The sequence below is a fragment of the Sminthopsis crassicaudata genome, chromosome 4 (assembly GCF_048593235.1).
Source record: "Sminthopsis crassicaudata isolate SCR6 chromosome 4, ASM4859323v1, whole genome shotgun sequence".
NCBI classification, from domain to species: domain Eukaryota; kingdom Metazoa; phylum Chordata; class Mammalia; order Dasyuromorphia; family Dasyuridae; genus Sminthopsis; species Sminthopsis crassicaudata.
The window spans coordinates 279,073,057-279,126,734 of NC_133620.1; the positions used below are offsets into that span (position 1 = coordinate 279,073,057).

Consider the following 53,678-nt stretch of genomic DNA (forward strand, 5'->3'; position numbering starts at 1 on the left):
TGGGCTGGACAGGGATCACATTTTCTGCCCAACAATGCCTTCACTCTTGGGCCTCCTTTGATGCTTCAGCTAGCAAAGAAGATGGAAAAGAGAATAAGGAGAAGAAGGTGGTGGCTTGTAGACTTTTCCCAGTCTGAGGCTACTAAGAACACTTTATTCAGTTCCTTTGTCTTCCTCTCTGCTCTGCACCCAATAGAAGTTGTTCTTATGCTGTTGTACTCTAAGTGCTCAGTGACATACTACTAGAAGTTGTGGGGTTGACTGAAGTCAGGAGATTTCATACCCCATCATCTTGTCAAGAAAAGGGAGCAGTCCCTCTTGCCACATCCTCCAGTTGCAAACTTCACTTAGTAAGGGGAGCTTCCCAACCTGGACTGGGGCTGTCAGGGGTGCTGACAATCCTTATACTTACTGACCTCTTAGCAGCCTCTGACATTATCCATGCTCTTCTTCTTGAAACGCCTTTATTTTTAGGTTTTTGAGATGCTACTCTGTTCTCAATCTCCTCTAGACTATAGTCCTTTCCAGTCTTCTTTGCTTCATTCAGTAATTCCAGTTAAAAGTAGGTCTTTCACAGGACTCTGTATTGTGCTCTCTTCTCTGCTGCTCTACATTATTCCCCTTGATGATCTCAGTCCCCTTCTATTGTTTAAATTGTCATCTTTAAACTAATGATTCTCAAATCTATGGGGCTACAACTGGCATTGGACATTTTCAGTGGGATATCCCAATGGCATCTTAAACTTGGTGACTCCAGAACTGAACTTATTATCTTTCTCTTCTCTTATCGTACTTTCAAATTGTCTTATTGCTGCTGAGAGTATCACAATATAGGTGTTGTAATAGCTCTTCACTATCCCATCTTCCCCTCCCCTCAACAAAGTTCGTTGCCAGTAACTGTTGATTTTATCATCATAAAATCTTTCAAATATGCCTCTTTCTGCCCTTTGATACTACAATCATCCTGGGCCATGTCCTCATAAACTTCTCCCTTTACTATGGCAGTAATTTAGTTTACTGAATAGTTTCCTGGTCTCTAATCCATTTTATACTCATCTGTCAATATAAATTTTCAAAAACACAGATTTGACCCCATCCCCCCTGTCAATAAACTCTAGGGGCTCCTTTTCATCTCCAAGATCCAAAACATGATACTTTATTTGGCATTGAAAGACCTTCATAACCAAACTCCCTCATTCCACATTTCTAGGCTTCTTACTCTTTATACCCACTAGTTCCCACCTTGAACTCTGGGATACAGTGATAATGGCCTCAAACAATATACTTAATGTTCTGATGCTGATGCTGCCTTTTTCACTGGCTCTCCCCCCACCTCTAGGATGCTGTTCTTCATCTCTGCCTCATGGCTTCCCTTCAAGACTCACATAACTTATTGACTTCTATATGAAGCCTTTTCCATTCTCTTCATTCTAGTTTCTTCTTTTTTGTTATTTTAATTTATTTTGCATATATCATGATTGTTTGCATGAGGTATCAGCCTTTAAACTGTGATCTCTTTGGAAATAGGTTCAGTTTTTTGTTTTTCTTTATGACCTCATCACCTCATACACAACCCTAATAATAACTAAATAACTTCCTTCTCCATCACCAGCTTGCTGGATTTTGATTCTAGAGAATATCATGACCTCCTTTCAGGAAAGGCTAACTACCTGAGATCTCATTCCTAGGAAGAAAGACTTGAGTTTCGATCATCTTCAATTTCCCAATTCACCCTCAAATGACTTTAATTGTTGGGTTTGAGCACTGTACTTTATAGTTACATTCTTAGTAACTTTGTTTTCTTTTGTGTGTGTGTTGTCTCCCCCCCCCCCTTGGCTCCTAAGCAACTTGAGAATGAAGGTTGCCTCAGACAAACAGAAACATCAGGCAAACCTGGAACCATCCTATCCTAAGCAAGGCAACATCTTCCAGTGCATACTGGGCCATAGTCATAGTCTTGACTTATGTCTTGCTATTGGAATCTGGAGAAGAGAGTGAAGTTGATGATTTTGAGCAGCTCTACCTCACTTCAATCTACAAAAAGTAAAGATATCACTCAAATGATGTCCTTGGTCCTCTTTGAGAAGAAAGGATGAACAAGAAACAACAAGCTCCTTGTGAGACAAAATTTTCTTTTATTTATTTGTATCTTCAGCAATTAACATATTGCCTAGCACATAGTATATTCTTTTTTTTCCCTCTTTAGTAAAAGGCAGGTTTATTTAGAGGAAAAGGTTATAGGCAAAAATAGAAGATGAAAGGAGTGGTAAATATGAAATAAGTTAGGAGAGCATATAGTTAGCAAGGAAAAAAGACATGTTACCCAGGAGAACTCACAATTAATCAGGAGAAAGAAAATACTCCATGAGATGGAAGTAAGCCATGGACTGGCAAGCTAGACTAACCAGAGTTAACTATAGTAAGGAGAAAGGCACCATTAAAATGAAGGCACTATGAGGGAGAGAAAGAATGTACCTCAGTGGGCTTAGTCCTGAAAAGAACTTAGCCACATAGTATGGTTTTTTTTTTCACATAGTATGTTCTTAATAAATGTCTATTGAATTGAGTTGAGATTGAATCAACACAATATAATAAGTACTTGATAAATACTTGCTGACTGACACACTATTCCTCTTGTCTTGCTTCACAAGAAGTTCTTTCTCTTCTCCCATAGGATCTATCCCAGACTTGTTTCTGCCCCTTATCCTGGAAGAAATACAATGACAGCTACTGTGTTTTATTAAAGGGATTCTAACCCATCCATGAATCACCAATGTCTTCATTTGCCATGAATAAAAAAGTTACATGTGGTCTTTCTTGAGGATCATTAACCATACCATGAGGAATGTGTCAGGAACAGCATCCTGTTGCATGGTCTTTGAATAGGTCAACCATGTGTTAGAAAGAGTGTTGTCCTGGGAGCTGGAAGACCTCAGTTCTAGCTCCAGATCTGCTTATAATTGGTTTGGAAATGTTACTTGACTCCTATGAACCTCCATTTTCTTCACCTTCCAAAAGTGAAGGATGAAATCACATCAGTCAGTTTCCACTTGTAGGCTCTTGAATTTAGTCATTTATTGTAAGAGATCCATCTCAATAAAAAATTCAGTAGTAAAAAAATAAAAATACAAAACCTCACATATTTTCTATATTATAAGTAAATAAGATGTTTTCATCGCACAAATAGCCTTGTATTAGACATATCCTTCTAACAGGAGGGAAGTCTGGACAGCCTTTTGGATGACTTTTCCTTCTCACTTTTCTAATTATAATCCTTCCCCTCCCTTACAAAGGAATGATAGAACCTAGGAATCTCTCTGTCTCTGTCTCTGTCTCTGTCTCTGTCTCTCTCTGTCTCTCTCTCTCTCTCTCTCTCTCTCTCTCTCTCTCTCTTCTCTCTCTCTCTTTCTCTGTCTCTCTGTCTCTTCTCTCTCTGTCTCTCTCTCTGTCTCTCTCTGTCTCTCTCTCTGTCTCTCTCTCTCTCTCTCTCTCTCTCTCTCTCTCTCTCTCTCTCTCTCTCTCTCTCTCATACACACACACACACACACATACACACACATACAGATACAGTTATATTTTTCCAGTTACATGAAAATAAATTTTTTTACATTTGTTTTCAAAAATTTGAGTTTCAGATTCTCTTCCTTTCTTCACCGTCATTGAGAAGACACATGTGAAGTTATACAAAACTTTTCCATAAAAGTCATGTTGCAAAAGAAAACATCTCTTCCCTCCATCCCCAAAAAACCTTAAGAAAAATAAAGTTTAAAAAGTATGCTTCAATCTGTATTCAGACAAAATCAGTTCTTTCTGTGGTTATAGAGAGAATTTTTCATCATAATTCCTCCAGAGTTGTCTTGGATCACTGTATTGCTGAGAATAACAATATCATTCATAGCTGATCATCCCTCAACATTGCAATTAATTTGTATATTGTACATTTTATTTTGCATGAGCTCCTGAAGGATTTTTTCAAGTTTCTATGAAAATCTGCTCATCATTTCTTACAGAACAATAATATCCCATCATAATTACACACTACAATTTATTCAGCCATTCCCCAGTTGATGGGCATCACTTCAATCTCCAAATCTTTGCCCTGAGAAAAGAGCTGCTATAAATATTTTTGTACATATAAGTCATTTTCCCTTTTTTTTGACATCTCTTTTGGGATTCAAGACTAGTAGTGATATTGTTAGGTCAAAGGAAAGGAATGATTTTATAGGTCTTTGGACACAGTTTATATCTTTTGATCGTTTATCAGTTGGGGAAAGGCTATTATTTTTTAGAAATTTAAATCAATTCCCTATACATTTGAGACAAGAAGCTTGCTTCAGAGAAACTTGCTTCAAAATTCTTTTCACAATTACTGTTAATAACTGTATTCCTTCTACCCCATTTATTCTATTCTCTTTCTCTCTCCTTTTACCCTGTCCCTCCTCAAAAGTGTTTTGCTCTCCTCCTCCCCCAATATTCTTTCCCTTCTGTTATCTTCCTTCTTTCTCCTGTCCCTTTTCCCTCCACTTTCCTGCAGGATAAGATAGATCTATATATACATATTAAGTGTATTTGTTATTTTCTCTTTGAGTCAATCCCAATGAGAGTAATGTTCACTTATTCCCTCTCTTCCCCTCCATTGTAAAAGCTTTTTCTTGCCTCTTTTATGGTAAATAATTTATGCCATTCCACCTCTCCCTTTTCCTTTTCCCAGCACATTGCTCTCTTATCCTTTAATTAATTTAATTATTTTTAGATATTGTCCTTTTATATTCAATTCACACTTGGGCCCTCTGTCTATATATACTTCTTCTATCAGAATAATTAGAAAGTTCTTATGAATTACAAGTATAATTATTGCGTATAGGAATGTAAACAAATAAATCTTATGAAGTCTCTTATCATTTTCCTTTCCTAAATACCTTCTTATGCTTCTCCTGAATCCTGTATTTGAGAATCAAATTTTCTATTCAGCTCTGGTCTTCTTTTAAAATCACAAATGCTTGAAAGTCCTCTATTTCACTGAATATCCATTTTTCCCTGAAGAATTATAATCAGTTTTGCTTGATAAATGATTCTTGGATGCAATTCTAGCCTCTTTACTCTCCAGAATATCATATTCCAGAGCCCTCTGATCCTTTAATGTAGAGGCTACTAAACCTTGATGGTCCAACAAAATTGAATTGTTTCTTTCTGGATGCTTGCAATATTTTCTCTTTGACTTGGAAGTTCCAGAATTTGGCTATAATATTAATGGGAATTTTCATCTTGGGATCTCTTTCAGGAAATGATTGGTGGATTCTTTGCATTTCTATTTTACTCTTTGGTTCTAGAATATCAAGACAGTTTTCCTTGATAATTTCTTGAAAGATGATGTCTAGGCTCTTTTTTTTGATCATGGGTTTCCGTAAATGTCAACTCAAGGCATTCATTACTTTTGTAAATACAGCATGCCAGGCACAAAATTGTTTGCATGTTGCCATTAGACGGAGACCTTTTTAAAAGCAAATACCGGTTTTTGTCTTTCTTAGTATCTGCAGTAGTTAGTCCAGTGCCATTATTAAGGCATTTATTAATAAATAAATAAATAATTTATTATTTACTAATTAATAAACATTTATTAATGTTTCTTCACTTACTGAGCATTTTCTATTTCCTGTTTTATACGTCCCAGAGGATAAGAGACAAGGGACCTCTGTCCCAAACTCGACTTCGCTCTGCCTTCCTGACTTCTACCTCCTCCTTCCTGCACCTGCATCTTCGGGCTCCAGGAAGAAGAGTGAGAATATCTTCTGACAGTGTTACTGTGACTCTGTCCTATGCTACGCAAATCCTCAGAGGCTGCTCGTGGAATAATTTTCCGGGCAAATTAAATTTCACCGCCTCCTTTTTTAATCCCTCCCAACCAAGAACTTCTGGGAGGGAATAGTAGAGGAAGTAAGAGTATAGAATATAAAGGAGAGATGCGGGGCGGGGCAGGGCAGGAAGTGGACGAAAGGAAAAGAAGGAAAGGGAAAAGATAGCTGTGGTGGGAGTGAAGGAGGCAGTGAAGGAGGAAAATACATCAGAGCAGAGAAGGCGAAGCGCCGTTTCAGAGGCGGCGCAAGGGACGAGAGGGGGCTGCCGCCAGGATGAAGTGTGGAACCTGAAACATCTGGGCTCACGGCTCTCTCCCTCCCTGGTACTCTTCCACTCCCCTTCCAACTCTCCTTGGGGAGAACTCGGCCACTACATCCTTTTCCTCGGAAAACGTTCAATACTAACCACATCTGTTCTGGAAGAACTGCTGCCTCTTTTCAGGATGAGATGTAAGATGGAGATCGAATGGGAGCTTCCCCCCTAAGTTTCCTCAAATCGAGGACAAGATTCCCCCTCCGTTTCCATCTCAGCCTCCTTTCTCACTCCACTTTTCCTTTATGCCACAAGAAGGAGTCTTCTTCCCTTTCCGTCAAAAAGAGCAAGACAAGCTTAACCCTTCTCTCACCCCTCCTCCTACCTTTTTCACCTGATCCCTAACCAAGATAGCGGACTTTTAGGGATTCTCAGTGTGCAGAAAGCGTTCTCAAGAGAATACATCTTTTAGCCTTAGGAGCTGGGAAATGGGGTTGATGAAGGCAGCTAGGAAACCTTGCAATGGATTAGAGCTTGAAGATACAATTCTAGCGGTTTAGAGGTGATAATGAAAAGTGGAGAAGGGAAGAGGTGGATGCAGAAACTGGGGAAGCTTCATGCTATTATTTTCTTTCTTTGCATTTTATCCAACCTAGTATTCTTTTCTTCCTCAGCCACTTCTGGTCCCTCAAATTCTAGTCATCTGCTACTTTTTGATTTCCTTTCTCAGAGTGATTCAAAATCCCCTCTCACTAAACCAATGTTGGGGTTTTATCCTGATTCCAACTTCTTTTCCTTTCCAGATAGAAGTAATTTTATCTCTTCAAAAATGTCACACTTTGTCCTTGCTTTTTTAGTCACATCATTCCCAGAGGTCACATGAAGATGAATGAATCCTTCTAAGGAAATCAGCTCTGGAGGCCAGCTTCCCCTGGAACATCCCTAATCTTGCTATGCCCCAGAGTGCTTCTGTTGACACCTTCCTCCCAAACCACTAGTACAGTTGGGTGAGAGGTTTGGGCCAGACATAAGGACAATGATCATAGTTGTTCCCAATGAAATTCTTGCCCATCATCTTCAGGGAAGACTAAGATGAGGATGGGAAAGAAGAAGATAAGCAGAAGAAGGTGATGGCTTGTAGACTTTTCCCAGGCTGAAGCCAGCTAGGAACACCTCAGCTGCTTTGTCCTCCTCTCTTCCTTTCATCCAATAGAACTTGTTCTCAGCAGTACCACTGAGCTATAAGAATTATCATATATTATTGTACTCTTAAGAGTTCCTTTTTGACATACTACTGGAAGTTGTGGAGTTAACTGAGAGGGTCAGATATGAGGTCTTCCACACCTCAATCACATTCTCTCTTCCCAGGTAAGAGGATTGGTCCCTCCTGCCACATTGACCAGCATTAGACTTGACTCACTAGGGAGAATCCTCAAAGATTATATTCTGTTGCACGGTGAGTGTTAGAAAGAACATTGTCCTGGGAACAGGAAGACCTCAATTGTAGCCCCAGATCTACTTCTAATTGGCTTGGAAATATTACTTGACTCCTATCAACCTCTATTTCTTTATCTTTCAGAAGAGGAGACTGAAACTAAATCATTCATTTTCTACTTGTAGACATGGAGCCCAGTCATTATTGTAAGAGATCCATCTCAATAAAGAACTCAGTAGATAAAATAATAATAATACACAAAAACACATATTTCCTGTATATTGAATTTGTAATATATCATTAGACATGGCCTTCTAAAAGGAGGGAGGTCAGAATAGCCTTTTGGATAATTTTCCCTTCTGTAGCTCATTGTACTTTCTTCCTTCTCTCCCTCATGAGTGATACATTCTGAGAATATCAGTATCAGTAATTCTGCCATGGATATCTATTAACTCCCTTTATAGACCCTTTCTGCACTCCTCCCACTACATAATCTATCTATCTATCTAATCTATAGATTTCTACCATTTCTGGCACTGAGTAATCTGAAATACTGAACAAGTCATTCCTGACACAATCAAATAGTTTCTGTTACACTAAATTAATCCACAGGACAGCAGGTTGTGTTCATGCAAGATATCATTGTGAAATTAAGCTAGCAGAGGCATTCATGGAGACTCATTGTACCTACTGTTATGTAGCTCTTTCTTGTCTTATAAAGATGAATATAGCCAGGAACTCAATAAGTTTCATTCTTCTCCTACAGGGGACTTGAGAATCATGCTATTTTGCCTCACCTTAGGTTTGTAATCATCTTTAAGAGCAATGGGTAGTCTCACTGCTCTCTAAACTCAATCTTAAGCTTGGATTAATTTATGGTCTGGTCAGATTCCAAGTTCAGGAGACTGAACATGCAGAGGGGTAGCTCTTACCACTTTCTCAGGAAATTATGCAGGAAAAAACTTTTAAAATTTACATGTTACCAGATAAGATTATACTCAGTGCATTCTCCTAACTGAATACTTATACCAATGTTTCTCCCACTTTTGGGTCTCAGGAACCAAATATATTCTAAAATCTTACTGAGAACCCTAAAATCTTTTTAAGTGAGATATATCTATTGATATTTAGACACTTGAAATTTAAATGGTTCATTAATTGTGTGATTAAAAATAAATATGTTTCATATTAATAAAACCTTTAAAGAAAATCAACTATTTAAAAATATATATATATATAAGTGAGAAGTGTCATTGTTTTAATTAATTGTGGAAATTTCTTCAATATTTGCCTTAAAAAGACAAAGTTGGGTCCTCATATCTGCTCTCCAGATATATGTGTGTGTGTATGTACACATATATATATATATATATATATATATATATATGTATATATATATATATATATATATATGAAAGATACATATGTCTTTATATATATATATGAAAGACACACAAAAATAAAATTGAAAAAGGGAGGTATATTTTAAGAGGGAAATATCACCTTAGTATAATTAGCTTAATAGTTATGACCTATGAAACTCTCTAAATGTGGGTTGAGGACTGAGAGGCATTTGATTGTGCAGTGGATAGAGTTCTGGGGTTGGCATAAATTAAACCTGGGTTCAGAAAACAGCCTCAGATACTTATTAGTTGTGTGACTCTTGAGTAAAATAATATCTACTGCTTTGGGTTTTTGTGAGAATCAATGACATAATATTTGAACAAAGCAAATAACATAAGGCCTGGCACATAATGGGCACCAGGAATATAATGCTTATTCTCTCCCTTCCCTCTGCTTGCGCCATTGAGAAATGCTGGATTAAATGATTTGTGAGGTTTCTTTTGGCTGTGGATTTATACTCTATATTTCATAACATAACTTACATGGATAGCAATCCTAGATAGATCTGTCTCTCTCCACCAGGGGAATAATGAACAACAATTTGTGATTAGACCACAAGAATTTTGAGTGTTAAACACTCACTTCTTCCCAGTCTCCCAACTCCCTTTAACCAAATCATTTCCTTGTGGATGGAGAAAGGACAGAGAGTGCTGGATGGGAAGAACTTATTGTAACCAGGAAGAAGGGGAAGAGTCTTGCAGTGTATCACTGATTCCTTTTGGCCATCAAGAGAGGACAAGAGAAAAAGGCAGCGAGGAAATGGGAATCCTTCTGTTCTGGATGTCTTTCCTAAACAGAACCCCATAGAACCCGGTAGCTGCCATGCATCTGAAGTTATCTCTGAGACTAGACAATTCGATTTCCATTTGCCTGAATGCTCTTTAAGTGATAGCCCCATTCTCCTCACTTTCAGCCTCTCCCTTCACTCTCTTCCCTATATCCGAGTTCTTTGTATATCTAAATGTGGGATAGATACAGGTTCAGGAAGCCTATGGTGTAACACAAGCTGCAGTAGTGGTTCTAAGGTCCAAGGCTCCTCTTGAGGAGAATCCCTAGGTCACCTTCAGAGTCAGAGCCCTGACAAGTAGAATCCCCCAGAGATAAGGTCTTTCATCCCTCTTTTATGAAGTCAGCACTTCTGCTCCCTTTACCCTTCTCACTTGCCCAATCACAGCTTCCTCCACTTTCTCAAACTGCTTCTTTCTTTTCAGAGACTCAGAATGAGGTAGTGAAGAATTAGGATCAACATCCTCCTGCCATCCATCAGTCCATGGGACCACATTTCATGTCCCCTACCTCTGAATCCTTGGAGGCATGATGGTCCAGGTAGCCCCACTGCTACCGCTGCTGCTTTTGTTTCTAATGGGTACGTCTGGTTGGGGAGTAGGTTAGAGAAGAAGAGAGGTGATAGGGAGACTATCAGATAACTGGTAGGGAGCAGAGAAGAGAGAAGACAGGAGGAGAAGGGAGGGATTATAAGGTTGTGTTGCTATGAGTGGGGAGGGAAGATAGGAGTAGTGGTGTGCTGGATTCAACTCACACGGGTCTGTAAGAGGCACTTGGCAAATTTCCAGTGAAAATATTTACACTTTAAAACTGGCAAATACCATATACAAATGAAGAATTGGTTGATTGTGTTATTAATTGACAATTTGAAAAAGTGATATGAGAATGTTGATAGTACAGATTAGATTATAATATGTGTCAAGATTATGTATATGTACATGGAGATATATATATATATATATATATATATATATATATATATATATATATATATATATATATATATATATATATATATATATAAAGTGGGAGAAGATAAAAGAGAAGGAAACATAGACATAGAGGAGTGGGAGGGAAGAAGAGGGAGAGTAACAAAGGGAGGGAAAGAGAAAGAGTGAGAGAACTGGTTGTTAATTGTTTATTAGCACACCACTAATTAGGAAGCTTCCTGGGGTGAAAAGCTGGCTCTTTGAGACATGTTTTCTTAGAAGGGGTTGTTATTTAAGGAGACTAGTCCCCTTATTTTGTTCTTATTCTTTACTCAATGAAGGGAGGGAAATCAAAAGGGACCCAAATGGGCTCCCCCCTTATTTGATGATCTGCTTTTCAGATTCCCAGGGACAAGAGTTCCAAGTGAAATACCAGGAGGGACAGACACTCAAGGTGAATTGCAACTACAATGACAAGAAAGATATGTTAAAGTGGAAAATCTGGTGTAAAGTACAAGTGCAAGTGAATAGAACGCTCTGTGATAAACTAATGATCAAGATCTTAACATTAGCAGAATTTCGTTTTGACGATCGAATCTCCCTGACGGATGACGGCGACACTGGTATTATCACCATCACCATGTCTAACCTCAGGGTGAATGACTCTGGCATCTATTGGTGTGGAATCCAGGACTTTACATTTAATCCTATAAAAGTTGTCAGAAAGATCAGTCTGGAGGTTTCTCCAGGTGAGTTCCAGCCAAGCAGAGCTTGGGAAATATCTGATGTGAACATGACGCTGTGTTAGGATGTGAACTTAGGCCTCCTTGGTGTCTCTAGGGAGAAGGTGCTCACCTTCCCTCAGTTCTTCAACTTTCTTCCCCTCTCCATTCCCATCCTCTCTTTACTTCTTTCCACACTACAGTTTTGATGGCAGTTCATCTTTGGATCTCTGAGAAACATAATGCATTTTCTTCTCTGGTCTCATTCCAATGGGGAATTCTCAGACCTTTTTCTTAGGACTTCTAAGTCTTGGGTGCCCAGCATCACACACTAACACTCATTCACACAAATGTACTTGTGGCTTCTACAAGCAAAGACATAGGGTTCTTCCAACCTATACATAGACACAGAGAACTGTGTTTGACTAATTTCTGATGCCTGTAGCTCTGACCCCAAGAAACAAGGGAGAAGGAGATGATTCCACCAGAGGGAGTTGAAGGAGATCCTGGATTCTGAGAGATCATTCCAACTTTCTTAGAGTCAGTTCCTCATTTTAAATGGGAGATTGGGTAGAGGATTGGGATTGCAACAATGAGTGTGGTAAATACTCTTTGGGAATTATAAATCCTCTCTATCCTGTGAATTATTACAATTACCTTCATTCTGGACTGCAACTACATCCAAGTCCTGGGGATAGAGAAAGCATCCCATGGGATGTCCTTGATTAGGCTGTCAGAGTGCCTGGGGGTGGTAAAGGAGTCTGATGGTGATCTTAACAATAGGATCAATAGGCTAATATACTTGACAGTACATAATGAATGGGATATGATATACTACATATATTAGCCCACAGTATGCATGCATGTGATGCCTAAAGCTTTTTCAAGCTTAATATCTCATTGGGGTTAGTGGTCTAGTTGTTCTAGCCCCCCAGGGAAGAGGAGACATGTCAGAGTGTGGGGTCATGGGTCAAGTGTTTCCTGACTCTATTCTTTTTTCAGCCACAGCACTGAAGACCACTGAACATTCTCAAACTACCACTGAAACACTTCTGACCACGTCTGTCATCCCTTTGGACATCAGCAGGTACAATTTCTTTTTGGAAAATCATTGTATCTCAAGAACTCCAGACCATGACAATTAATATGTGTGTCATGTGTGCTGCCTCAGGCTATTAGTCTAAAGTAAACTCTTTCCAGCTTTCCATTAGGGATAGTAGAATACAAGGGCAAACAAAGAAAGCTGAGGATTCTCTTGTGCCCAGGGAAACTGTATTTACTTCCTTTCCTCATTTTCATGTTTAAGATGGCTTGAATTTTAATTTGTTTTAGCCCCAGCCTTCTATTTTTCAGTCCTCAATCCACACTGCTTTGCGCCACATGCTAAGCCTTTCCCCATCTTCAGCACTAATAATAGTTTATCCTAAATCCTTATCTACAGATAACTAGAGAAATCCTCAAATTCCTCTCTGTTCTGAACAACTTTCTCTTGTAACATTCCCTCACAACTGATTGCTACTCCCTTTCTCTCCTACTAGAAACTAATGAATCTGGCAAAATTGTGAAGAAAATTAAATTTACCTTCCAAAAAAGATTGTTTGCAACATGCCTTCCCAGAAAAATGTTCTTATTGCTGACACTTCCTCTGTCATTCATTTCTCAACCACTTACTTCTGACTTTATTACTCAATTGAAAATGTTCTCTCCAAGATTACCAATGGTGTCTTAATTGGCCCTTACTTAATACTCATCTTTTTGAATGTCTTTTTAATAACCAACCCTGCTGATGACCTCTGCCCCACTCCCACTTTCCTTTCTCTTTAAAACTTTCTTGGATTTTCATGAAAATGCTTTCTGTTTTTCAGCTTCTGATTTTTTTTGCTAGATTATCATTCAGGTCTGTCCTTTCTGTGTTTCTGTCTAGCCTGATCCTGCCTTTCTTCTCTATACTGTCTTTAGGTCAAAGGTTCTAAATGTGGATTCCACAAACCTGTTATATATATATATATATGTACATATATATATATATGTATATATATGTCTATATATATAAATATATATAATATATATAAAATATATATATTATATATACTCACACACACATACATATCTATATTTATAAACTCTATTGCTATGTAGAGGTGTTAAAGTCCAAAAGTCTCTATTATCTCCTTTGCCTGGTTCTCAGCTAGCTTTCTCGTAGCCTTCAGAGGGGACTTGGTTTCAGTGGACAAAATGCGGGAAGCCAGGCCAGCCACCACAAGGCTGATGAAGATCAAATGAATCTCTCTCTCCTTGGCTCTGAGAGCTCAAGCTCCTGCCTCCAGTCCTCTTGTCCTCCCTGGACCTCAATCCCAGTTTATATGCTCTACACTGAGTATAAACCAATCATTATGTCACTAGGAAACCATTATTTGTTGTTAGATTAAATCAATCATACCGAACCATGCTAAACTAGATAACCATTGTCTCCTCAATTCCACTGACTTAGCACCTTGTAAGAATCCTTATTTCAGAGTTCTGGCCCATAACAGGGCATGAAAGAGCATCGAGAACCTTTATCTAGAAGATGTAACAGATAATTCATTCTAGGTGATTGAATTATCTTGTCTATTTAGATGACACATACATATATGTATACATATATAGGTATATATAATATTATATACATACATACATGTCCTTACATATATATTCTGCCCTAGTCTCTCTTGAGCCCTAATCACATATTACCAAATACCTATTACATATCTAAAACTGGATTTGTCCCCTCCTAGTCTCTCTGTTCCCAAATAAAATATTCCTCCAAATATTCCCATTCTATTAAAGACCTCCAATCCTTCTAGTTACTCAGGTGAACAATCTTAGACTCACATTTGATTCTTCACGCTCCCTCAATCCCCTGCTCTAATTAGATATCCAATTAATTCTTTGTACCTCCACAATTTTTCTTTTGCCTATCTTCTTTTCCTCCCAAGTAGTCACCATCTGATTTAGCTAATTAGTCAACAGGTATTTATTAAGCACTGATTATGAATGGGACACTGTGCTAAGCCCTGAGCATACAAAAAACCCCCAAAAAACCCAAAAAAACCAAGCAAAAATACAAGTCCCTGACTTCAAGAAGCTCATATTCTCAGGAGAAACAACATGAAAAAATTAATATAAAATATATTAACATAAAATATAAATGGGAGGTAGTCCCAGAATGAAGATGTTAACTCCGTGTGTGTGTGTGTTTAGATGTATATAAGAATGATGTGGGTCTAGTGGTAGAGAATTAATATGAGATTCCCCCCCTGGTCAGAGATGCAGGTCACACGTGAAAGAATTCACCTGAAAAGTCTGAATGGTAAAAGGGAAGCTTATTGGCTCTGAGAAGCCAGCTTTGCTGGGAAGACAGACTCCTCAGTGGTAAGAGGTTCTGTCAGAGAAATAACAAAGGTTATCACTGAGAAGAGAATGTCTTCACAGCGGACAAGAGTCCTGATAGGCAGTTGTGCCAAAAAGAGAGGACCCTTGGCAAAGCATAATCCTATTTCAGACTTCTGCAGAGATTTGGGATTCAAAATTGTCTTTTTATTGGCAGTCTGAGGCTTGGTTCCAGTTGAAAAGAGTTAATGCCCCCAGGCTTAGATTCTTATCTTGGAGTTTTAAGCCATTCAACAGTCCCAGATCTCCAACTGAATAAAATTATTTTGAAGGCTTTTTTCCAGTGTCTGGAATTTCCTAAAGAGGATTGGGCTACTCCCAAAACATCAGTGGAGGGTGATTTGACCAAGATCTCCAAATGAATGAAGCCATTTAACTTGTCTGGGACATATGCTTTCCAAGACATTTTGGAGTCTGAGACTTCAAATCTCCCTTCTTTTACATATCAAAGGGGACACAGTTTCAGAGTTCACCCCCATTACTTTCCCCCAGAAGTCAAGGGAACAGTTTCAGGGTTCACCCCCCTCAAGAACACTGGGAGGCTTTCTGCTCATGCATTTGGGATTCAGACACCGCTTCTGTGAATTGTTGTAAAAGCTTCCTAATTGACCTCCCTAATTCCAGTTTCTCTTTTCTAATCCATCTTCTATAGGGCTGTGTATACAAGTTATCTTAAAAGTCCTAGTAAAAATTTAAGCTTCAATACCTTCAGAAGTATCAATGTTACAAACTTATTTTTAAAATCTGAAAAGTTAACTATTTAAATTTTAAAGTACTGTGAGGGATAGAAAATCCTATCCAAAAATGACTACTCTGAGATCCCTCATAGAAAAGCAGAATTATTTATTAGAATCTCGAGAAGCGGACCCCATCCTGGTCTGTGAGCAAAATTCACAGCAGGAGAGAGCCACTCCCTTGAAAATGTTCACAACTTTTATACATTTCAGACAAAGAACCTCCGAAATCCCACCCTTGGTCATACAAGTCTGCACTCCTCTATTTGGTCAGTGGAATGCAGCCGACAAGGTGATTTACAACCTTTGGTCACTTAATGCCATATTTGGACAATGGAATGCAGCCTAGGCCTTCACATGACTGGGGCCTATAGGCCTGATTTTATGTTAGCTAGCAGTCTCTGATCAATATGTGCTTAATCTGTAAGTTCTTCACCATACCTTACTCCACACAGTACTATATGTCTAAGTAATTTTTAGAATTTTTAGTAAACTTTTATCTGCTGCTTGGATTTAGCTGAGGGCCTTGAAGCAAGGTGCCAAATAAGAACATGAAGTTTCCAGTGGGCACTTGTGGAGAAGGGTAGTTGGAAGTCCCAAAGACAAAACTCAGATCATCTTCTGTTACCTCAGGCACAGGGCAAACTTCCCAACCCATGTGATTGTATTTTTTTTCTCTTTTTTTTGTGAGGTGATTGGGATTAAGTGACTTGCCTAGGGTTATACAGTTAGTGTTAAGTGTCTGAGGTTGGATTTGAACTCAGATCCTCCTGACAAGGGCTGATGCTCTATTCATTGTGCCATCTAGCTGCCTCAGTTGTGTCTTGCTTTGTATTGTCTCACCTAATTGGTCTCCCTTCCCATTAGTCAGAAAAACCACGATCAATTCATCATTTGGGGCTCTATAGTGGGCTCTTTGCTCCTGTATGGGCTCCTCTATGCAGGCATCTACGGTGCTGTGAAGATCTCCCAAAAATCAGTAACAGGTAAGACACTTAGCCTTCTTTCCAAAGAATCCTTCACTTCTTCCTAACTTCCTTCCTTTACTGCCCCAGGTTCTTCTCTCTCACTTTGCTCTAGCATTGTTGACTCAGGTATTTTTTCTCTTCTGTGACACTTAAATCATTTTAATTTTTGTTATAATTAGTGTATACTTTTCTTATCTGCCCCAGACACACCAGTGGGGAGCTTCCCAGTGCCAGATCTTCCTATCTTCTTTTTCATCTTTCTTTCATTCAGGCTATCTATCTTATAGTTTTGTTATAAGGATCAAAAGAGGTAATATTTGTAAAGTTCTTAGCACAAAGCCTGGTTCATAGTAGACACTACATCAGTGCTTATTCTTTCCCCTTTTCTTCTTCTCCCTCATTCTCTGAGTCTAGCACGAGCTTTGCACATAAAAGGAATCAATCAATAAATGAATTACTAAAAATATCAAGTAAATAAAGGTTTCCAATGAAAACAAAATTTCCCTTTTCCTCTTTTTTTTTTTTTACTCATTCTTAACAAATCAATTTAAAGCCACAAATATTTATTAAGGACTTCTAATTTACAAGACACTCTGGGATGCTGGGACAGGTGCAAGGAATACAAAGACATGACCCAAAGCCTACCCTCAAGGACCTTACATTAGAATTCTTCTTGTAATGGAGGGAAAGACATATTTATGAATTAGAATCAGATGAGAGAACTTAGAGTCACAGTAGAGGTCCAAAAAAAGTGGAACTTTGAAAAAGAAGAGATCATTTTGAGCTGAATTAAAAGCCTGAGTATGAGAGGTTCAAGGAAGATTTCATAGATCAGAGATAAAAAGAAGGACTTCACTAGAAGAAACGGGTTTAAGGGATGACAACTGATTCTAGCCCCAGGAGGCATCATGAACACAGGCATAGAGACAGGAATGGTCAGGATGAGAGAATTACCTTGACTAGCTGGTTACATAAATTACATAAGCACATAGTAACATAGTAACGTAACACATGCTAGAAGTATATAACATAATCATAAATTGAAAATTTATAAATGTCCATAAGTCCATTGTCCATTAGTCTCATCTTGTGTGAGGAAGTCCAATGATTCCTGCTGGTTTTTAAAGTTCTTTAACAGTCTTCTTATTATCCATGCTCTTTCAGTGTCAGATGTTTCTTAGATCTTCTCCTTTATTTTGAGGTCTTTCTCTTTTTCTGTCTTTCTCTGATGGACAAGGCGAATATGACTCGTTGGCACCATCTGATTCCTTCTCCTGCTGAAGAAATACAAGCAAACCCTCTCCCCCAGGCAGTTAACCTATCTGGTCCCTTCCATTCACCACTTTCTGGATCTCTCCACATCACCTGGCGATTATCTAAGGACAGTGGAGCTGCTCAGACTGGACACTGCCCTTCTGGTGGGTTATAAAACCTGTCTGCCGGAGCCAGTGCATCTTTGTCAAAAATTAGAAAATTAATGGTATAGAGAACTAAATTTAGAAGTTCTCTAGGGTTACCTGTGGCTCCCCCTTTCTTTTGTTTTTGGAGGAGTGTCTTAATATCTCTGTTTCTTCTCTCTACTATTGCCTGCCCTTGAGGATTAAAGGGTATGCCCGTGGTATGTAAAATCTTATACTGTGCACAAAGTGTGTAAAATGTTTGGACGTATATGCAGGTCCATTGTCTGTTTTTATTGCTTGTGGCACACCCATAATTGCCACCAGAGGGAGTCCTCAAAAGTCCCTATCCTTGTGCCTAATCCCAAGGCGGTACATGGAGCCAAGCCTTTCCATTTGGTTCCCTAAACCCCAAACCTGCCACTAGACCTTATCATTTAACTCTCTGACCACCAGAAACCCTAATCTCATTTTGGTTCCCCAAATATAAACTTCATCATTAATTTGGGGGAGGTAAGGGAGTGGATCTCACTTCCCTCCTAAAGGGTAGGTCTTCTAAAGGCATGTGCTTTGACAGGTGATAATGATTGCCGTCGTGTCTATGATGATTTTCATGAGCAGAAGCAAAAGGCCAGGGTAAGTAATACTAATTATCCTTTACATGTGTCTGCATAACATGACTATCTCAATACAATTTCACATACCTTATGTTATTTGTCCCTGATAACAGCCCTATGACTTGGAATGAGAGGGGGTTCATTCCATGGTACAGAACAAGACAGCATGACCCAGTGGATAGAAAACTGGCCAAGGAGTAGGGAAGGTCTGGTTTCAAGCCCTGTCTCTGACAACACTGGATGGATGATCTTGGGAAAATCATGTAGTTTCTTGGGGGCCTAAGGCAACCAATGCTCTACAGTGACTGATCGGCATTAGTGAAAGGAATTTCCTCCTTTGGAGTTCCCCAGTGCAGTTACTTTTCTGGACCAAAAAGGGGTGGGGGAAGCCTACCTCCAAGCAGATCATAGGGTCTAAAGAAGGAAAAAAAAATTAGGGATTATCTTAGAAATATATCTCAGAAATAAGGAATCAGAGATCTACAGAGGTCAATTGGCTTTTCACTCAGCAAGTTAGGAGATAATCAGACTTGGAGTCAAAAAGATGTAGGTTTGAACATCATCACAGATATGTACTGCTTATGTGGTCTTGGATATGTCACAAGGTAGTTCCCTTGACCACAATTTCTTCATCTGTAAAATGGGTGGGGTGGAGAAGGTATTACACTCATAAGCCTCCACTGTTCCTTCTGGAGTATTCTATTCAGGATAAATTATAGAAGGTTAGAGTTTTCCATCTGTTGATTACTTTCAATTTTACCTTCTCTATAGATTGCTTCTACAAAGATATTTATATTTTGTGTCCTCCATTAGACTGTGAGTTCCTTACAATGTGGGACAATCTTTCTTTCCTTGTATCCTTGATACCTAGCATATAGTAGGTTCTTAATAAATACTTAATAAACAAATAAATAAATAATAAATACATTAACTTGCTCTCTAGCAATAATCAACAGAAGTAAGGCACTGATAAAAAAGGATTGAGAAATATTTTTTGTAGAAGATGTGATTTTTGCTCAGACTTGAAGGAAAACAGGAAAGCCAGAAGGTGAAAATGAGGAAGGAAAGATTTCCAGGGGAAATTTTGCTGGGGAAGAGCCAGTAAAAATGCATCAAATCAAAAGATAGACTATCTTGTACAAGGAAGCCAGTGTCAGTGGATCACATAGTACTTTGGGGAGGGGCAAGGATAAGGAGTAAGAAGACTAAAAAGATAGAGAGTACCAGATTGTAAAGGGTTTTGAATGGCAAATGGTGGTATATTTTGTTCTGATGGTAATAAAGAATCATTGGAATTTATTTAATTTGGAGGAGCATAGAGTGGAATGCTTTAGTAAGATTACTTTGACAGCTGAATGCACGATACAGGGGAATGAAAAAAGTTCTGAGGCAGGAAGCCCAACCAGAAGTATATTGTAATAGCCCAAGAGTTGAAGAAGTTAATTGGGATAGCAGATAAAGTATTGGGCTTAGAATCAGAACTATTCCTCTTCATACCTTCAAATCTGGCCTCAGATACTTGTTAGCTGTGTGACTCTGGGCAAGTCACTTAGCCTTGTTTGTTTCAGTTTTCTCACCTATAAAATGAGCTGAAGAAAGAAATAGCAAATCATTCCACTATCTTTGCTGATAATGGGTCATGAATAATAAGACACAATTAAAAAAAACAACTTGAATAACAATAACTAGGTGATAACTACATTAGGATAGTGATAGTGTCAAAAAAGAGAAAGATGTAGAGAGATGTTATGAAGGTAAAATTAACAGATTTTGGTAACAAATTGGACATGACAAATGAGAGAGAGAGAGAGAGAGAGAGAGAGAGAGAGAGAGAGAGAGAGAGAGAGAGAGAGAGAATGAGAGAGAGAGAGAATGAGAGAGAGAGAGAATGAGAGAGAGAGAGAGAGAATGAGAGAGAGAGAGAAAGAGAATGAGAGAGAGAGAGAGAATAAGAGAGAGAGAGAGAATGAGAGAGAGAGAGAGAGAATGAGAGAGAGAGAGAGAATGAGAGAGAGAGAGAGAAAGAGAATGAGAGAGAGAGAGAGAATAAGAGAGAGAGAGAATGAGAGAGAGAGAGAGAGAGAGAGAGAGAGAGAGAGAGAGAGAGGGAGAGAGAGAGAGGGAGAGAGAGAGAATGAGAGAGAGAGAGAGAGAGAGAGAGAGAGAGAGAGAGAGAGAGAGAGAGAGGGAGAGAGAGAGAGGGAGAGAGAGAGAATGAGAGAGAGAAGGAGAGGCAGGGGGAGTGTGACAAAGAGAGTTGAAGATGACACATGAGTTTCTGTTACTGGAGGAATGGTAGTGTTTATAGTAATGGGGAAATTTGAAAGAGAGGAGAGTTTGGGGAGAAAGATAATTCAGTTTGAGACATTCTGAGTTCAAGATATCTATGGATATCCCTAAGATGTCTAATAGACAACTGGAGATTTGAGCCTGAAGATTTGGAGAAGGATAAGTAGATTGGAGAATCATTACCTTAGAGATGAAAAATCCATGGAAATTGGTGAATGAAATAGTAAAAAAGGAGAAGAAAAGAAAATCTGGGATACATCCCTATAGGGTTAATATTAGTGAATGTAATCTGGATGAAAATTTATCAAAAGTAAGTGAGAACAATAAGGATAAGATAGTGTCATAGCAGAAAAAAACAGAATATAGGCAAATGGATGATTGATAGTGTCAAAAATTCTTGACAGGTCTAGGGCTGAAGAAGAGATACAGATAATCTTTATAGACTGTCTACTACATGACCAGACCTTATAAGCTACTTCCATTGTGCATGGCAACTACAGAATTCACTGTGAATTCCTTAATTTAGACTTGTTCTGAATTCCTTAGCATGATTACCATTGCATCATAAGCTAGGCCACATAATTCCTCTATATCCAATTAAGACAACTACACTTAGCACAGTACCTTACCACATGGTAGCCACTTTGCAAATGTTAATTGGCTATGGTGCCAGTAATCTTCCCTCACTTGGCCAGAGTATTTTTTTCCTATAAAATGAGAGAAATGTCCTATAATAGCTCCAGTATTTTACTTGTGGGTCTATAACATTCCCAGGTATTCTTCTTAGGCATGTTCCTCTCCTCTGCTTTAGTATCTCACTTCCTTCTCCCCACCCCACCCCACAAGTGTAGACACTACAGTTGGCAGCTTCCCACACCCTGATCACTACTTTCAGGTTGATTCTCTCTCTCTCTCTCTCTCTCTCTCTCTCTCTCTTTCTCTCTCTCTCTCTCTGGCTCCTAGGACACTACCATAGAAATGCAAGAAGTGGTTTCTGAGGTCATCCCACATCCCTCAGTGATCCATGGAAACCAGCTCAGCCTTGGAGATTCAATCTACACTAACACAGAGATGGAACACAAGCTGGGTTCAGCTCAAGTCCCCATTGAGTCTGTGGAATATTCCAGCATTGCAAGACCCAGAGATCAGCTTCCCAAATAAGTGCCCCCATAGGAGGCAGTGAAGGAATTGAGTAAGCCCTCGTTGAAGTGCCTACTTAGTATAGAACCTCAGGTTTTGGGAGGATAGGAGACTTGGGGGGCATAAGGAAGAAAAAACATGAGGAGACACATCCCCTGCCATTGAGATGCTAATAGTTTGTTTGGAAACCCTAAGATAGAAAGTGATCTGAGGATAATTGAAAAACCAACATGTTAACATGTTAATGGATTGATTCCTCATATATTATGGGCTGATTTTCCCATGTTAGCATATTAATGAACTAATTTACCCAACCCAAACTTATGATGTAAAACTATAGCTCATATATAAACTCTCCATTGCTTATCAATTCTTCCTTTCTTAATCTATCACTCCTTATATGAGGGATTCTTACTCAGCAGGCCTAAGTATCTCTTCCCTATCCTCACACTACTCCCCAAAATTAGTCACTCCCTTGTGAAAAACTTGAACTCCTGGAACTGAGAACTAGGATCATCTGTGAAGCAGTTATTGTATTTGGAGGAGAGAAGGATAAAAGTCGTGGGACAGAAGAAGGGATAAAGTACAGAGAAAATGATAGTATCTTTCCAATATGTGAGAACCTTAAAGTAGAGAGGAAGAGAATAGTCGTTAGAGAAATGAAAAATGTATCAGAAGAAGGTAACAAGTTGAATGGGAGGATATGAGTTCAAATAGGGAATATTCCAGATTCCAGACCTAGAAAGTAGTCTGTGGCGTCAAATCAAGTAACTTCACCAAAGAGTCTCCCTGAAATACATCTTTTGGCAATTCCAATATACCTTGGAAAGCAAATTATACTGAAGTATTCTCAACCTATTCTGGAGAAGAGACATATTATAGATGATACTTTTCTGTAACCTTTGTGTCAGAGGTGTATTTTGTTATTCCAGAACCAAGTAAAATTTGGAATAATGTTATCCTTCCTTCTGTGTGAATCCTTACCCACAACCCCAGGGAAATGTCTTCCCAGGAGGAAGCAAAATGGTGGTATGAATATCTCAATCTCAGACACACTGGCTAATAACTATCCATGATTGATATTATTTTTTATTATAGCTTTTATTGACAAAACATATGTATGGGTAATTTTTCAACATTGACCCTTACAAAAACTTCTGTTCCAACTTTTCCTCTCCTTCCCTCCACCTCCTCCCCTACATGGCAGGGAGTCCCATACATGTTAAATATGTTAAAATATATGTTAAATACAATATATGTATGCATATTTATACAGTTATATGATTGATATTATTTAATTAAATAGGGAACATTAAGTATATATAATTTATAATAAATAAAATAATCTCCAATCCAAACATTTCACAGTGAGCACTTCCCAGTGTCACTGAGAGTTTGAATAAGCACTATCTTCACATCCCAATGGTAGGTGTCCTTTCATTATTATACCTGAGATCTCTAGGACCAGAAGAATCAAGGGAGTGGCTGAATTCACTTGCAAGCACAATGGATAAAAAATGTCAGAACTAAGTTTTATTATTTATTTAAAGAATCATAAAGTCTATAGCAAAACAAAACAAAAAATGAAAAAAACAGACAACCTGATAATAACTCCAAATCTCAAAGGTAAGCATTGCCACTTAATAATTCTAGCACCCATTCTTTTCACCTTCCCCTGGTTTTCTTATAATGGGTGCCTATAAGGGTCAGCAAAAGAAGAAAGTAGTATCTTCCTCTATGATCTTCTTCTATATTCTCACAACTTTCCCTGGAAGGAGGCTTTTCTGCCAGTCCCACAGAGTGATACACTTTCATCTCCTTAGATATCCATCTCTAGAACATCTTCTTTTCCTAAAATTAATCTTATCCCACTTAGTATATCACAGACTCTGACCTTTTATTTAGTTAGAATGACCTAGACCTCATCCAGTCTTGAGCTTATCCTTTTTTTTGAAAAGTTTTTATTTTCAAAACACATGCATAGATAATTTTCAACATTCACCCTTGCAAAACTTTGTGTTACAAATCTTTTTTCTCCCTCCTCCCCCTCAAAGGCAAGTCATCCAATATATGTTAAACATGTGCAATTGTTCTATACATATTTCCACAGTTATCATGCTGCACAAGAAAAATCAGATCAAAAAAGGAAAAAATGAGAAAGAAAACAAAAAGTTAAGAAATGATAAAGAAAAACAAAAAACAAAACAAAAAGTAAACAACAATAAAAAATTAAAATGCTATGTTGTGAGCCACACTCAATCCCCATAGTCCTCTCTCAGGGGCTCTATTCATCACAAGACCATTGGAACTGAGTCCATCTTTCTAGAAAATGAAATATTGTTCAAGAAACTAGATCCTATTTCTCCAATGTCTTCCAGTCAGTCAGTTAGTAAATATTTATTGAGCATCTTCTATGTGTCAGGAGGTTGTGTAAAACACAGTTCTAGACACCTCATTTACTCCTCAGTTCGTTCTCTTGAGGTTCTAGTAACAATTATGCAAATTAAATGCAGAAATGATCCTTATAATCACTTCTATGAGGCAGATGACTTTGCACAGCCCTTCCTCACTTAAATACAATTCACTTGTCTGTTATAGCACCACCTTCCTGTTGCCCTAGTCCTCTTTAGAAACAAAGGACAAACAGCAACACTAATCCCATAAAATGTCACAGCTACATGGAACCTTAGAAAACATAGTCCAGAGTGGTCCTCAAACTTTTTAAATAGGGGGCCAGTTCATTGTCCCTCAGACTGTTGGAGGGCTGGACTATAGTAAAAACTCTGTCACACTCTGTCTCTGCCCCTCAGCCCATTTACCATAACCCAGTGGGCCACATAAATGTCCTCAAGCAGGCCACAGTTTGACAACCCCTGAGTCTCCAGACATTACCCCTACCCCTGCCCCCGCTTTCTCATTTAATTGAAAAATCAAGATACTGGAGGGTAATTTACTTGTTCCTTGAACGCACAGATAGCTCACATCAGACACCTTGCCAAAGGGAAAAATGGGCAGAAAACTCAAATCAACTAGCATTTATTAAGCATCTACTAAGAGCCAGGCTCTGAGCTAAGAACTGGGGATATAAAGAAAGGCAAACAATAGCCCTTGTACTGGAGCTTACAATCTAATGGGGGAGAAAACATGCCATCAACTATGTACAAAGATTTAGACAGTTGTAGAAGTCATAGAGGTTGAAAAAGGTATTTTGACTTCAAAGTGGGCCCTGTAAGAAGCCAAGGAAACCTCAGGAAGGAAAGAATGCCAGGTATGGGGGACAGCTAGTGAAAATATACCAAGCCAAGGATTACCTATATGAGGGAAAGCAAGGAATGTAGGGATTCTGAATTAAACTTTTCCAGCATTACATTTTTTCCTGGAACTGGCCCTATTTTCTCTCCCTTCCACACAGAGGTACTGGAAGTTGTCTGTCAAATGTAGGAAACACAAGGGTGTCTTTTATTTCCAACCCTAGTCAGGATATAGTAAGAGAATGCCTACCTGTCCTCAGTGTTACCTTAATAAGAAGTCTGATTTTACTTATAAATGTTATTTAATCTAGGATGAGAAACTATGTATCAAGTATGGACTGAAATGCATGCAGACTACCCAAGAGTAACTTTAAAAATGTTCCCATTGTTTAAAGGGATTCTGAGAACAATAATCTATGTTTATTTCCATTTGAACATGGCTAATACCTAAATATATTTTATTATAGACTTTTCATATACAATTTGGAATTGTTATATTTATACATCTCAAGTCTTTGTGGCTTGTTATTCATCATCTTATCATTTGTATAATCTTGAACTTAGGGATGGAAAAGCATTTAGTTACTATGAGTAACACCTGGGAAGAACTGAAAACTTACAGTTCCCTATAAGGATCTCTGAAAACAACTACACAACAGCCCTGAAGCTACCCTCCACCATAGAAGCCCAGTCATACTATAAGAAAGAGTTATTCCAATAATAGGCTGGGAAAATAAGCAAACAATAGAAAAAGATTATGACCATAGAAAGTTACTATAGTGACAAGAAAGATCAAAACACACACTTAGAAGATAACAAACTCAAAGCTCCTATATCCAAAACTTCTAAAAAAATATATATATATATTAAAAGGTTATTTGCCCAGAAAGAATTAATAGAACTAAAAGAAGACTAAATAGAACTAAAAAAAGAAAGATTGAGAAAAAACTAAAAAAAAAAAAAAAAAAAAAAAAAGGACCATCCAAGTTTTCTTGCTTTTGCAAGAAGATTATGAAAAGAAAGTCAATCAGTTATAAAAGAAGTTCAGTCTTGAAGAAAATAATTCTTTGAAAATTAGAATTCTGCAAGAGAAAGTCAGTGAAGCTATAAGAAACTCACAAATAGCAAAACAAAATATAAAGAATGAAAAAATAAAGATAATGAGAAACATAAGAAAACAGCAGACCTGGAGAACAGACCAAGAAGAGAAAACATAAGAATAACTGAATTATCTGAAAGCTGTGACAAAAAACAAAACAAAACAAAAAACAAAACAGAAACAAAAACAAAAACCCAAAACCTTAACAATAATAGAGGAAATAATCAAAGAAAATTATCCTAAGGTGATAGAACAAGAGTGGAAAATAGAAATAGAAAAAATCCACTTATCCTCTTAAAGAGATCTTGCAAGAAAAAACACACAGAAATATTATTGATAGAATATTATTGTATTATAAGAAATGATGAGAAGGATGCTCTTAGAAGATCCTGGACAGACTTCCAAGAACTCATGCAAAATGAAAAGTGCTGTTAGAAAGTAATGGAAATACTATGAGATGATCAGCTGTGAATGACATAACTATTCTCAGCAAAACAATTATCCAAGACAACTCTGAAGGACTTATGATGAAAAATGCTATCAAAACCAAAAGAAAGAACTGATGGTGTCGGAATACAAATTGAAGCATACTATTTTTACTTTATTTTTCTTGAAGGGGGTCTATATTTCCTCAAACATGACTATTATGGAAATGTTTGCATTTTCTATTGGAAGGGGAGAGGGAAAAAGGGAAAATTGAAAGATATCTAAAAGAGTAAATTTGTTTGAGCAGCTGCAAGTAGCTGCATGATTATGTAGTATTTACATAATAATAATAATAATAATACTAATAATAATAATAATAATAATAAAATGTTGTTCAGAACTTCAGGGACTTCAAGGGTACTAATGAAGTTAAATTAGAAAAATGGAAGTCATAAGGGAGGGTACATTATTTCTGTTCTGAAAATATAAGGAATACATTGGTATAAAATGGAGGAACAAGAGGTTGTAAGAAGAGTATGTAAACATGGAATGGGGATGATATAAGGAAATTAAAAATAGTGATAAAAAAGAACCTTTTAAAGAACATTATTTTAAAATCCACAGAGGACATAAGGATGTATAGCCAAGTGAAATGGATTGGCAAATAATCTATCAAATTTAACATATGCTTTTTTGTAAAGCAAACAAATTCTTGATTTCATACAGAATCACATTTTTGTGCTTTGCTGTGCATTTAGAAATGCTTTTTTGTATTTACATTAAAAATAATTTTAATGAGAGAAATAGATTGTATGATATAAACAAATTAATAGAAAATGTCATATGGAGAGCCTCAGAGTTTAGGAGAAGAGGGAATGAGGAGATTATAGGCCAAGATGTGTTTCTTGACTCCTTTCTCATCTTCTCAATAGCTGCCAGTGAAGGTACAAAAATCCTAAACCAAACTTTGACACAAGATTCCTGTCCTCCTCCCACTCCTAGGCTCTCTGGGAGTCTTCACAAAATATGAAAAGAAAAAACACATCTTCCTTGAGCCAGGCCATTTTAGGAGAGTAATTCTTGCCCAACAGCAAGATCAGAGATTTCACAAGTGTAGATTCCTCAGTAAGAACTCTTCTCCTCTTCCTCTCTACAACTCTCCACTTCTGCTCCCTCTACTTCCCTTAGTTCCCTGCTAAGGACTCTCTTTCTATATTTCCTTAGTTCTTCTTTCTTCTCAAAAACTAAGAAGTAGAAGGGGAAGATTCAGTATCCTACTTCTCATACCACCTCCCCAGGTATCAGACCAATGAGGAATGAAATGTATTGTCTTTACCTCCTAAGTGCTTGAAAAACTCCAGAATGGCCAGAGAGGTCCCATTGCTGCTGTTTTTGCTGTCACTGAGAATCTCAGGTGCAGAGGAAAGGCATGGGGGGCGGGGGGAAGAGGGGATGAGAAGAGAACGAAAGTAGGGGATTATGTAGACAGCTCAAGGGCCAGGGAGGGAGACATTCTAGGGAGTACAGAATGCTTCTTTGGAGCATGGTCTGGGTAAATGAGACTCTGTGAGGACAATAGTTTCCCTCTTAACCTCTATCCTCCAGTCTGGCCAGGGAAAGGGTCTTGATCCATAACCTAAACTCTTGCGGACCTGAAGTTGTGCTCTCCAGGTTCCCAGGAAATGAAAAGTTTTGATGAAGAGTACTGGAGGGGAAGATGCTGAATGTAAGCTGCTCATATCAGTTCAGAGACCATCAGATGCTGTGGAAAGCCTGGTGTAAAACACAAAAGAATGGAATGGATTGTAGCAAATTAATGGTCACAAAACAATCCTGGGTTTTGACTAAAGAAGGTGAATTCTCTCTATTCTTCTTAATGAGTCTAAGAATAGACACATCATCATCATATGTCAGGGTTCAGGAAAAAGGACTCAGGATATTATTGATGCATGACCTACAAGAATGGCAAGTTCACTGTCCATAAAAACATCTACCTGGTAATCTCTTCAAGTAAGATCATTTCAATTCAATCCAAATAAAATCAGAAAAAATTTTATTAACTATTTTCTAAAAATAAAATCCTTGGATAGGAGAATGGAGCCTTCTTGGAAATCCCAGATAGGAACAGTTATCTAAGTCTTTAATCTGCTCTCCTCTTATCCCCGTTAGATTTCTTGTGCTCTCTATACTCTGAGACTAGAAAGAATTAGGTTACCTGTACTGTAGGTGAGTCACTTTCTCATTTTTCTGAAAAAAATTTCTGTGGAGACACACACACATATGGTACATTCATGGAAAAAAAAAAAAAGCATGGTTTAGCAAATATGAAATAGTTTTTGAATTTGTTAGTTCCAAGGGAGAAAAAATGATCTTTTAAACAGAAAGGAGTAAGAAAACTTTTTAAGAATCAAGCATGAGTTTCTCTCAAGTCCCAGGAAGCATTAAGTTCCAAAGAGAATGTACTTGCCCTCTTAGAAGTAAGAGTGAGAACAGAGACAAGGAAATAAAGTTGACCTAGATCAGTCTCTAATCTGAATGGAGGTTATTCATAAAGGATCTTTTACCATGAAGTCTATGCATGCTGTACCCACCTTGTCTTAGCAATAAACTTCTGTTCACTAAAGATTTCCTATCTGCTCTTCATAGCAGCAGGTCCTTCAAGGCATTGGTTTTAATGGTTCTAGGTCCCAAAATGATAAGCTAGAGACAAATTATTTCTTCTGCCAGCCTCCAAATCAGGACAAAACTTTTTAGGTTGAAGAAAGGGAAGCTAGCAAATTTTTGTTTAAAACACACACACACACACACACACACACACACACACACACACACACACACACACACAGACTTGCTTCACTCTATTTTCTGGATTCTCTCTATTGGAAACAGTGGGGGTATAGCTAGAATTAGAGGAGATAGCATTTGTTTTCATGATATCAGCTCTAGCCACCTGCTGAGGATAGGGAGAAGATCCCCAGTGATATGTTTAACCAAGACATTCAATGGGCTCTGGGATGACAGACCATGATGACAAGAAGAACAAAATAATAAAACACTGGAAAACATACAAAGAATATACCATTCTTTGGTATAAAAATAATATGAAATAGAATGATCTGCTATAGTATAGTATGTTTTTTAAAAATGTGTCAATAGTTCCTAAGAAAGCATATGAAAGACATGGAGATGAATGACTCTCTTATAGTTTGTCTCACTGTTTTGTTTTTGTAGCCCGAGACCACCCAAGAGACTCCGACTACTTCAAATGTTCTTTCTACAACTCTAGCCGCTTGCAGGTACTACTTTCCCTGCATCCCATAAGTCCTCTGCTCAGTGTCCTACTTCCTCAAGTTACTTAAACATGTATTTTTCTAAGCGAATTTATTTAAAGTCTAGTTTCACTAGCCTATGCTCAGTTTATTGATTATCTGTCTTCTTCATGAAAAGAAAGGTGATCCAGGGAGCCCAGGGTAAGTTTGAGAAATGTGTCCTTAATATTTCCCTCACATTTAAGTTTCCTGTGATCTGAATTCATATTCTTTCTATGCTGGTCAAATGTTCTGGCTACAGGCCAGTGTGCTTGATGTGATATAGAAAGTTCCTCTTCTTATTTTCCTTCTTCTCCATCCCCACTCATGCTTATCACATCTGTGATAATACAGACAAATTATATCAGCTGATTGTCCAGTTAGTAACCAAGAGCAAAGGCTATTCTCTTGCAGCCAAGCAGAGGAGCACCCTCTCCCCCAAAACTTCCTGAATGCTCACCTGCACCCAGGAGATTTCCTTTATTCCTGACTTTAAAGAACCAAACCTTCACCAAGTGGTATAGTCTGAAAAGTACAAGGTAGGGTAGAGTTTCTGTTCTTTTAGCACTCTAGCTAACTGTAAGAAATTAGAGAAATGCCTACAAAGGAGAGTAGATGATAACTGCTGTTACTGTACTGTAATAATTATAGTTAGTATTTACATAGCACTTTTAGGTTTGAGAAGCAGTTTAAATACATTTCTCATTGGTCCTCATAACAACTCTAGGAGCTAGGTGCTCTTATTATTCCTATTTTACATTTGAGGAAACTGAGGCAATCAGAGGTAAAATTGCCCAGTCACATAGTTAGTGTCTAAAACTATATTTGGTCTCAAGTCTTCCTAGATTCATCTAGCCACCCAAATAATCTAATGTAATCTTTTCATTTTAAAGATGATGAAAATGAAGTCTAGGGAGGAAAAAAAATGAACTACTCAAGTCCTATTCCTTTCCTCTGTGAGTTACTAGTAGAATGGACCTAAATTCCAGATCTCCCAATCTCCCAGTGGAAGGTTTTCTTATCACTATATTGTATAAGCATATGTTCTGAGGGCTTCTGAAAAACCTATGTGCCTTTAAAACATTTTACCTTGGAATCTTTCATGGTGTTTTGATACAGATAATGAGCAATCATAGGAGTGAAGAGAGGCATAGAGAAAGTGGAAGCACTGGAACAGGGTGGTTTTTCAAAAATCCAGAGAGGAGAGAATATTTAAAAGGGGGAAGATAGTCAATGGAGTCAAATGCAACAGACAAGTCAAAAAGGATGAAAACTTTGAAAACAACTGTCAGATTTGGTGATTAAAAATTATTGATAACTTTAAAGAGCCCTGTTTAAGGAAATGGCACTTTGGATGAAGTTAGAAGCCTGATTGTAAAGGAACAAAAGAAAAGGTTAAAAAAAAATGTGGAGACAAGTGTGAATAGCTTTCTCTGGAAATTTGACAGAAAAAAAAAAGAAGAAGAGACATAAGATAAAGGATTGAAGGGATAAGTTCTAAAGAAGGATTTTTTAAAATGACAGAGACAGGCAAGTTTGAAAGCAACAGAGAAATAACTTATGGGAAGATTTGAAAATTAGAGAAAGCTAAGGAATGATTAAGGAAACAATCCAGTGGAGAAGACAGGAAAGGATAGATTAAGGGCATACGTAGAGAGACTGTCCTTGGGAAGAATGTCCATTAAAAATTGGAAGAGGAAAATCTCTAGCTGATGATATTAAAGAACTTTGAGAAGACAAGATTAGTAATAGCATTTGAAGATTGACCTCTTTTTTCTTTTCATTAAAGTAACCCACTAAAAGCCTCAGCTTGAGAATAAATGGAAAGATAAGGAGAGAAAAGAAGATTTGAAATAGTTGCTTTAGGGAGTCAAATAGGAAAATAGGAAAGTAGAGAGAAATGAAAATATTGCCTTGCTTCATGAGGACTCCATTGAGGTTAAATAAAATAAAATCAGTTCAGTTTTTGTGACTTCTTCCAGTTCTTTTCATCATCATGTTAGTAGAAGTGGAAGAGGGAAACGGCATAAGTAACCTAGGGTTAGGATAAAGAAAGAATTAAACAATGAAAGGCAAAAGATTCGTGATCCTGGTGTGGGGTCAACTGGTTTGAGATTCCAAGAGAAGTGATGTCAGAGTAGGGTAATATTAGAGATTTGGTTTTCTTTCTTTCTTTTATTGGTTAGTTTTTATAAAAGAAGAATACATGATTAATGAGATCCAGGTGTATTGTTTAAATGGATTGGAAGAATAAGTCATGAGGTCTAAATAAATTGAACAACTAGGAAATTAGAGTTTGAGAAAAAAATCATTATGAATATTGAAATCTAGCATAAAGGCTGGGAGAAAAAAGACAATGAATCAAATATTGAACTCCTTGAGAAAAGAGAGAGAATGACTTGGGAGAATGATAATAGGCATTGTAATCAATATTGGGTGAAAATTTTTAACCAAGTAAAATTCAAAGGAGGGGAATTTCCTAACTGACAAAATGATGGCAAAAAAGGAACCTAGAAGTGTCTATGGATAGTTAGGGTATATTCTGACTTCTTTCTCAGAAGTAGCATGATTAATAGGGGAAAGAAGAGTGGGAAGAGATAATATATAAGAAGGTACAGTCCATGCTGGAGAGGATGACTATGAGTGCTGTGTATTGTATGGAAGCCATGTTCAGAATGAAAGTTTATTCATTATGGAATTGAAATCTCATAAGCACAATGGAAGGGGAGGTCAAAATTAAAGTGGGAGGGGAAGAGTTGAAGAAAAAGGGAATGAGAAAAGGAGGTAAGAATCAAAATCATTCACTTTTAGGTAGGCAGCAACTTATAGAAAAAGGTAGAGTTTGCAAGTTATAAAATAAGCAGATATTCAGTCTCCGGGATCTTATGATGGAGATCTTCCTAAACTATTTCGAAACCTATGATCTTATGACAGGATAGTTAAGTTTTGGTGAGAGAAGAGATTACTAGGAAAAGTTTGGAATAAGAGACATTGCTTTGAACTGGGAACAGGGCATGAAACAGAGAGCTCTTGGTAGCTAAGGGAAAAGAAAAGAAGGAATTTGAGATCATTGAGTACCAGTGGGAAGGAAAATCACAAAGAAGGTCTCTTGAAGTCCAAATCCATCCATTCTCATATATCAGAAACAGAGTAATTTGGTTTCCACAGATAGTTTGGTTCTTTACCTCTCCCTTTCTCCTTTTCTTTATACCTGATATATCTTTTTTTCCATAAGTTTCTTAGAAAGGGGGGAATTCATCATTTTGGCTGTGGTCCTGACCTTCCTGCTCCTATTGGGAATCATCATTATAGGAATTGTATACATCAAGAAATCCTACCAGAAATCCAAGAAAGGTAAGAGAGAGAGAGAACTCTCACCTCCCTCTTATTTTCTGCCTCTCACTGTCCTGATGCTCCACACCCCCACATCTTTCTAGCATTTCAGTTCCAGGGGTTGGGGAAAAGATAGTCTAAAATGGATTCTGTGGGGCACCCCTCTGCTGATTCCTTCATATTTCTCTCTCTATTCACTCTACTTTATATTATGGTGAGAATTTACACATCCTTTTGGTGGACTGTGAATTCGGGGATCAGGGATATCTCTCATTCATCATTGTAACTACCTTGAGGTTTGGTAAGAGAGGCCTTTTATATACATGTTTATAAGCATGACAGCTAGGTGCTGGAGTAACCTTGATGTAAGGAAGACTCATCTTTCTGAGCTCAAATCTGACCTCAGACAGAAGAAAATGAAATGAAGGCAAAAGACTGATTCATTCATAATGAGTTGAAATTAAAAAGAAAGAATCTCCCTTTCAAGGAGGGAGCAATCTGGAGGAAGGGGAGACAGAAAATTTCAGGAAAAAGTGTCACTTGACTAGGGCCTTGAGGGAAGGGAAATAGAAATGGGATTGGGTCTGGACAATAATATTGCATGTTGAGGAGACAGAATGAGCAATAGCATGGAAATAGAAGAAGGCAGGATGAGAAAGAAGGGGAAAGTCCAGGTCGTTTGAAACAAAATAAATAAAAAGGAATACTAGCAATGAGGTTAAAATGGTAGCTTGGAGTCAGATGGTAGGAAACATTAAATGCCAGATCAACAATATTTCTTGATAGTAGGGATCCATAATAGTGAAAGAATGACATAAACACCTGCTGATACTTATTAATAGAAATACTTTATTATTTTTAATAAGTTAAAGTTAATTTAATTTAACTTGGTATTACTAATTAATAGATAGCTCAATAGAATGGTTTGCTAATTTCTTCTCCATTTACAGATGAATTGAACCAAAAATTGAACCAGGTTCACATAGTTCAAATTTGACCTAAGGCACTTACTGGCTAAGGAAGAAGAATCTTCCTGATTGCAGCACCAGCACTCTATCTACTATGCTATCTAGCTACCTGAGACAATTTATTGCTTTCTGCAAGTGGATCTTCTTTTCCTTTCCTGTTCTTACCCGGTTCAGGGAATAAAAATCAGGAAAGCAAAGTTGTCAAAGGAGTGGAGGCATTAATGAAAAGCAAGAATATAAAGAAGGAAACAAGCATTTATTAAGTACCTATGCCAATCTCTTTTTAAAATATCTCACTTAATTCTTACAACAACCCTAAGAGACAGGTGCTACTATTATTACCATTTTATTATTACCATTTTATAAGTGAAGGGCTTGGGACAAATACCCAGGTCACAAAGCCACTAAATATTTGATGGGGAGAGAGAGTAGAATATCTCCCCTCAACTTCCAGATAAGGGGTCGGGCTGCTAAAGGTATATGTTTTGGCAGGTGATGACATGGTGATGACAACAAGAAGCAGAAATCTAGGATAAATAAAGCTAACTCTTTTTAAACAGGGTTACCACCTTTTCCTCAGTATTATCTCATCTGAACCACCCTAAGGTCCTATATTGTGGGCAGGGTAGGGCTTATCTCTACTTCTCAGAGTAGTTCTTATGATCATAGAATTTAAAGGTAGAAGGGAACAAAGAAATTTACTTAGTTCAACCCATTCATTATAGAAGGGAAGCATTTTTTTTTTTTATTCATTTTTCCAAATTATCCCCTCCCTCCCTCCACTCCCTCCCCCCCGATGGCAGGTAATCCCATACATTTTACATGTGTTACAATATAACCTAGATACAATATATGTGTGTAAATACCATTTTCTTGTTGCACATTAATTATTAGCTTCCGAAGGTATAAGTAACCTGGGTAGATAGACAGTAGTGCTAACAATTTACATTCGCTAGGGAAGCATTTTTTAACAATATTTTTATTTTCAAAATATATGTAAACATAGTTTTCAGCATTCACCCTTGCAAAGCCTTGTATTTTAAAACTTTTTCCTTCTCTTTCTCCCATTTCCTCCCCTAAATCTCCTAAATAGCAGGCAATTCAATATATGTTAAACCTTTGCCATTCTTCCATACATTCTATACATATTTCCACATTTATCATGCTGCACAAGAAAAATTAGATCCAAAAGAGGGGAAAATGAGAAAGAAAAAGCAAGCAAGCAAACAACAAAAAAAGTAAAAATACTATATTGTAAAATCCACATTCAGTCCCCATAGTCCTTTTTCTGTATAGAGATGGCTCTCTCCATCACGTCTATTGGAATTTGCCCGAATCACTTCATTGCTGATAAGAGCCAGTTCCATCAGAGTTGATCATTACATAACCTTGTTGCTGCTGTGTACAATATTTTCTGGGTTCTACTTACTTTACTTAGCATTGATTCATGTAGGTCTTTCTAGGCCTTTCTGAAATCATCCTGCTGATTATTTTTTTAATAGAACAATAATATTTCATAACAAACCCCAGAACTTATTCATCCATTCCCCATCTGATGGATATCCACTCAGTTTCTAGTTCCTTGCCACAACAAAAAGGGCTGCTACAAACATTTTTGCACATGTGGGTCCTTTCCTCTTGCTTATGATCTCTTTGGGCTACCGACCCAGTAGAGACACTGCTGGATAAAAGTGTATGCACAGTTTGATAATCCTTTGAATATAGTTGCAAATTGCCCTCCAGAATGGCTAGATCAGTTCACAACTCAACCAACAAAGCATTAGTGTCCTAATTAGTGAAGTAAGAATTTTTTATTAAACTTTAATAATCTTTTATTTTAGATACCAAATTACATGTAAAAATATTTTTGCATTCATTTTCTAGAATTTTGAGTTCTAAGTTTTCTTCTTCCCTGCCCCTTCCCTGAGATGATAAGCAATTTCATATAGCTTATACATGTGCAATCAAACAAAATATATTTCCATATAAATAGACTAAGAAATATAGTATGTGTAAAGTCCTGTTGTCTCCAGAGACTTCCGATCGCTCTCTGGGAGGAGATCTGCTGTCTCAACTCAATCTCTCAGCCAGATTCTTCTTCCTCTAGCGAGCCGCCAACTCTGACCTAGAGTCGAGACTTCTCTTCCAGAGAGCCGCCCCAACTCTGGCCCAGACAAGACTCTCTCCTTGCTCAATGGTGTCTTCTTTTATCCTCCCAGAGAATGGGCATGGAATAACTCAGGGCCTTCTAGGAAAAAATACTTCAACCAATGGACTTGCTCCTCCTAAGCAGGTAAGCTCCTCCCCAGGAGTTCACAGGGGTAAAACTCCCCTAAAGGCTGGAACTAGAGAATTGTTAAGTACCGATTTAGCCCTTAGTAAGAACCTATCATTTCATTATCTCATTAGTACTTAGTAAGAACCTAACAAGTATGCTTTGATTTGTACTCAAATTCCACCAGTTCTTTTTCTGGAGGTGGATAGCATTTTCCTTCATGAGTCCTTTGGTTAGAATGGCTAAATCATTCACAGTTAATCATTCTTACAATATTGCTGTTACCATGTGCAACATTTTCCTGGTTATGTTTACTTCACTTTGTTATCAATTCAGATAATTTGTTCTAGGTTTTTCTGAAATCATTTTGCTTGTCATTTCTTATAGCATAATAGTGTTTCATTACAGTCATATATAATCACTTGTTCAGTTATCTCCAATTAATGGATATCCCTTCAGTTTCCAGGTTTTTTTTGTCACCACAAAAAGAGCTGCTATAATTTTTTCTTACATATAGGTCCTTCTGCCCATTCCTCTTTTAAAATTTCTTTGGGTACAGACCTAGCAGATATTTCTAGATCAAAAAGTATATACAGTTTAATAGATCTTTGGTCATAGTTCCAAATTGTTCTTTAGAATGGTTGGATTACTTCACAACTCCACCAATAAATCATTAGCATCCCAATTTTCCTGTGTCTCTTCCAGTATTTATCATTTACCTTTTAAGTCATATTAGCCAGTCTTATAAGTGTGAAGGAGTACCTCAGAGTTGCTTTAATTTGATTTCTTTAAACAATAGTGATTTAGAGCATTTTTTTCATGTATCTATAGATCTCTTTGATTAGAAGGGAAGAATCTGAGGAAAATCTGGGAAAATAGCAGAGTAGGTCAGTAAATTTCAATCTCTCCAGATTTCCCCCACAAACAGGCAAAAAGTCAGGCCAAACAGATTAGTGAAAATTCAAGAAGACTTGGGGCAGAACAAGGATCTTTTTGGGAAACCCAAGAAGAAAGACCCCATCCAGGCCAGGGATTAACCAGTATAAAGTACAAACAATTCCAGGTTAGCTCCACAGAAATAGCAAGTGGGGAGCCCTGGAGTTAGCTGGATTTGGCTTGGAGTCTCAGCAGGAACTACAGAAACTTTCTCCTCCTGGACTGCATGTAAAGTCAGGATCTGGGTCTGGGAAGACTGAGTGAAACTTTTCTGATTAGAAATGCAGTCCCAGCTATGCTGCTGAGACTTGGCCTTGGGCAAAAAAGAACCTGCACACCTGGTCAGTGCAGAAGCAGTAGAGCTGGAATTTGTAGGAGAATGGAATTTTTGGTTTTGGGTTCTAGGTCAAAGGGGAAAGCTGAAGTGAAGCTAGAGGTACCATTTCCCCAACCCACAATTAGAGATGCTTACACTAACAGTTTTCATTATTTAAAAAAAAAAAAAAAAATGAATGGGCAAATAAGAACCCGACCATAGAAACTTACTATGGGAATAGAGAAGACTGGGGTTCATCTTCAGAAGAAGACACTGAAGTTAAAAAAAAAAAAAAAAAAAGCTTCTTCTACCCCCAAAGAGTGACATTGAATGGCTTCTTGGCCAGAGAGAATTTATAGAAGAACTCAAAAAATAATTTAAAAATCAAATGAGACATTGAAGAAAAACTTTAAATAATTTAAGTAAATAAAAACCATCCAAGAAAAACAAGATTATGAAAAAAAAAGTTAACCAATTAGAAAAGGAGGTACAGTCTCTTAAAGATGAAAATAAATCTTTTAGAATTAGAATTGGGCAAGGGAAAGCCAGTGAAGCTATAAGAGATCAAGAAATAATAAAATAAAATATAAAGAATGAAAAAAATAGAATAGGATGTGAAACAACTTCTAAGAAAAATTACAGATTTGGAAAACAGATCAAAGAGAAAACATAAGAATAATTGGACTATCTGAAATCTGTGACCAAAAAAAAAGAACTTTGTTACATTAATGCAAGAAATAATCCAAGAAGCTTGTCCTGGAGTGATAGAACATGAGGGGAAAGCTTGTCCTGGAGTGATAGAACATGAGGGGAAAGTAGAAAGAGAAAAAAAAAAATCCACCAATCACCATCTCAAAGAGATCCTTTGTGGAAAATACATAGGAATATTATTGCCAAATTTTGAAATCCCCAGATCAAAAAGAAAATTTTGCAAGAAACAAGAAAAAAAGTTCAAATACACTGGAGCTACAAATGGAATTGAATGGGACTTGTCGGCAGTCACAATAAAAGACCACACAAGTCTAGGAATCATGTATACTGGCAAAGAATTAGGTCTGTAGCAAAATTATCCATGATACTGAATGAAAAATATGGATATTCAACAAACTTGCACATTTTCAGAATTTTCAATCAAATATGAACTAAAGAGAAAATTTTACATATAAGAGTTAATATCAAAGATCAGTTTCAAGAAATTTAACATGGACAAATCATTTATGTTTTTTAAATGAGAAATGCATATTTAAGATTGATATCAGCAATTAACTAGATTGAAATCTGATCTAAAGAACAAAATCACCTAGAAAAAGATAAAAATAGTAATTATGTTATACAAATGAGGTACAGAGGAAGAATAGACACAGAGATATTAGAGAGGGGAGGGCTTACAGTTCTGAAAACCTATTCACATTGGGAATGGGTTAAATAGGGAGCAGTACATATTATAGCACCATCCAAAATCTATAAAGAAATAAGGGAGGGAGAATGGGGACTATTCTATTTGTATATATTTTAAATGTTTCATGGGTCTCCTAGAGGCAACTAAATAGTATGGTGAGTCTAAGCAGCTCTAGCATTGACAGCAGCCTCACCCTGAGAAAATCCTCTCAGCAGATAGCCTAAATCAGGTTGAAAGTTATCAAGGGATTTCACATCTGTCAGTCAATTAGGGGGATGTGTGAAGTATGTGAAGACATCCCTATTAGAATGGTCAGATGAGAACAATTTGTTCTAATGATCATGAAGGCGGTTGAGGTAGGTATCCTGGAATGCTTAGAGTTTGGGCAGACATGGAAGATACCAAAGTCATCCAGTGTATCCAAGTCATCGCCAGTCATCTTGACTTGTTTTGCAACTAGAAGTCAATGACTCAGGAAGGGAGATTAAGGCTGTTGACTTTGCTCTGCTCTGACTCACTTAAATTCAATTCACAAGCAAATCAAGACATCACCTTGTGATGTTATTGGTCCAGTTAGAATTAAAGAAGGAACAATAACAGGTGGTGTGGTGTAGAGATCATAGGACTTTTAGTTAGAAAAATCTGAATTTGAATTCTTCCTCAGGGATATGCTAGTCATTTAACTTATGCAAACCCATTTCTTCTTCATTTGTAAACAGCACTTACATAGAAATTTGCTCTAAGGATTAATTGAAATAAAACATATAAAGTTCTAAACAAACCTTAAAAAATTATATACATACTTGTTGTTGCCTTTGTTGAGTCACTTTTGTCATGTCATAGTCTTCTTGAATCCTTTTGGAATTTTCTTGGCATTTCCGTTTCCAATTCATTTTACAGTTGAGTAAACTGAGGCAAACAGGGTAAGTGACTTGCCTAGAGTCACATAGCTAGTAAATGTCTGAAGCTGGATTTGAATGAGGAAGTTAATTTTTCTGACTTAAGACCCAGTACTGTACTACCTAGCTGCCCCCATTTAAATATCATGCTGTTATTATTATTTATTATTCGTAGCCAAAAAATTTATCACCTAATAGACATTTTGCTGGTCAGAAACCTCTGCAGACTTAAGCTGATACTTAGATAAGAGACATGTTTTGTTTTCAGACCCATGCTCAAGGTCTTCCCAAAGTGGTAGAAGTCACCAGAATTTAGTCTCCACTGGCAAAACCCAAGAGAGCCCAGAGTTACTTCCACACCACTTGGAGGCAACAGAAGAATATTTTTGTGAAGGCCAAATCCATTGCAACACTGAAGCAATATCTGCCCTGGGATGTCCTTTATTTCAACAGGTTCAGATCATTAGCATCCAAGTCAGAAAACATTATTAAATACAAGGATTGGGACAAATCATTAATAAACACAGAATTTTGATTTTCAAAAATGCGTTAACCCTTGAGGTCAGGATTATGTAAAAAAAAGAGCACTGTAATGGAAAGTAGGAGTCCTGAGTTCAAGTTCCTGGTTGTATGACACCACTGGAGTTATATTACTCCTTTGTGCTTGTCTCCTCATCTTTAAAACAAGGATAATACATGTAAGACCTCTTACATTGTTGTTCTCAAAAATGTGCCTTGTAAATCTTAAGGTATTATTGAAATTTGAGTTGTTACCAGGTAAGGAAAGTTATCCCACGTTGAGTTCAATGATGCAAGTAATGAGTCCTCCAATTAGCTTAATGAGGTTGGTAGCACAGTAAACTTTTGGGGAATGTGATGGGAATCTCCCTGTGGAGAATGTGAATATGTTTATTGGTCCCTTGTTGAGAGGATAAGGATCATTTTCTAACTGGGTGCACCTTTCCAAGAGAAATGACTGACTAAGACTCTGAGGAACCCCCTCTCCCGTTATCTATAAAAAATTAGTGATAGACCTGATTAAAACTTTTGATGCTGCTTGATATTTTTCTCTGATAGAAGACCTGTGCTGGGCTACTTTGCTGTACAGTGTCTTCTGAACAGGAAAAGGATATGCACAGCAGCTATGAAAATTCCTTTTGGATTCCTTAATATAGTCTTAATCTGAGATCACAGTGTTATTCTAAATTCATTAGATATTAAGCTGTGGTCAATCACAAGTGAAAAATAATAGCACTTTATAAAGATTATCTCATTTGATTCTGTTAACAGAATTTTACTATATTGGTTTCTAAACTGTAAATAGCTAAAATCACATAAAGCAGGCCTAGAGAGAGGTTTTTTAGAAATCAAGTAAAGATTTAATTAATCTCTTTCAGAGTGAGGAATATGGTTTACAAACCAGAGAACACTCCTGAGGAGGAGATCTTCTCTGCTGCAGTAAAGACAGAGATTTTATATACAAATTCTTTTATATACAAGTTCTAAGAGTGATGGAGTGAAACATGACAAGCCCAACAAGTATAGGATGTTCTGAAGTCTTGTGGTAATAATTCTTAAGGGATTGATTCAAATCCTGGGTGTTGTTTCTTGGTTGGAGGACAGGACCAGAATTCTGTTATGGGAACAGGTTCTGCAATCTTTGATTCACTTCACTTAACATTCATGACCCTGTCAAGAATTGATTGATATTTCAAACTGCTTTGTGAGACCCTTGACTCTCAAGTCAGAATCTGCTGAAAAAAAATGATAACATGGAAATATCTAAATTATTAGTATATTTATTATATACATCATATCAATTATCATAAAACTCATAACTTCCTTCCATAATCTTCACAGCAACCCTAGAAAGTAGAATGATATTATATCTCCATTTTACAGATGGGGAAACTGAGGTAGATAGACATTAAGTGACTTGCCCAGAGTCACACAGCTACTAAATATCTGAGACTTGAGTTGATTCAGGTCGATGTATTCTGATGGAAGTGGATATCTTCAACATAGAGAAGAGCTAATCCAATTCCAATTGATCAATGATGAACAGAATCAGCTACATCCAGAAAAGGAACACTGGGAAATGAGTGTAAACTGTGAGCATTGGTTTTTGTTTTGTTTTGTTTTGTTTTTCTTCCCAGATTATTTTTACCTTCTGAATACAATCCTTCCTTTGCAACAACAACAAAATTCGGTTCTGCACATATATATTGTACCTAGGATATACTATAAGATATTTAATATATATGGGAATGCCTGCTATCTAGGGGAGGGGGTGAAGGGAAGGAGGGGAAAAATTTGGAACAGAAGGGAGTACAAGGGATAATGTTGTAAAAAAAATACCTATGCATATGTACTGTCAAAGAAAATGTTATAATTATAAAAATTAATTTAAAAAAAAAGATTTGACTCAGGTCTTCCTGATTCCAGTTCCATAATTCTATCCATTGTTCTATCTTACTGCCCTTGGACTTATGACTTCCAGATCCAGAAGTATATCCTTGCAGCCAAATCATGTGTGTATTCAAGATACTAACCATCTTTCAATATTCTGCTAATTATCAAGCACCATAGACTCTAAGGAAACAGGACAGTAACTGGGACGGCAGATAATTCTAGTATCTACCAACAGGTGACTAACCCTCCCTATTTTTAGCTTCTAGATAGAGATCTAGAAGGAGCTTTGCTACCAACTCCACTTGAAACCTTAGAGAGTAACTTTTTCTTCTTTTAAGTTCAGTTTCCTCAGCTTTTAAGTGAAAATATTGCTATAAATCAAGAGCACCCTTAGGGATTTTTTGGTGCCATGTGGATCCCTTTGGAAGTCTGGGGAAACCAATGGACCATTTTCAGAATAATGTTTATTGCCTACATTTGTAATTTTTAAAATGCTCAATTTCAGTAATAGTTTAATGAAAATAAAGATGTAATTTTTATCCTACTTAGGAGTCCATGAATTTCTATTTTTGGTGATTTTTAAGGGAATGTCTAGCTCCCATATTCTACACATAAATCCATAACATTCCTAGAGATGCTTCCTAGGAGTGTTGTCCTTTGCCACTGAAGCTTTTCAAACCTCATAATGTGAGCACTGAAACTGTCACTGGCAAAGCCTCATTCTCAATCTCTAATTTCTAATTGATATTCTTCCACTAGGATTTCTCCATGGAGATGAATGTTGAAGAGGATCCTAAGGACATCCATTACGCCTCATTGACCTACATTGGCTTCAGAGAATCAATGTGCCCAAACACACAAAAGAGCTCCAGCTCAAATACTATGAAGATGCCCCTCAAGTCTGTGGAATATGCCAACATCCCAAGGACTGAATAACAGCAATAAATTACCCTGTATGAGTCCCTGGGCAGAGAGAGTTAATCATCTGTAGTGCTTAATAAATACATATTGATTGCTAATATAGAAATAGATTTTGCATGATTTATACATGTACAATTGATATATTTCTTGTTTTACATAGAGGGTCTAGAGGGAAGGAGAAATTTAGAATTCAAAAATGTGTGTAAAAATAATTTATTTTTTAAAAAATAAGCAGCTCAAATATTTTTTAAAATACATGTTGATTGAATATATCAGAAATATATCAGTGATCTCCTTTGTTGTGAGCCCTGTAATAGATTCAGGGTCTGCTTCTTTGGGAGCAGTGAATTTGCAGGGGATGGAAGAGCCCTGTGAAAAAATTTTCATTTGGCAATTCGGTCTTTATTTTACATTTTCATTGAAGAGATGAAAACAACAATCCATTTAAGAATAATTAGAAGGGCGGGTCAAGAGGTCAGAGTAAAGACAAGGATTTACCTGAGCTTTCCTGGAAACCTTTAAATAATGGTTCTATATAAATTCTAGAGGGACAGATAAAATGATGGAGTGAAACAATTTTTCAGCCCAAGACAGGAAAGTTTTGTTGCATGAGGGGGAGAAAGGAGTCCAGTACAGGACAGGCTGGGTCAGCACAGAGAATTAGAAGTCATATTCATAGACAGAAAGCAGAGGTATGAGCTGAATGTAATGTTATGGTTATTTAAAAAAAAAATTAAGGGTTGAGAAAAAATCATGCACTGAGAGAAGAGGAAAGAGAAAGGCAAAATCAGAAGAATTATCTGACATAAAAAAGGCCTGACAGAGATTTTACAATAAAGGAGGGAAATGAGGAAAGTAGAGAGAGGAGCACATGAATCTTACTCTCATCAGAAGTGGTTCAAAGAGGAAACAATACACACACTCATTTGGGTATAGAAATCTATCTTACCATACAGGAAAGTAAAAAAGGGAAAGATTTAGAAAAGGAGGGGAGAACTGATAGAGGACAGGGAGTTTAGGGATGGTAAAAGTCAGAAGCAAAACACTTTTGTCAATGGACAGAGTATAAGGAGAGAGAGAGAGAGAGAGAGAAAGAGAGAGAGAGAGAGAGAGAGAGAGAGAGAGAGAGAGAGAGAGAGAGAGAGAGAGAGAGAGAGAGAGGAGAGAGAGAGAGACAGAGAGAGATACAGAGAGACAGAGACAGAGAGAGACAGAGAGACAGAGACAGAGACAGAGAGACAGAGAGAGAGAGACAGAGAGACAGAGAGGGGAGAGAGAGAGAGGAGAGAGAGAGAGAGAGAGAGAGAGAGAGAGAGAGAGAGAGAGAGAGAGAGAGAGAGAGAGAGGAGAGCAAGAGAGAGTAGATAAATGGGGAAATTGGGGAAAAAACATAGTTGGTAATTATTCGTGTGAAAAAAATTTTATGATAATTTTCTCTGATAAAGATTTCATTTCTCAAAAATATAAAAAATGGAGTCAAATTTATACAAATAAGTGTCATTCCTGAATTGATGAATGGCCAAAGGATATGAACAGTCAGTTTTTAGATAAAAATAATAAGAAAAGGTAACTATAGTCATATCAAAATGTTCTGAATCTTTATCAATGAGAAAAAAGCAAATTAAAACAACTCTGAGCTACTACCTCACATCTGTTAGATTGGTTAATATAAAAGAAAAGGAAAATGGTAAATGTTGTTGGGGATGTGGAAAAACTAAAACACTAAAGTATTATTGGTAAAATTGCATACTGATTCAACTGGAGAGCAATTGGGAACTATGCCCAAAGAGCTAAAAATCATGCAATTTGACCAAACAATACCACTACTAGGGTCTATATACTACCTAAAGAGATAAAAAACAAAAAGAAAAAGGACCTATGTATACAAAAATATTTATAGCAGCTCTCTTTGTGGTGGCAAAGAATTGAAAGTTGAGGGGATATCCTTCAATTGTGGAATGACTAAACAAGTTATAGTATATATGATTGTGATGTAATACTATTGTGAGTTAAGACATGATGAGCAAGATGCTGTCAGAAAAACCTGGCAAGACATATAACCTGATGCAAGGTGAAATGAACAGAATCCAAAAGATCATTGTGCACAGTAACAGTAATATTGTATGATGATCTACCATCAATAGCTTAGTTATTTTTAATAAAACAATGATCCACCCCAATTTGCTAAGACTTATGCTGAAAGGGGCTATCCATTTCCAGAGAAAGAACTGGTTGAGCTTGAATGAAGATCAAAGATACTTTTTCTTTACTTAATTTTTCTTGAATTTTTTTTTTTGCTGTTTTTCTTTTACAGAATGACTTATGTCATTCTGTATATGTTCATATGTTTTATATGACTACACATGTATAACCTATATCAACCTGGTTGCTTCCTCAGTGAGGGGGAAAGAAGAAGAAAGAAGAGAAATTGGCATTCAAAATTTGCCAAAAAAAAAAAAAATTTGTTTATGTGTAATTGGGAAAAACAAGATTTTAAAAAAAGAAAAATTACAAATACAGTACATCAATGAGCTTGTTTCTTCTACTACATATTTATGATGTATCTATCAACACAACAGAGCCCTCAGCTGCTCAGCAATCCTGCTGTCTCAAAACACTCCTGCTTCCCTAACTGAGGAGTCAGTAGGTCTAGCCTTAATGTCATAATTATACCTCTTGCTTCTCTAAATCCACTTGAAATAAATATTCAGATTAAAGTGTAATTATGGAATATTTAGCAAAAGAAATGAAAACAATAAAATATAAATAATATATATTTTTTTTAAAGTTGGTATGTGTCCATGGGAATCTTTTATGTACAGTTTAATGGCCTCTGTTTCTATTTGAGTTGACATTACTTCTCTATCCTATTCACCCCAGTGGTTCTTGTAAATGTTCCCTTCTTTTTTCAAACTTCACACAGTGCTTTCTTTTCTCACTTAAAATATTTTGAAGGTATTCTTTGGGAGCACCCTCTTTCTCCCTTCTTAGTTAATCAATAAATCAATAAGAATCTATAAATTTAGAGGCATTGTGCTAAATTTAGAGATATTGCCACTCCAAATGTTCATGTGTGCTATTTGTGTCTGACTTGTGGTAAAACCAGAAAAAGCTCATATTGGTCTGATAAGTCACAATCAGACACACTGAACTTAGACTCTGACATAGTGATGTCATTTTGATCCTCTTTGAGAACAAAGTACAATAACCAAACAACTATGCATCAGTCACTGTACTTTTTGCTGAGCATACAAATAGAATATATGAAATAATTCATAATCACAAGAAGTTGATGTTCTAATTAAAGGAGACCATAGGACATATAGAAGAATATACCAAAATAATTGTAAATACAATAATGTAGTAGTTAATACTAGATGAGAATAGGCAATGGAAAGAATCAGGAAAGTTATCATGAAAAAAGTGATAATTGATTTACAAGTTGAAGGAAGAGATAAACTCAATGAGATGTAAGGTGAGGGAAGAATACTTTCTAGGGATAGGGGCCCTCATCCCTCTGATGTCACCCCCCTCAACTATTTTTCCTTTCTCCTTCCTCTTGACAAGGGTTGATTCTTATCTCATTTGCTCCTAATTTCTCCAACATATTATTTCAACTACTATTTCTTTTTCTTTCTAATGTTTACTATCTTTCCAGTTGTTGGTTCTTTCCATATTGCCTAAAAACACAGTTAAATCTCCCTCATTGTTAAAAACAAAAACAAGCAAACAAACAAACAAACAAAAGCCCTCACTGGATGCTACATTATCTATCATCCTATATCCATTCATGAGCTTTTCAGATAAACTTATAAAAGCCATAAATACTCAAGAGCCTTCATTTTTTCTCTAACTCATTACTAAATCCTGTAAAATCTGGCTTTCAACCTTAGTTTCAACTGAAACTACTTTAACCAAAGTTAAAAATGATACCCTCTTTGACTGATTGATGACCTTTTCTCTTTCATCATTCTCATTCTCTGTTACCTCTCGGTAACATTTAACATATAAACCATCTTCTCTTTCTGGATTCTTTCTCCTTTTTGAGTTTTCATAACATTGTACTGTCTTGGTCTGCCTACCACCTCATTTCTAATTAACTACTTTATATTCATATTTATTAACTTCATATTTAGATTGTATGTATTATATATGTACTTCTGTCTCTGTAGTATAGGTATATTATATATAATATATATCCAAAGTATTGTTCCATTTACAACAGCCAGTCCTAACACTAACCCTAAATGGCACTGACCCTAACCACTAACCCTAATCTAAAACCATAAATGAGCCTTTGACTCTAATCCTAATTCTAATCTTAAATGCTTCTGGCTTTAACCCTAATCCTAAACCCAATTTTCTAATCGTAACCTTAGTCTTTACCATAAACTCATCCCTAACCTTACCTCTAACCCTAACCAAGCCTCCAACTCTCCTTCCTAATTTAACACTAACCTTCTGCCTGCATCTCCTACTCCACCTCCAACTCTGGCTGTAACCTTCATACCCTAAACCTATACTAACCCTAAATTCTAACCCTATCTTAATCTTCTAACCCTAATCCTAACCTTAAACCCAACTTTAACCTGACTCTAGTTTTATTCAAGCCTCCATTTCTAAATTAAAGACCTACAATTCTGTCTCAGACTCTAACCTTAATTCTGTATGGAATAGAGAGATAGAAGGTGAAGAATTTACAGGAATGTATGAATTCTTTTTCTGTATTTTATTTTCATTATTTCTGTTTCCCTTATGAACTATATAATATGTGCAGGCTCATATTTACTTGAGCCTTGGACAACTATAAACATATTTACTTAACCTGAGCTGATGACATTTATCAGTATTTGACATTTATTGATATTTAGTCTATTAGCTGGACCCTATCTGCTTGATTAAGCCTGAAGGCCTGATTTTCTGTTTCCTAGAAATCTCCTGAAACAGAAACCTTCCATTCCAATCTCTCCAAATAGCAACAACCAATTAGATGCCTCCCCCTCCCCTTCTCAATGCTCTCTTACTTGTAATATAATCTCTTGTATAAAAGCTGTGTATCTTTAGTACTTCTTTAGCCCTCCTACTACGAGCTTTTTCTTTCTTATTTTGTGATGGGATGACTCACCCTCTGGAGCTTTTCAATAAACAATTTTTCTGCTTTTTACTGAATGATCTCTGATAGTCATTTTGGGTAAAGGTCTTTTACATCCTTCACAATTCTAACCCTAGGGGGTGGAGCCAAGATGGCGGAGAAGAAACACACGACTCTGTGAATGTCCTTACTCCCTCACAACCAATTAGATAAATCAACCTCAGAAATAGCGCTGGACTGATAGATACCACAAGGACTGGAAGCACGACTTACCAGCTGAAGAGAATCTGGAGTTTCAACACAAAAGGTCAGTTCCCAGGGGAGGAAGAAGAGAGGCCAGCACAGACAGCTGGGTGCTAGCATACTGCGCCGATTGCGCTGGGAAGGGCTCTGGGATCAGAGAAGCCACTGAGATAAAGGAATCTGGCACAGGCTGTTATCTCTTCTCTGCTTATAATATAGCAGTTCAGAAGGGAAATCTAAACACTTTAAAAATTCAGATAGATTAGATTTTCCCCAGATCCTGGGGGTGACTCAGCAGATCTCGGCACCAGGGGGTGTGGCCTCAGCTCCCAACTAAGACTAGTTAAGAGATTGACAAGTGGGCGGATATGGCCCAAGGCAACACACACTGCCTAGCTTAGCTGTAGGGTGTGGAACTCAGCTCCGGAAGTCCTAGAGAAGCGGAACCTTTGAACTAGGGGCCACGGTTTCTGGCAGACATTTCCAGTTTGAGCCCAGGGGCTTTTCACATCACCTGCTGCAGACATCCACGCCCCACCGGGAAGCATAGGCTGGGCTTTGTGCCTTCTTTACTTCAATCTCAAACGTCAGGGAAGCCGCTAAAACACAACGCCCTCAAGGCACAGCAGTGGGAGTCACCTCTGAGGCACTTCCAGGGAGGGGGTGGGGAACTCTCTCCCAGAGCTCTATCTTAGCTCAGGCCCAAGAGCCGCTGCATCCATCCGGTCTGGGAGGAAGCTGGTAAAGAAGTAAATAAATAATTTCCTACCCCAGGGACAGACCACAAAAGATTTTTTAAATATGAACAAAAAAGCCAGAAAAACTATAGATTCCTTCTACACAGAGAAAGAGCGGGTATCCAACCCCAAGGAAGTTAACAGCAAAGAGTCAGCAGATAACAACCTAAAGGGGAATGATTCCTGCCCCCCATGACATAACTCTCTCCTAGAAGAGACTATTAAAAAGTTAAGAGAGTTTGAAGAAAAATGGGGAAAGGAAAGGGAAGCTATGATAGAGAATAACAACGTCCTGAAATTGGAGTTGGAAAAAATAAAGAATTCACAGGAGATGCAGGGAAACAAAATTTGTGAATTAGAAAAGGTTAAAAAATCACAGGAAAGTAGGATTTATGAATTGGAAAAGATAAAAAAAGTCTCAAGAAAATAGAATTTCTGAATTGGAAAAAGAAAATAATTCTCAAAAAAAAAATTAGGGAAATGGAAAAAAATTCAATAGAGCAAAATAATTCATTTAAAAATGAAATTGGGCATTTACAAAAAGAGCTAAAAACTGTGAAAGAAGAAAATAACTCCTTAAAAGTCAGGATGAAACAAATAGAAATGAATGATTCACAGAAAACCCAAGAATCAGTCAAACAAAACAAAAAAAATGAGAAGCTGGAGAACAACGTCAAATACTTACTGGGAAAATCTATAGACCTGGAAAATAGATCTAGGAGAGATAATCTGCGGATCATTGGACTTCCAGAAAACTATGACCAAAAAAAAAGCCTAGATTCCATTTTACAGGAAATTATCAAAGAGAACTGTCCAGAGATAATAGAAACAGAAGGGAAAGTAGATGTGGAAAGAATTCATCGAACTCCTTCTGAAATAGACCCTAAAAAAAGAACACCACGGAATATTGTGGCTAAGCTACAGAATTACCACACAAAGGAGAAAATCCTGCAAGCAGCTAGAAAAAAACAATTTAAATACCAAGGTGCCACAATAAGGGTCACCCAAGATCTGGCTGCCTCCACATTAAAAGATAGAAGGGCCTGGAACCTGATATTCCGTAAGGCAAAAGATCAAGGACTGCAACCAAGAATGAACTACCCAGCTAAGTTTAGCATCTTTTTCCATGGAAGAAGATGGTCATTCAATGAAATAGAGGAATTCTATATGTTTCTAAGAAAAAAACCAGACTTAAACAAAAAATTTGATCTACATCCACAAGACTGAAGAGAAACAGAAAAAGGTACACAGAACCCTTGAGAACTGTAACTCTGTTGTGGGTATATAAAAAGTACTCAAGGATAATTTGATTTTACTGATATAAAAGAAAAAAAGGGGGGTGTAGTAAAGGGAAGGAGGTCATTTCAGAAAAAGGGGAAGGAATGATAAAAAGAGGGAAATTACATCCCAGGAAGAAGCATAGAAAATACACCATATCTGAGGGAATTTAGAGAGGGGGAGAATCATTGTGTGAATCTTACTCTCATCAGGAGAGGCTCAAAGAGTAAATAATTAACATATTTGTTTTTCAGAGAATTTTCTCTCACCTCATTAAAAGGGGGGAGAGAAAAAGGGAAAAGGAAAAGGAGAATAAGTGAAGGGACTTGGAGGGAGGGGGGAGGGATACTAAAAAAAAAGGGAGGGTTGCGCGTCACAAGGGGGGTCTGTAAATTAAATATCGGGGAGGGGGATCAGGGGGGTCAAGGAAAAAGCATAATCTGGGGATAATATGATGGCAGGAAATACAGAATTAGTAATTTTAACTGTAAATGTGAATGGGATGAACGATCCCATCAAACGGAGATGGATAGCAGATTGGATCAAAAATCAGAACCCTACTATATGTTGTCTGCAGGAAACACACTTAAAGCAGGGAGATACATACAGAGTAAAGGTAAAAGGTTGGAGCAGAATCTATTATGCTTCAGGTAAAGCCAAAAAAGCAGGGGTAGCTATCCTTATCTCAGATCAAGCAAAAGCAGAAGTTGATCTAATTAAAAGAGATAAGGAAGGAAACTATATCCTGCTGAAAGGTAGCATAAATAATGAAGCCATATTGATACTAAACATATATGCACCAAGTGGTATAGCATCTAACTTTCTAAAGGAAAAGTTAAGAGAGTTGCAAGAAGAAATAGACAGTAAAACTATAATAGTGGGAGATCTCAACCTTGCACTCTCAGATTTAGACAAATCAAACCACAAAACAAACAAGAAAGAAATTAAAAAAGTAAATAGAACATTAGAAAAACTAGGTATGATAGACCTTTGGAGAAGACTGAATGGCAATAGAAAGGAATATACTTTCTTCTCAGCAGTTCATGGATCCTATACAAAAATTGACCATATATTAGGACATAAAGATCTCAAAATTAAATGTAGGAAGGCAGAAATAATAAATGCCTTCTTCTCAGACCACAATGCAATAAAAGCTACATTCAGTAAAAAGTTAGGGATAAATAAACCAAAAAGTAATTGGAAACTGAATAATCTCATCTTAAAGAATGACTGGGTGAAAGAGCAAATTATAGAAACAATTAATAATTTCACCCAAGATAATGACAATGATGAGACATCATACCAAAATCTGTGGGATGCAGCTAAAGCAGTAATAAGGGGAAATTTTGTATCTTTAGAGGCTTATTTGAAGAAAATAGAGAAAGAGAAGATTAACGAATTGGGCTTGCAACTTAAAAGGCTAGAAAAAGACCAAATTAAAAACCCCCAACCAAATATTAAACTTGAAATACAAAAATTAAAAGGAGAAATCAATAATATTGAAAGTAAAAAAACTATTGAATTAATAAATAAAACCAAGAGTTGGTTTTATGAAAAAGCCAATAAAATAGATAAACCTTTGGTAAATCTGATCAGAAAAAAGAAAGAGGAAAATCAAATTGTTAGTCTTACAAATGAAAAGGGGGATCTTTCCACCAATGAAGAGGAAATTAGAGAAATAATGAGTTACTTTGCCCAACTTTATGCCAATAAATTTGATAACTTAAGTGAAATGGATGACTTCCTCCAAAAATATAGGCTCCCTAGATTAACAGAGGAGGAAATAAATTGCTTAAATAGTCCCATTTCAGAAAAATAAATAGAACAAGCTATTAATCAACTCCCCAGGAAAAAATCCCCAGGACCAGATGGATTCACATGTGAATTCTACCAAACATTTAAAGAACAATTAGCCCCAATGTTATATAAATTATTTGAAAAAATAGGGGATGAAGGAGTCCTACCAAACTCCTTTTATGACACAGACATGGTACTGATACCTAAACCAGGTAGAGCGAAAACTGAGAAAGAAAATTATAGACCAATTTCCTTAATGAATATTGATGTTAAAATCTTAAATAAGATATTAGCAAAAAGACTTCAGAAAATCATCTCCAGTATAATACACTATGATCAAGTAGGATTTATTCCAGGAATGCAGGGCTGGTTTAATATTAGAAAAACTATTAATATAATTGACCATATTAATAATCAAATTAATAAGAACCATATGATCATCTCAATAGATGCAGAAAAAGCATTTGACAAAATCCAACATCCATTCCTACTAAAAACTCTTGAGAGTATAGGAATAAATGGACTATTCCTTAGAATAATCAGGAGCATATATTTAAGACCGTCAGTAAGCATAATATGCAACAGAAATAAACTACAACCTTTCCCATTAAGATCAGGAGTGAAACAAGGTTGCCCACTATCACCATTACTATTCAACATAGTACTAGAAACGCTAGCCTCGGCAATAAGAGCCGAGAAAGAGATTTAAGGAATTAGAGTAGGAAATGAGGAAATCAAACTATCACTTTTTGCAGATGACATGATGGTATACTTAGAGAACCCCAAAGACTCTGCTAAAAAGCTACTAGAAATAATTCAAAATTTCAGCAAAGTGGCAGGATACAAAATAAATCCACATAAATCCTCAGCATTTTTATATATCACTAACAAAATGCAACAGCAAGAGATACAAAGAGAAATTCCATTCCAAACAAATGTTGAGAGTATAAAGTATTTGGGAATCCATCTACCAAAGAAAAGTCAGGAATTATATGAGAAAAATTACAAAACACTTGCCACAAAAATA

The 53,678-nt window shown here is 37.0% G+C and overlaps 1 protein-coding gene across 4 annotated transcripts; it reads left to right on the forward strand.

The window, feature by feature from the left end:
• Positions 1–6,009: 6,009 nt before the first annotated feature.
• Positions 6,010–43,602, forward strand: LOC141566444 (uncharacterized). Of its 4 annotated transcripts, XR_012489319.1 has the most exons (10): positions 6,010–6,305; positions 10,159–10,313; positions 11,064–11,411; positions 12,387–12,471; positions 16,418–16,536; positions 18,493–18,551; positions 29,969–30,033; positions 33,281–33,399; positions 36,454–36,639; positions 43,343–43,602. XR_012489319.1 is itself a non-coding variant. In XM_074310984.1 (9 exons), exons 2-9 carry the CDS (start codon positions 10,262–10,264, stop codon positions 43,366–43,368), a joined length of 873 nt encoding a protein of 290 aa, XP_074167085.1. In that variant the 5' UTR covers positions 6,010–6,305; positions 10,159–10,261; the 3' UTR covers positions 43,369–43,602. The 4 variants fall into 4 exon arrangements, 3 of the variants coding, with proteins under 3 accessions (XP_074167085.1, XP_074167087.1, XP_074167086.1); XM_074310984.1 differs by lacking the exon at positions 36,454–36,639; XM_074310986.1 differs by lacking the exons at positions 33,281–33,399; positions 36,454–36,639; positions 43,343–43,602 and adding an exon at positions 21,785–22,013 and having other exon boundaries at positions 29,969–30,038.
• The last annotated feature ends 10,076 nt before the right edge of the window (positions 43,603–53,678 follow it).

Excerpts from the sequence above, each read along its gene's own strand:
- LOC141566444 (XM_074310984.1), top strand. The coding sequence starts at position 10,262 with ATGATGGTCCAGGTAGCCCCACTGCTACCGCTGCTGCTTTTGTTTCTA. Across the intron at positions 16,537-18,492 it reads CTCCCAAAAATCAGTAACAG|GTGATAATGATTGCCGTCGT; the intron begins GTAAGACACTTA and ends GTGCTTTGACAG. Across the intron at positions 33,400-43,342 it reads CTACCAGAAATCCAAGAAAG|GATTTCTCCATGGAGATGAA; the intron begins GTAAGAGAGAGA and ends TTCTTCCACTAG.